Here is a 63,878-nt window from a genome sequence, read left to right as displayed (position 1 = left end):
AGTTTCTTGCTCTCTGTCTGTCGGGATCTCCTTATCTTTGTTTAGCTGCCAATATATACTAGAGGCGTTAGGTTAAGTTATATAGCTGACGTATATATATTTGCTACGTAGTGTGCTGTTTCAGGGACACCAATATTTGGCAGAACCATTTGCTTCGGCATGTACTATTCTATCTACCCCTCCAAAGTTCAGGACAATACCATTAGAACTTTTAGTTGGTACATACATTTGTACATTAGTTGTGACACTATGATAGATATATATGGAGTCAGTCACATGCATGTAGATGATCATACTTTTTTATCTTGTTCTTTCGAACACAAACTCAGATCGAGTAGTACTTGTTCTGTTCTTTAAAGAATGCAACCAATAAAACCATAACAAAAGGTACATAGAAATTAATCATAGGAAGGTTCACAGGTTAAGCGTTCAACATACACTAAAGCTGGCAAATAAAACAAAATTTACAGGTGTAGATTTCTCATTCGGTTTAGCTAAGACATCTCACTCACTACCGGAAAAACAGGCACTGCCGTGCGCCCCCCGCACGGCAAAGAAATCTTTGCGGTGTATGCTCAGGAAAATAGACGGCAAAGAATCGATGCACGGCAAAGGTTCAGTTAAACGCACAACAAAGAGGGCCGCACTGCAAAGGTTCTGTTAAACGCACGGCAAAGAATCCGTGCACAACAATGGCCGAAACCAGCGCACGGCAAAGAGTCGCTGCACGACAACGACGCTGGGCATTGCCGTGCCCTGCCCTTTGCCGTGTGCGTGGCTGGGCACGGCAACGCCGCCTTTGCCGTGCGTTCTGCCCTTTGGTGTGCGCTATATGGCATTTTCATTTCTTTTCCTTTCTATTTTATTTCATTTAATACTTATATTTATTTTTTCAATTAGGTTTACTTTTTGTTGACTATTTATTAGTGTTACTTAAGAAAATATGTATATACCCATACTTTTTGCAATACAACAAGTACTCTCCAACTTCATCCCCCCACATATATCAAGGTTTCGGAGCAATCCGCACTTCGGAGAATCTGCTAAGTGTTATCGCCCGAATGTGAGGAAGGTCACACCGGGGAGTTATTTTTGCACCATTACACCTTCCACCACACTTTCACACATATTATAGGTCTAAATGGAAGATTTGGTGGGATTCCGGTGCTCCGGCGGTCATTCTCCCCCTTCCCCCAAAACAATGGTATGTGTGCCCCGGCGGGTCTACCCCCTAGATTTCTCCGCGCGAGGTTCCACTAATGTACTTTTTCATTGTTTTAGGTTTGTTTAGAACATATACACATGGAAAACTAATCTTGGGACCCTTTGGCACATGCTAGCCTCCGGTATACCCGCAACCATTATCCCATGAGCCACCCTTCTCAGTAACTTGTTCTTCAAGACAATCTTCAAAGTGGGCATACCAAGGTTCCCATCCAATTCTGGTGATATGAAGATATCATCCATCACGTTGTCTTCAACAAGGTAGTCCACATGCGCTGACGGCACTTAGGCACATTATTCCAAGAAGAATTGCCTTGATCTACTGGTTAGGGTTAGGGTTAGGGTTTAGGTTTAGGGTTAGGATTAGGGTTAGGATTAGGATTAGGGTTAGGGTTAGGGTTAGGGTTTAGGTTTTAGGGTTTAGGGGTTAGGGTTTAAGGTTTTGCAGCTCCACTGTCAGCAGCTGCAGTTGCATTACTCCAAGATCATTCCCAGCACTTGCATTTTGACCCCAGTTTGCATTCGCCGTTGGGCCATTATCCCATGAGCCACCCTTCTCAGTAACTTGTTCTTCAAGACAATCTTCAAAAGTGAGCATACCAAGGTTCCCATCCAATTTTGGTGATAAGCATAACTTGCATCAGAGACTTGAAGATTTATTCGTCATGTCTCCTATGGAAGGCTTTCTTCAATAGACTTCTTGTTACATGTGAAATCTACATAGAGTTAAGACATCCTATTTAGGATGGAGGGGGTATTTTTTATATTTGTTTATTGTTATTTTGGGATGTAAATGATGCGAAACTTCGAAAAGGAAAGCGCCAACTGTGGCAAGCATGTCAGTTCTTTCATAGTTGATAGGATGATCTGATAGATTCCTCAATTAGTTTTTCTTTTTCAATACAAAGTTTTTTTTGTCTCATTGCTTGTGGATGATGAAATCACAAATAAAATATAGTTACTCCTATCTTACTTCCTCGGGAGGGTGATGAGAATACTTGTAGGCTGACACACTTACCTCACCTTGAACACTTGGTTTCACCATATATTCCCTCTAAATTTAAATTCTCTCTATAAGTTTAGTATGTGACGATCTGTATCTGCTCGTAGTTATGCACTTGACCAGGACGGTCTAAGGTTACCTGATCAATATAAGTTTTTTCATATTTAATTTTGAATTATATTATGTTTCCTTCTACCTCCGATTGTTATTGCAGGTTAATTCCCGACGGTTGTAATTGCAATGGAGGGGCAGCGGCTGTCTTGTGTATTTCGCTCAGGACAGTGTATCCTAGGAATTAGAGACAATATTATGCATACATTTCAACTGTAATAAGAAATGGAATCCTCATGGTCGAACGTGATTTTTAGAAAAAACAATCAACCCCAATGCCCCGTCGGTGAAGTTACCCCATAAGTAGATTCAAGGTAACGACTAAGTTAACCTTCATCACGGAGGGACTGATTTATTTGGTACTCCGGTGCATGGTTTGGGAGTACAAGGGTACTGTAAAACTCACCTAGAGCTTTTTTGGGTTAACGATTTGGCTCATTGGGCTATTTTGTAGGTTAGGTTAATCTAACCAATAGATAAAGGGGAACCAAGTCCCATTTTTACATAGAAGTATGGGATTGGCTCATCGTCACTAGCACGGAGAAACTCAGTTCCCAAAATTACAACATATACCGACTTAGGAACCTAGGCTAGCAGAGTTTTATCCTCGGGCAGTAGATGGATCCGAGTCTTATGATCACCATAATCCTCATGCCTCTCAAACCTACTAATTCGCTGTAGCTATTTTGTCTGGTCGACATGGTCATATGAAGCCTAAAACTCGTTCTGGCTTGTATGCGCTCGTCACGTTATGTTCCTTTTTTATAAAGGAGGAAAGGGTTCTGTTCAATGCATGCATCGACCCCTTGGAGCACATGCAGTTCAGAGCCCGTGAAATTACTATGTTGTTACGAGATGCAACATAAGAATGCCATCACGACCTGTGTCGTTTCCACATCTAGTTTGGTGAGGAAATTCATTTATTTGTTAGCTAGGGCAAAGTTACAGTACATCCAACTATAATCTTCGATATTAAAAGAGAGTAGGTTGTTGTCAGCATGTTATCGCGTTCTCTTTGCACTCAAGTCCTCCGTGTCTCTTGTGGATATCAACTGCTTAACAAAGAAGTCGCCCAAGGAATCTCCAGTAATGCGAATTGTAGCTCCTCGTTCATGTGTGCTCGTTGAACCTAAGTTACAGTTAACCGATATTCGCTACTACTCCTAGACAGGTTGTTAAATAACAGCCTAGCCTTGCCTTCTTATAAATGATATATGTCGTCTGGAAGGAGAATAGCAAGGCTGAAGCCGTTTCTGTTGTCCCTGGACGATGCTGGTTTTCAAGTTCAGGCGTGTGCTTGTGTCGAGTGGTGGCATATCTCTGTACAGATTCGTTTAAAGATTGTGCTATCAAGAATGTTGTGACGAGGCGTGCCAGCAAGAATTATAATTGTTAGCTCATCAAGAAAGTCGTTCATCTTGAGATGCTAACCTTTTTCGGAGATGTCCTTATATGAGCTAAAGTATTTCGTCGTATTATGGCAGAGTTGCAACAATGCCATTGGTAGATAAACAATAACAAAGTAAAGTCACAAAAAAAACAGAATTAGAGTTTTCTTCTGAACTATTATTGGTATATAAAAGTGAAAATGATCAGTAATATGGTATCATACAAGGATCTTAGCAGCAGCATAGTACCAACTAAAGCGTTTGCCTAAACTCAGAGGGTTCACTCAGGCGAATACACTTGCTGGTTATTATCTCTGTTTACACAACACATGATGCGACTGGCTACAGTTCCATATGACCATGTCGCAAATCCTGCTTCCTCTGCAATTCTACCTATTCGAGCCGCTCCATCTATCAAACGGCATGAAAGTTGCAGTTAGCAAAATAGCCTATATATATTATGTTTAGATGTCTCTCTCCTCCCCAAAGATCTCCTTGAAACAGGAACAAATTGGCGTGGCATTCACCATCTGGTACAGAATTTTACAGACTTAATCTAGCAAAGCCAACTGCTATATGCTTCAATTACAACAACTAAATGCAAGGACGTAGGAAAAAAACAGAGTAGTACCTTCCACAGGCCATCATTTAGATAATGCATGTTGTCAACTCCAATTTCTTTGTTAGTGGTGCTTCTGCAAATGTTTTAAAAATTCAGAAGCAGCATTACCCACAGCCAAATGCATGGGATGATGATACTAACAAAGAATGTATGGGATGTAATATTTAGGGAAGCTTAAGTTTATATGGCGCAATGTTAGTCCTTTCTTGAACTTGTACATATAACTTTTTTTTCTATGAATGCATCGAAATGCAAGGTTTTTACGTTTTCGCGAAAAATAACTACTATATTTTTCACAATGTATTCAAGTTAAAACTACGCAATCGTACCGAGCCCTTCAACTATCCGGCTATTTGATGTTAACGATTCTGGATGACAACCTTCTACGAATTGACGTGGTGTTTTGGGTTTTGAAATGGATATCGTTGGCAGCGTGTGGATCATCTAGAATTGCGGAGCCTGATGGTAACATGAAGCACTCTGCGCATCCACGTTTGCCGTGTCTGGATGCAGTTTCGGGTAAGCATGTATGTCAGAGACAAGGCACTTTTTTTACTATTGCATACGTGAAAAACTGTATCATTTGCTATTTGGGCAACTAGAAAAGGTAGTTGAGCGGAGCTAGTCCATACTGCTAACCAGACACTGCTTTGCAGGCCTCTGAATGGACCGATCAAGGTACTGGAACCACATTCCTCTTCCCTTGTAGATGCATAGTTTGAACCACATGGGAATTTTTTTTTTGCCACCGGAAGGTATTTCTTCCAGCCTAGGCATCTAGCACGCCAAGATTTATCGAGACATCAAACGACTTGCAGAAAAGTTCGTCACAGCCTCATCGTGACTAACACGGAGAAATCATGTCTCCAAAATCTCAACATTTGCTGATTTTGGAAGCAAATGTAGCTGAGCGTCATCTTTGGACAGTAAATGGATCTAAGTCTGATGATCGAATTGTTCCTCATGCTTCTCACACCTACTAATTCATTGTACAGTGCTATTTTGTCTCGTCAACACGGTCATACGAAGCCTAAAACTCGCTCTAGATTGGGTGCCCTTTTCACGCTATGTTCCTTTTTATAAAGGAGGAATGGATTCTGTTAAATGCGACACATGGGAGCACATGATGTACAAAGCGCACGAAATTACTGTGTTCTATATTAAAAGGGAGCAGTGGTCGCGATGGTATGTTCTCGCTTTCTCTTTGGTACCTACATCCTCCTTGTTTATGCGATTTGCGTCGACGAATGGCCACAAGCCACTCTCTGTTCAACCAGTCTTTCTCTCTGTGCTTGTGGATATCAACTGCTTAACATAGAAAATGAAATCACGAAGCAATCTCTAGTAACACGAATTCTACTTCTCCTCGTTCATGTGTGCACACTGAATACAAGTTAAACAATATTCTCTAATAGTCCTAGACATATTAATATATGCTCTTTGTCGAAAAAAATAGTTCTAGACATGTTTGTCTTTAAATAACATCCTAGCCTTGCCTTGTTGAGTTTGCAGTTTCCACTCGTTGTCGCCCTTCTCGCTTGCCCAAGGAAAATAGCAAGGCTGCAGCCGTTTCTGTTGTTGTCCCTGGACGATGCTGGTTTTCAAGTTCAGGAGGCATGCCAGCAACAGTTACAATTGTTAGCTCATCAAAGAAACTGGTTCATCTTGAGATGTTAACCTTTTTCCGAGATGTCCTTATGTGAGCTAAAGTATTTCTTGGCAGAATTGCAGCAATGCCATTGGTAGATAAGGGCTCTTTTACGGTAGGGACGGAGGAGCGCAGACCGTCCAACACTCCAGATCTAAGCGCTGTCATTCACTAATACTTGTTAGCCAAATGACTAGTATTTTTCCACTTAAGTGCAAAATAGTTATATTCCTGCCAATCCAAGGGTATTTTCGGGAGGTAGAAATTTGGAATTCTAGAACCATGGGCGCCGGCAGCCTGGCCATCCGCTCCTCATGTGCACCTCTACCCAGCTGACACCATCCCCTGCCGCTGCCGATTGGGCACCCGCTGCTCCCAGTGTCGTCGCTCGGCTCATGGACATCGAGTCCTAGACAGCCGACACCCCTTGTACTAGCTAGGCCACAGTATCCGCGGAAGGTGGACGCAGCACCGACAGTTAGGTATGAGGGCACCGTGTTGGCAGTGGCGGTGATGATGCTGCCAGCCCGACCACACATGCCCTTCCATGCACATGCACCACCGCGGAGCCACCATAACGCCGACCTGCTGGCGTGCACACCGCCGCAGCGAGGCTGCTGGATGGAGCCAGGCGCGCCGGAGAGCTCTAGGGCCAGGCTGCACACCGTCGAGTACGCCTGCTCCTCACTGCAGCACCGCGGCCACTCCTCCTCTAGCACATAAGGCTGGGGACGTTGCCGTCGGTTCACGGACACCATGAGCAGCACTGTCTTCGTAGGCGTAATAGTATCTCCACCGGGGCGCTCATAGCGGCCACGATAGCTTTTTGGAGACCGGCGGTCAAAATAGACTCACACCGGCGCGCTCCAAAAAAAACGCCGATGCGTTTTCAAGTCCAATAAAAGCGCTGGTAACCCCATGCCAGCCCCTTCGTCTAGGGCGCTCGCGAATCGAGCGCGATGGCCTCGCGGCACGTCAGAAACCGCGCATCGGCTCTGCTTGGTAGTGGCAGGAGGCGACGGGTCGCATTAAAAACGACACATGTCGAATGGTCGTCGGCGTCAATAGCTCCGCTCGGGAACCGAAGCGGCGACGAGGACAGCAACTGGCCACACAGAGTCCACCCACCTCCCCGTGCGCTTTCAATGCGCGTTCACCGCCGCCCTTAAAACCACACCGGCGCATTTCTCTTCCCCCCCCCCCCCCCCCCCCCCCGTCTTCCAACCCTAGCCACCACCACAGAGAACAAGAAGACAGCCCAACAGATACACCAACAGTTATCCAACAAACATCGACAAAATAGTAAGAACAGAAAAGGTAGCTAGTAGAGGTAGTTCATATTGCTAACCAGACACTACCTCTCTGCAATCCTCTGGATGGAACGATCAAGGTCCTGAAACCACATTACTTTCCTCTTCGAGATGCCACATGGGATTTTTTTGAGGCACCGGAAGGTATTTCTTCCCGCCTACCCATCTAGCAAGCCATGATTTATCGAGCTGTCAACGCAGAACGACTTACATAAAAGTATGGGATTGGCTCATCGTCACTAGCACGGAGAAAACCCGCCTCCAAAATCGCTACATCTCCCGACTTGGGAACCAAAGCTAGCGGAGTTTTGTCTTGAGGCAGTAAATGGATCCGAGTGTGATGATCACCATGTTCCTCATGCCTCTCAACCCTAAATTCGCTGTAGCTATTTTGTCTCGTCAACAAGGTCATATGAAGCCTAAAACTCGTTCTAGGTTGTATGCGCTTTTCACGTTATGTTCCTTTTTTATAAGGGAAGAATGAGTTCGGTTTAATGCATGCATCCCGTGGGAGCACATGCAGTTCAGAGCCCGTGAAATTACTACTATGTTGTTACAAGAAGCAACATAAAAATACCATCACGACCTGTGGTCGTTTCGTTTCCACATGGAATACATTTATTTTGTTAGCTACGGCAAAGTTACAGTACATCCAACTATAATCTTCGATACTAAAAGCGAGTAGGTGGTTGTGAAGCATGGTATGTTCTCGCATTCTGTTTGCACTTACGTTCGTCCGAGTCTCTTGTGGATATCAACTTCTTGACAAAGTCATTCCTTTTGAGATGTTAACCTTTTACCGAGATGTCCTTATGTGAGCTAAAGTATTTCGTCGTATTATGGCAGAGTTGCAACAACCGCATTTGTAGATAAACAACAACAAAGTGAAGTTCACAAAGTAGCCGAATTAGAGTTTTCTTCTGAACTGTTATTGGTATATAAAAGTGAAAATGATCAGCGATATGGTATTATACAAGGATCTTAGAAGCAGCATAGTACCAACTAGAGCATATATTTGCCTGAACTCAGAGGGTTCACTCAGGCGAACACGGTTGCTGGTTATTCTCTGTTTACACGACCAAGGAAAAAAAATAGCGCGCTATAATAAAATAGCGTGTGGGTCTAAGCTATTAGCATGTTATAGCGTGCTATTACGTGAATAGCACGCTATAGCGCCGAAATAGCGTCGCGTCGGCTCTCCAGATATGCTATAGCGTGCTATTAGCGTTGGAATAACGCGCTATTTTTTTTCCATGTACACGACACATGATGCGGCTACAGTTCCATATGACCATGTCGAAAATCCTGCTACCTCTGCGATTCTACCTATTCGAGCCGCTCCATCTGTCAAACGGCATGAAAGTTGCAGTTAGCAAAATAGCCTACTCGGCGCTAGAAAAGCTGTGAATCAAGTCTCCATGCAAGCGAGCAGCGGTCCTACTCCTATACATTGGCAGCCACATTGATCGATCGCTTTATTTCTCTGGGAGATCGATCATTTGGTCTGATAAATGCCAGACGATCGATCGATGGCTTGTGCGCATGGGCTGTTCTGGTTGGGCTTTCTACGTGCAGAACGCTTAAGTAAAGCTGGTGATTAGTATGGGCGTTGGCGCTGTACTTATACACGTACGTGCTGCATTTTCTTGAGGGGGGCGAAACATTAGGGGGGGGGTCTGACCCCTACTCGCCCCTCCCTGCCTCCGCCCCTGATAGTGCATGTTGTCAACTCCAATTCATTTCTTAATGGTGCTTCTGCAAATGTTTCAGAATTTCAGGAGCAGCATTACCCGCACCCAAATGCATGGGATGATACTAACAAAGAATGTATGGGATGTAATATTCAGGGAAGTTTAAGTTTATATGGCGCGGTGTTGGTCCTTTCTTGGACATATAACCTTCTTTTTCTATCAATGCATCGAAACACAAGGTTTTTACGTTTTCGCGAAACATAACTGCTGTTATTTTTCACAATGTATTCAAGTTAAAACTACGTAGTCGTACCGAGCCCTTCAACTATCCGGCTATTTGATGTTAACAATTCTGGATGACAACCTTCTACGAATTGACGTGGTGTTTTGAGTTTTGAAATGGATATCGTTGGCAGCGTGTGGATCATCTAGAATTGCGGAGCCTGATGGTAACATGAAGCACTCTGCGCATCCACGTTTGCGTGTCTGGATGCAGTTTCGGGTAAGCATGTATGTAAATTCAGAGACAAGGCACTTTTTTTTTACTATTGCATACGTGAAAAACTGTATCATTTGCTATTTGGACAACTAGAAAAGGTAGTGAGCAGAGCTAGTCCATACTGCTAACCACACACTGCTTTGCAGGCCTCTGAATGGGACGATCAAGGTACTGGAACCACATTCCTCTTTCCTTGGAGATGCACAGTTTGAACCATAGGGGAATTTTTTTTAGCCACCGGAAGGTATTTCTTCCGCCTAGGCATCTAGCACGCCAAGATTTATCGAGACATCAAACACAGAACGATTTGCAGAAAAGTACGACATAGCCTCATCGTGACTAACACTGAGAAATCATGTCTGCAAAATCTCAACATATGCCGACTTTGGATGCAAATGTAGCATAGTATCATCCTTGGTCAGTAAATGGATCTAAATCTGATGATCGCATTGTTCCTCATGCCTCTCACACCTACTAATTCGCTGTAAGCTATTTTGTCTCGTCAACATGGTCACAGGAAGTCTAAAACTCGCTCTACATTCTATGCGCTTTTCACGCTATGTTCCTTTTTTTATAAAGGAGGAATGGGTTCTGTTAAATGCGACACATGGGAGCACATGATGTACAGAGCGCACGAAACTGTGTTCTATATTAAAAGGGTGTAGGTGGTCACGATGGTATGTTCTCGCTTTCTCTTTGGTACCTACATCCTCCTCGTTTCTGCGATTTGCATCGACGAATGGCCACAAGCCACTCTCTGTTCAACCAGTCTTTCTCTCCGGCTTGTGGATATCAACTGCTTAACAAGGAAAATGAAATCACGAAGCAATCTCTAGTAATACGATTTCTACTTCTCCTCGTTCATGTGTGCACACTGAATACAAGTTAAACAATATTCGCTAATAGTCCTAGACATGTTTGTCGTTAACTTACATCCTAGCCTTGCCTTGTTGAGTTTGCAGTTTCCACTCGTTGTCGTCCTTCTCGCTCGCCCAAGGAAAATAGCAAGGCTGAAGCCGTTTCTGTTGTCCCTGGACGATGCTGGTTTTCAAGTTCAGGAGGCGTGCCAGCAACAGTTACAATTCTTAGCTCATCAAAGAAACTGGTTCATCTTGAGATGTTAACCTTTTCCCGAGATGTCCTTATGTGAGCTAAAGTATTTCTTCGTATTATGGCAGAATTGCAGCAATGCCATTGGTAGATAAACAACAACAAAGTAAAGTTGGCAAAAAGAGCAGAACTAGAGTTTTCTTCTGAACTGTTTTTGGTATATAAAAGTGAAAATGATCAGTAATATGGTATCATACAAGGATCCTAGCAGCAGCGTAGTACCAACTAAAGCGTTTGCCTAAACTCAGAGGGTTCACTCAGGCGAACACGGTTGCTGGTTATTATCTCTGTTTACACAACACATGATGCACCTGGCTACAGTTCCATATGACCATGTCGCAAATCCTGCTTCCTCTGCAATTCTACCTATTCGAGCCGCTCCATCTGTCAAATGGCATGAAAATTGAAGTTAGCAAAATAGCCTATATATATTATGTTCAGATGTGTCTCTCCTCCCCAAAGATCTCCTTGAAACATGAACACATTGGTGTGGCATTTCACCATCTGGAACAGATTCAACAGACTTAATCTAGCAAACCCAACTGCTGCATGCATCAATTATAACAACTAAATGCAATGACGTAGATAAAAGCAGAGTAGTACCTTCCACAGGCCATCATTTAGATAGTGCATATTGTCAACTCCAATTCCTTTGTTAATGGTGCTTCTGCAAATTTTTCAGAATTTCAGGAGCAGCATTACCCACAGCTAAATGCATGAGATGATACTAACAAAGAATGTATGGGATGTAATATTCAGGGAAGCTTAAGTTTATATGTATATCTGCATAAGGTTCAGCTACGTCGAGACTTAATTTGTATGCATTATTAGAACTAAATATAAGGTACACAATACTAAGGAGAGCGCCACCAGTGTATATCAACAGTTTGGAAACATTAGTACGGAGTCGAAAAGAAACCTCAATAGAGGAAGCAAGCACTGAGTCCAAGGTTTTCACACTTCACAAGTATAATTCAGGGGTTTGGAAGCATCATTGGTAAGTAATACTTCAAAAAGGAGCTTACATGTTTTTCGCTGACATCTTTGTAAATCCAATTGCCAATGCGTGTTGTTTGCCTTCAGCCATGATAGCCTGACAATCATAATTTTAAAGAGATAAAAAAGAAGGCTAAAGGGGAGGTAAGATCTTTCATCATTTTGATGTGCATTAGGATGCATAAGTAACCGATATCACGTAATTACCATGCCATGATCTAGTTAAAAGAGGGTACACTACTCTGCAGACAGACAAATTTAACTCGCATCAAATTAACTAAAAGGCACTCAAGTATAGAATTGTTATGTTGCTTCCTGAGAGTCTACTCAAGTAGATGAGATTCATTCATACTATATCTATAAATGGATGAATTGGAATTTAAGAGGTTAGTCTTGTACCACTGGTGTTTCCTCCTCAACTCCACTGTCCAAGGCACCACCAGGCGAGGTCAGTCCAGGGCACATTATGTTGGCACCAGAGAGAACAAACTTGATAGCACCTCTGTCGACTTGGAATCTCTTCATGATATCAGGATCTGATCAAATGTAAGCATAGGTTAGCACAAGAAAAGGGGATATCTTAGAATGGATGTTTGGCAACTAGTTAGAGCATCCCCACTCGTTGGCGCTCCCCACGCCTAAATCCGGACGAAACAACCGCCGGATTGGACGAAATTAAGTCGTGGGGAGTACCGTATTTCTAGTCGTCCACCCGGAGTTCGGCGGACATAGTTTAAATTCAAATAAAGCGCCGTCCCGCGCTACAAGTACGGCCAGTTGATCGGCAAAAGGAGCAAAAGGATCAGCCACAGATCGGCGATCGGAGGGAAATTACACGGAGACAGGCTCGTCGGCAGTCCCGGCCGGCACGACAGTGTCCGACGGACCAGTTTCCTCACACGCCGTGGCCGAAGCGGCAGCGGCAGCCGACGAGGAAGCAGCGGCAGTGGACGTCGAAGCAGCCGCAGTCGACGAGGTAGATGGTGAGGAAGCCGAGGTAGGAGCCGGCGGAGACGACGAAGGACTGGCCGGAGTGGCTCGGAGGATGTCGCTGCGGTGGCCCTGGTACCAATTCCTCGTCTCCTCGTCCATCAGTTCCATGTCGCCGCCGCCCATCAGGAACGCCAAGTCTGTGTTCCTCTTCTTCGCCGCCGCCGTCGTCTTCAGTAGGGCGATCCGGACGCCTTGGTTGGCGAGCATCTCCCGCCACCTGCCGTCGAACTTGTCGTTCCTCCCGTCGGCGTGCGACCTCAAGTCGGTCCAGCACTTGTCGATCGACGCCTGCATCCTGTCGGCGGGATTGTCCGTCCGTTTGAGCTCTTTGAGCTTCTTCTGGCCGAGTTCAGGGCGCCCTTCCGCCGCGCAAGCCGCCGGAGCGTCGGGGTTGTACTGCTCGGTCTTGCTCTTCGAGAGGGTCGTGCGAGTTTCCTTCCACTTCTCGCAGTTCTCGAGGCGGGCGTAGACGTTGAGGAACTTGAACTGCAGGCCGGTGTCGTCCGTGTACATGTCCAAAGCTCGGCGCAGCTGGGTAAAAAAGAGCACGGCGATACGGGTCAGTTAACGACGATGTACCTCGGTGATGCAGGGTCGACGGAGCATACCTTTTGCTCCAAGTCGTGGCCGCTGATCGGCCGTTTGTCGACCTCCTCCTGTATGCCGTGCCATTTGTTGCACGCCGTCTGCATGATCCCCCAATGGGTGGCCATTGCCTTGTCTCCCCGGTACACGTTCATGTTCGTCTTGTTGAAGTAGGGATCGACGAGTTTGCGTTCCTCGTACGCCTGCCTCACTCGAAGCCAGTATGTGTCGAACGGCTGATTGGCCCCGATTATGCCGTCCGTGGACACGGTCATCCAAGCTTCGGCGAGGCACTCCTCTTCCTTCGGCGTCCATTTGATACGCGGTTCGGCAGGCGGCGAGTCCTTCTTCCTCTTCTTCTTCCCCTTCGACAGGTTGGCGGCGGCTTGAGTTGGCTCTTCTTCTTCCTCGTCTTCTTCTTCGACGGCTTGGCTTCCGTCGGCAACATCCTCCCGATGCTCGTTGCGCGCCGCCACAGCTGCCGTCGCCCTCGTCTCCTCTTGCGTGAAGAACCCCGGGCACGCAGCGGCGGCGGCCATGAAGAACCCCGGGCTCGCAGCGGCGGCCATGGAGCCGGAGGTGATCATCTCGTGGATCTCCTCTTCGTTCGGCGCCGCCGTCGCACCGAACGGGAGCGGCCCTCGTTGCAGGGCCGGCGAGGTGCCCTCGAACAGGCCGCCGCCGCCGACGTCAAGCTCGGGCGGCGACGGCGTGGACCTGGACAGTTGGACGTAGGCGCCCTCTTGGAACACGGCAGTCGGCGACGGCGAGTACAGCGAAGGGGAGAAGGACGACGGGGAACTGGTTGTACCTTGCGTCGGCCATTGGCCGGGGAACATGCCGCCGCCGCCGCTCATGGCCATGCTGATCATCCTCGCTTGTTCGTCCTGGGCCGCCACCGCCGCCCTCTTGGCGGCGGCTCTTTTCACCCTCTCCGCCCTGCCGCTTGTTTCCACGTCGCGCCGTTTCTCGTCCGCCGCCCACTCGGCGTTCGACATGCCCGGCGGCTTCGTCTTCTTCGCCCGCGGCTTCCTCGCCGGCGCCTTCGGCGGCATTGTGGTGGACGAGGAGGAGAGTGGTGGTGGACGAGAAGACGCCGCCGGGAACTGGAACTGGAAGACGAGGAGAATGGCCAAATTCGGCGGGAGAGAATGGGGATATGCAAGCAAATTGGAGGGAATGGGGATATGCAAGCAAATTGGAGGGAAAATCGACAGGATTTGGTTTTCCTGTCGCCGACTACGCGGGTCCACACGACGTTTCGCGCCAAAATCTTTCATCCGGAGTCCCCGAGCGCGCCCCGGGGGACCGGGGATGGCGTGGGCTCGCCGGATGGATGAAGGGCCAAATCCGGACGAAAACGAGGAACCGGGGGCGCGACTGGGCCGATTTACGCCGTCCGGATGTAAAAAAGGCTCGCCGGGGGCCTGTTCGGGGGGACGAGTGGAGATGCTCTTACGCTTGCACCCCATGCTGAAAATATGCATCTCAGAGATTAATTATTTTGCTTCGGAAAAATCATGTATGTAATACATGTTATAACATGACCACTTACCCAAAATTTGTGCAAAAATATAACACACTATTAGCTATTCAGAAAATACAAGAAACAAACTATCAGTATTTATCTTTCTCGATATTTTGATGTTTTACATTTACAACTCATATAATATCCATTCTGGTTAACATTTTTCAACAGGTAAACACTTAGAACAATAGTGCTCTAGTTCTCTAACAGATAGGCATGCCCAAACAAATAAATAAATAAATTACATACACTGTGATGTAAATCTAGGGGGAAAAGGAAAATGGATGCAGAGAGAACAAACTTACACTGATGAAGAAGGCGCAGGGTCGGCATGTACGGTCCATCACGGATGTTGAAGAACAGAGGGACGTTATTCACCACCACAAGATTCAGATGATTTTGGCTAAGGACAGAAACGAACTGCATCAGAAAGGCCACGATTTTGCAACAAATAAAAGCTAAAATAGTCTTCGCTTATCAATCTAATAATCTACCAATAACTACATGCAACTTCACATATTCTAACTTTCGACGTAGGAAAAAAAAAGAATAGCCAAATGTAACTCTATGTATGTTGAAAACAAAGCACAATGTAACCCTCAGCGTGTCATGAGCATCACACAGACATAAAGGCAGGCTATTAACCATGATAATTAATCGAGAGAGATAATTCATCCAACAACTACCAAGCAAGATGAATCTACAAACCATTTAACCACGATCATTGGCGACTTCTTCGGGAGCATGTCCTCCAGCAGAGGTTCCAGGAGAGGGTACTGCAAGCAATAATAAACTTAGTTTGAGTGTATAGCTGACAAGAAGGGAGGAGAGTCTGCAACTGGAAGTCTGAAACGAAAGAGAAATAGTTGGGTATGCAGAAAACCTCATCGGCGATGCTTTGCCGAATTCTCCGCTGTACAGACGCCTTGACCTGATTCTGCCCGGATATGTCCTCAGAAGAGAACCTACGGATAAATAAGAGAGCAGGTGTTTGTCATGGTGAGCATGTTCATGTGGTACAAAAATCTTGCACTGAATGCAAATGATGGCAATGAGCACAACAATGCATGTTAATCACAAGGCATTTAGAGCGGCAGAGGTACTCGTTCATGGTAGGAGCAGGAGCATGAACATTTTACATCTCCCTCCAATTTCACTAGTACTAGATTCTCTCAAGACGCTGAAGCTAAACCCGTACTACCGGCGATGGAGGACTACACGAACAGATCTACGGAGAAAAAGAAAAGGACTAGCAAGTTCCAGTCTCGACGAAGCGCACGAATCTAAATCGCGACGGATCTAGGTATGAGAGGAGGAATTGGCATGGGGGATTGGGGACTCGCTTCTTGAACATGGCGCCGGAGCTCGGGGTGGACCGCGGCGTCGAGGAGGGCAGACGGGGAGCGCGGAACGGCGGCGACCTGGTGCAGAGGACGTGTGCGGCGGAGGGAGGGTGCAGATCTACGTTTTGGCTAATTAAGGGCAGAAACATAGACTGCAGTCTGACAGACATGTTTGCAAAAAACGATGAGTTTTTTTTTTCTTTTGAGATTTTCGCTGAAGAGTACTTGGGAATAGGAGCATTACCTGTGACACCTTCCAAGTTCCAGCAATGCTGCACTGCTTCTCTTCTAGGCACTCTGACTCCCTGTTGCCATGTTATGATGATCTTGAAACAGATTCAGAGCTGACCCCTCACATTAGCTGGTTCAGGCATCTGAGTCCACTCATGCTCCTCAAAACACTTGTACATGGTACACCGCATGATGGTGTAGAACCTTGCTACAACATGCGTATGTTCTCCCTCGGCGAAAATTTGGGGTACGTTTGGTTTGTGCCCCAACTAGCCCCACCAATATTTTGGCATGACCAATGCAAGGGCATGACCAAAATATTGGCAAAGTGTTGTTGTTTGGATGGCAGCCATCGTACTTGCCAAATAATTGGCAAAATAGCCCTGTATTTGGTTTGCCACCAGCTCGAGTATGCTTTTCCAAAATATTCAACATGCCTACTATGCTTTTTTTTGTTAGTACAGCTATGTAGTAAAAGAGAAAAAAAAACTTACAAAAAAGTAATACGAGGTGCTGCTGGAACTTGCGTCACGCATGGAGTAGTTGGTGCATGCACTTTCTAATCGTGTAGGGACCATGTTTAATTAGTATCCAGAGAATCAGAACACCGCATGCATGCATTAATCATACTATAAAAATATATGGGACCCACCTAACAGAGGAGGCAAGACGGCATGTCACGGTGCCAATATTTTGGCGCAGGTTTTGCTCGCCCTCGGCTCGCCCGCGCGTTGGCGAGATTTTACACGGGCGCGCGCCTGGGTCGGTTGGCGAGCCAATTATTTGGCTACGATCCAAACCGTTTCCAAAATTCAAGGGCTAGCCAATTTTTTGGTAGGGCCAGCTTTGGTAGCCATCCAAACATACCCTTGGTCACCTGGAGGCATGCCAATCAGCAGCAAAATAAAATTTGTTTCAACAAGAAATAACCAGAAACGGTAGGGGAGGACGCACTAGAGGTTGAATAGGTTCGGTCTTCCCCCAAGTATTTAGATAGACTACAAGGGAGTCGTTCAGCAAACACCAACAATAACATGACCAAACTCACATCAAGTTGTTCAGCAATTTGCTCTCTCATCTCCTCAGGGCAGGGTTTCAGCGAGTTAAAGCCACATTACAGAAGTAAACCATGGCTAAAGTAGCCATGGCATGGATCGAGAGCTACGACTCCACTTTGCTACTCAGCGGACCAGATGGACCGTCATCGTGAGGCTCCTACTGTTCCTGCTTGACACCTCGAAGAGGCAGATATCTCCCGGCTTCAGCTTGTTGTCCCTGGTGAACTCCTTCCAGCCATCGTAAACCCGTCTCTGGTTGCGACACGTGACGGTCAGCATGGCGGGCCACTGCTTCTTCCTGCCCTCTAGCTGAAGCCAGAGACGCTGTGTCTTGTCCGGGAGACATGCAGAAGCATACACCATGCCGAACAACTATCCAAAATAAAGTGTTAGGACAGTTGATCAATTCTTCAAATTCAGATCAATGGTAGGAGTAGATAAATTCACCGGAAATACGCTGGCCTCAAGATATCATCATTACAGAATCAGCAAACTAAAACTACAAATAAAACAACCCCATCCATATTTGCAGCTGTAGATAATAAAGTATGTAGCCTCACCATTTCACCTAGGCTCTTGCCACCGCCATCAATATTTATAGTGGTCATCGCTTTCACAAAGATAGGAAGTTGAGATCCAATTTCTTGGACTTTCTTCTCAACTTTCCTCTTCATTTGCACAGGTAGAGTTGTGTGCCGCGCTAGAATGTAGGGCCGCCGGAAAGACCCCCGGAGGTTTCTGGACAAAGGTTCTGGCTTCACAGATGGCGGATTACGTGGCTTGCGAGCTCCATATCCTGAAAACCATACCATAGTACTCTCATACGGTGAGCATAGAGTAACCGGAATTCATCTGAAACATGGAAATACAAAAAAACAATGTATATTCAGCAACAACAACATTACCTGATTTAGTAGAAGGGGAGGAGGTTGAAGCCATCTTCTGAGGTTTTGCGCAACTACATGTCCGCTTTTGCGCCCTGCAAGATTCTCTCGCGTCTTCTTGCATGATGTCATCGTCATCAGAACTGGACGATTCAATAATCTGAGATGGCGGTGGACCAACAATCTGAGAGCAAGAAGGAACTGCTCCAAATTCCCCGGAAGGTGGTTGAGAACATGGAGACTTCTCCTGACCGGATGAATCGAAAATATGAACCTTAAATCTAGAACTCCCATGGTACACAAAGATAATGGAGTCATTTTCTTCTATGTTATTTGCACTCACAAACTCCTTCCATCCATCCCTAAAAACTATATGGCCAAGCTCCCCTTTAGCTTCAATAGGATATACACGGCCATTGGGAGGTTCTAGGTTGACAGGCTCAGACAGAGAGATCATATTCCTAAGACGGCTTCCAATCTCCCTCTGGATGCGCTGTTGAAGGTTATGGAAGAAAAAAAGAAGGTTAAGGAAGAATGTACACATTGGTTAAAGTAATGAGTTTCACCGTTTCGAGGCATTGAGCTTCATGCTATTTGCAGGAAATGCTGACACAGTTCAGATGACATGACTACTAAAGGACATGGAAAACAAACGAAACAAAAATTATATGTCAAGAACAAGCATTTTTTCTAGCATCAGCAGGGGGATGCTTTTTCCCACCTGATGACTTGAATATGAGTGCACTTAGGGTAGTACACCAGCAGTGTAACTAATTATCTGCATGAGAGCATCAGACACATTTTTCCTCCGGCAATCACGTGTGAATATTAGTAAATAGCAATCACATGATAGCACACTAGAAGGCAGTAGTGTACTAATCATCTCCATAAGAACCTGTTTGCAATATGAGTAAATAGTTTTTCATGCATGTACAGTGTTTTCCTGCTACTATTTTATATGTTTTGAAAAAATAAAAGAAAAAATACCCAGACATAATTCTACCATTAATATTCCATCTAACGAGATGCAGTGCTATATATAAGGTAACTCATTGCTGCCAGCATTCTGGACCAATGACTTTCTCGGCGAGATTAACTTCATTTTCCATTTTTGTTTGTCAAACAAATTGTGTTTTTTAGACAAGGAAGCTTATGGTCTTGGAGTTTTCAGCCTGGAGCATCATCTTTCTACAGAGTTTTTGCATAAAGAAACAAATGTTGTGTTTGAAATTTTGTTTGGAATCGTTACCAGCGTCGCCAGGAAAGTTTCTCAGCCTATGATATTGGTTGAAGGATATTCGGATAAATGATTACAATCTGTCAGGGAATCGCTTGTTATACATGAAGCAGACAGATACCATGCTGTGAAGAGAGCTGATAGTAACCGATTTCATCGGGAAAGGAAGCTTTCCTAAGAAAATTTGATGACTACGCACATGATTCTTTATTGGAACTATTGCATAATATTATGAGTGAATTCCAGTTTTTACCTCCTGCTTTACAATTTTCGACACTAATTACCCCATTTAGCAATTTTTCATCCTAACTACCCCATTTAGTGGAGTTTTTGCCACTTTTTACCCTCTATAAGATAACGTGAGCATTCTGGTTACTGGGTTTTGGGCTTTTGGCCCGAGCATATTTGGCTGGCAGTTTTGTTCTCATAGTGCGAAAATGTTCCGTTCCGGGCAGTTGACTAGTATTCTGTTGCTCAACTCACCTTTTCTTTGTTCGGGAAGAACTGGACTACGTTGCAGTCTAAGACAATAGGGGACTCTTCAATATGATTGCCAGCAATCGTCGGCGCCGGATGGCCTAGGAGTACAGACCGTGAGAGAAGTTCAGGATCGCAGACCGTGAAAGAAGTTTAGCAGTGCAGATCATGTGAGCTGGTAGAGTTAGGGATCAATGTTCCTTGTTTTGGTCTGTTGGACAACACTTCAGGCTGAAATGCTTAAGCATTATGTCCTCAGATAGAGATAGCTGCACTCTACTGAAGGAAGGGAATTGGATTGTGGAACAACTTGTCTGGAGGGTATATTTGAAGATTTTTTTACTTCAACTTGGAAAGTAATTTGGATACAGTGGAACCTATTTGCGGGTTGAATGTTCTTGCGAAAGAAACTGGGGTAAATAAACAATTTCTCTGTGGACACAAACAGTGCATGAAAGAGTTGGTTTCAGAGAGGGAGTAACGGAAAAAAGCAGAGTAGGGAACAGAGTGCTGGTTCAGGCCCTGGTTTTTTTTTCAGCAACGAATGCTCAAGCGTTAGACTGTCTGCAACAAATGCTAGGCTTCATACATTAGTTGAGACCCACTCTCCTCACAGACAGTGAACCGACACTGTTTTTTCAGTGAGATTTTGAACACCCCGAAACCCTGGAAACCCCAAAATTCCAGGAGGAGGAGCACTGACCGGCTGGAAGCAACGGCAGCTGAGAAGAAATCGTCAGAATCAATGCGGGAGGAAAGGGAGAAGGCTCACCAAGTTGTCTCTGAAATCGTCGGAAGACACGAAGACGAGGAACCGCTTCATATCGTACCAGTGCTGCCGCTGCATCGCGCAGTCCTCGCAGGCTCCGTCCTCGTCCATCTCGCAGCCTGCTCCTCCTCCGCAGCAGACGCAGACTGATGGTCGTCTCGGCGACCAGAAACAGCGGTCAGAAATCAAGAAATGGAGACTGTTTCTCTCCCCGTACATGGCAGTGAACCAACCAAGGCGATCTAGGTCGTGGTTACCTGGGTGGTCACAGCCGTCCATCGATCGCCGCCTGCGTCGCCGAGGAGAGTGCGAGTGGAGAGCCTCTGAAACCCAGCGTGGTTTCTTTGATGGTTTTGGGCAAGGTGGTGGGTAAATATTCGCAGCTCGACTTGCTCGTGACGAGTAAATCTCCACCTGTCCATTCTCATGAATTATTTACCCACCGTCTGGGAGCAGGGTAGATAGGCGTGTTTTAATCTCTAGAAACAAAAACTATGAAAGAAGGTAGGCCATTTTTGCACCGGGAACATATGCTACTGATTTTGAAATGAATTTTAAAATATTATTAAATGTTAAAAAGTTTCGACAGAAAATGCATTGCATACATCTTGATGTTCTACGTTTTTGCAAAGTCGTTTCACGAAAAAATAATATTTTCTATGTTCTCTGTAAAGTAAGAAATTTTACACAGGACACAAAAATATCGATTTTCAGCCAAACTTGACAAACGTACATAGAATATCGATATATACACGCGAAAAAATTCAGAATTTGAAGTATTTTTTTTCTAATAGCAGGAGCATATCCACCCAAGATCAAAAGTGCATTTCCAGGCACTACCATAGGTCACAAAACCAGCATGGACCAGGGCATCATGAAAAAATGATCAATTTCGAAGTTATTTTGAAAATAGGGTTATATTATGTGTAAATTTGCAAAGAGATCAGTTTTATGGTACCCTCTTCAGTTCTGTCCGGAAAAAACTATGGCAGCCGTTTCTACAAGTGTCCTAATTGTGTGGCGCTTTCATGCCCTTTTGGCAGCCATAATGTAAAGCCTCTCGTTAAATCTGACACACTATAGTTACGTGGCATGTATGGCCAATTGCTAATTTTGCTACAACGGTGATGGTTGGCAAATACCATTGAGATGGGATCCATAGTAGGGAAGAAGTAAACTAAAATATCACTATTCTTTCTCCTTCAGTACCTCCCATCCTCACATATCTCTATGCGTGTACAGCTAACATGCAAACAACTATATGTTTATTCCTCATCTCAATTTGGCATCGGGCATCCTCTTGCTCATGTTCCCTCTTTTGATTATTTTTGACCAACCTTATAACGTAGGGTATTAGTTTCAAAAGCTAAAAGGACAATTTACAACTACATTTGGCTATACACTGTGATTTCCCTTATTGTGCCATGTAGTAGTATATTGTTTTCGTAGAAATGAAAATGTAAATAAACAACCGCCCCTGGCATTGATTTAATTAGTGTTTGAAAACATAATTCTAAGAGGAATTTAAACTCAGTCAAGGAAAAAAAACACTATTTTTGTCCATTTGTAAGTAGGCTGAGACTTCTCATACTATGAATAAACTAAAAAACAAATCAATAAAATCATTGTATGACATGAATAAAACTATGCATACTATCTAGACAAATGCATGATGTAACAACAAATAAATAAAGGGCCAGAGAAATCCGATGGGACTTCAATTCAGAGAGTGCATTTGCTACCCGTATGGGTAGCTACACACGCCTGCATTATACCAATATTCAAGCCATATTAACTTATTTTATATCGGTTTCCTAGTAGAACATGAAATTCTAGTGTACAAAAGTGGTTTCCGAATTTTGATTTGAATATTTTTTGGTCAAAGTCAACTCACCAACGTATTTTGCATTGACTTTTTGAATACTGAGTTGACTTTCACAAAAAAAGTTTAAATCAAAATTCGGAAACCACTTTTGTACACTAGAATTTCACGTTCTACTAGGAAACCGAGCTAAAACAAGTTAATATGGTTTGAATATTGGTATAATGTAGGAGTGTGTGGCTTCAATAAATTTAGGAACACACAATAAAACTGCAAATGAAAAGTGTCTTTCCTACCGTGAAGCATGTAAGTGTGATGTGTAATAACATGGCACCATGGCTATGTAATGTACTGTTTTGTGAGAAGGCACGGGCAAAACAATATTAGGGGTGAGAACCAAGCTGAGGTTGGGTGGTTAGGAGGGTGGTTGTACCTCTAGCCCATCAGAGTTTAAATCATAGATTTGATATTTGTGTGTCTCATAAAGGCGGAATATTTATTCAGTGGGAGACGACGTTCCCGTCGACAGCGAGACGCCTGTGGTGACTTCGTCAATTTCAAGATCCAATCCACCGACTCAGTCTTCCGGAAGTGCTCATAGAAGTAGGGTGTGCGTTCATAAAGGTGAGCGTATGCGCGTGTATGGAAGCGTCTGCGTTTTACTGTGTTTCTTAAAAAAAACAATATTAAGGGTGTGTTTCGCAGCCCATGTGAGGCTACACCATGCCGTGGGGATGCAATTGGTGTCCTATTTGATGCCCACGCGAGCTCCTGGCAGCGCGAAGCCCAAAGCAACCCCAAGTTAGGCCTATTAGAAATTACCGAATCATCAGTTTTCCTGGTACATGTTAATGTACGAGACATACTTGAACATAGTTAATAGTACCCCCATTTCAAAATGTAAGATTTTGTTGAAAGCTAAAATCATCTTTCTAAAATTGCTAAAACTTCAGAATGGAGGTAACAATTAGCAAATTCGACATGTTAGAAAATATAACTTGTGGGTTCACACCCAGCCTTGCGACAATTTAAACGTGGCAAGCACTAACTTGTTGGGTTGATCTTGGATGGTAGCTGAGCGATGTGGAAGTGAACTCTCGTTAATATCACTAGTAACTTTGCAGGGTTTGTATCACTTTCGTTCAAGGAATTGGTCCCATATCCTCCTCCAGCACGTAAACGCTTTTTCTCTGCACTGCAAATGGGATCTTTATTCACTTCCATACAATCACACAACAATTCATCCTCCTTTTATGTGTACATCGGTCTTATTTGGTTGTTTGTGGGAAGCAAACTTTTTTGCAGTGTCAACATGGGCAACATCCTCCTCATGTGGTTGATCACTTCCATCGACGATAATGTTCATTCTAGCCTCATCGAGAAAGTTATATGTACTCTATACATATTGATTGATTTTGGCCAACATTTCCTATGATCTTGTCCGTTGTGGCCTCCAAACTATGAAAGAATATCAAAAAACTCAGCTCATTGCCATTGGAAAGTTGGCCACTCCCGTGGCCCTCGTTGAAGCACCGACAACTGGGTGGCCACGTACGCATCGTTCAGATCAAGATCACCTCCATGGCCAACGTGAAGACGTTTATCTGGAGCAGATCAATTAGAGTTGGGAATGCCAAATCCAATGGGAAAGGACAAGACTATATGTGGTCCACCACGGGTGACCGTTCGCTAATCTGATGAGAGAAATGCATCAATACTGGTGACATAGGTATGCCTAGAAGGCATGTCGAATAAAGTACCCGGGTTGTATCGAGATGACGCCAAGCCCATGGACCCGAAAGTTTGGAGGCCCAGGAGATTAGAGTTCTCCGAATAAGGAAATTAGAGTTGTATTAGGAAATTTGTACCAATATAGGAAAGGTCCAATGCGCTTCGGGTAGTTTGTAACTTGTACGATACGAAAAGCCTCGGCTCCACTTCCTATATAAAGGGGAGCCGAGGGAGAAAGAAAGGATCGAATCTATTGTCAACATAACCACCGTAATCTTTAGTCGAGCACCATTTCGGTTGAAACTTTCGAGATATACTTTTCCTCTACTTCTTACAAAATCCTAAGTCTACAATCTGTAGGCATTGACAAGTTATCCCTTGTCAATTGGCGCCGTCTGTGGGAATTGGAGGCGACAAGGTCCTGATCTCGATGGCACAGTCAACATCGGCAACATCGTCATCAGCAGCAAGCAACATCATGGAAGGAGGTAAACAAGCGCAACCCGATCTCGTCGATTTTGTTCCTCACGATCCTGCTTGTGTGCATGCATATGCCCATCTGGAGAACTCGATGGAGATGACGTTCGGGAGCCGCTTTCTCGTTGGGAAGGAGGGATCACACCGTCTTTCGGCACCGATTTTTTTGGGACCGTTTGCGGCCAAATCCAACTTCTCGGGATCACCGGCAACATCTGTTGAGTCAGGCGATGAAATATCACATCCACGCTGCATCAAGCCTGCCCACGGTGGGGCACTCAAGGATCTGTTCGATGACATGACGTTCGGATTATTCACGGGATCCGATCTGGACACTGAATCGGAAAGCTGCAACAACTTCAACTCCCTCAGCGACAACAACTCTACTTCAAGCAAGGAGGTCTTCGCCGATCGTTACGACGGTGTCACCGATCCTGAGTCTGATGAAAACTTCATGATAGCAACACATCAAATCTGCTTCATCACAGGAGCAAATCGTGAAGCTGACGAAGAATCTGAGTCCTTCGATGAGTTGGGCAACCCATACATCGACCCTGCAGATCTCACGCGTGGAACAGGAGCAAAATACGTCGGGACCGAACCACGTGAAAAAGTGAGCTTGCCACAGGAAGCATGGGATAGAGCGGCAAGGGCTATGGACTGCACGGAGCCGATGACCACGCAAGTTTTGCCAGTAGCACTTCAGGCGTATTGATACGTCTCAAACGTATCTATAATTTCTTATGTTCCATGCTACTTTTATGATGATACTCACATGTTTTATACACACTTTATGTCATTATTATGCATTTTTCGGCACTAACCTATTGACGAGATGCCGAAGAGCCAGTTCTTGTTTTCTGCTGTTTTTGGTTTCAGAAATCCTACAAAGGAAATATTCTCGGAATTGGACGAAATCAACGCCCAGGGTCTTATTTTTCCACGAAGCTTCCAGAAGACCGAAAGGGAAACGAAGTGGGGAGACGGGGCGCCGACACCATAGGGCCGCGCGGCCAGGGTGGGCCCCGCGCCGCCCTATGGTGTGGGCCCCCGTCAGCCCTCCGACGCCACCCTTTCGCCTACTTAAAGCCTTCGTCGCGAAAACCCCAGTACCGAGAGCCACGATACGGAAAACCTTCCAGAGACGCCGCCGCCGCCAATCCCATCTCGGGGGATTCAGGAGATCGCCTCCGGCACCCTGCCGGAGAGGGGAATCATCTCCCGGAGGTCCCTTCATCACCATGATCGCCTCCGGATTGATGTGTGAGTAGTTCACCCCTGGACTATGGGTCCATAGCAGTAGCTAGATGGTTGTCTTCTCCTCATTGTGCTATCATGTTAGATCTTGTGAGCTGCCTATCATGATCAAGATCGTCTATTTGTAATTCTACATGTTGTGTTTGTTGGGATCCGATGAATATGGAATACTATGTCAAGTTGATTATCAATCTATCATATATGTTGTTTATGTTCTTGCATGCTCTCCGTTGCTAGTAGAGGCTCTGACCAAGTTGATACTTGTGACTCCAAGAGGGAGTATTTATGCTCGATAGTGGGTTCATGCCTCCATTGAATCTGGGACAGTGACAGAAAGTTCTAAGGTTGTGGATGTGCTGTTGCCACTAGGGATAAAACATCAATGCTTTGTCTAAGGATATTTGTGTTGATTATATTACGCACCATACTTAATGCAATTGTCTGTTGTTTGCAACTTAATACTGGAAGGGGTTCGGATGATAACCTGAAGGTGGACTTTTTAGGCATAGATGCATGCTGGATAGCGGTCTATGTACTTTGTCGTAATGCCCTGATTAAATCTCATAGTACTCATCGTGATATATGTATGTGCATTGTTATGCCTTCTTTATTTGTCAATTGCCCAACTGTAATTTGTTCACCCAACATGCTATTTCTTATCGGAGAGACACCACTAGTGAACTGTGGACCCCGGTCCATTCTTTACATCTGAAATACAATCTACTGCAAACTCTGTTCTTTACTGTTTTTCGCAAACAAACATCATCTTCCACACTATACATTTAATCCTTTGTTTACAGCAAGCCGGTGAGATTGACAACCTCACTGTTACGTTGGGGCAAAGTACTTTGATTGTGTTGTGCAGGTTCCACGTTGGCACCGGAATCCCTGGTGTTGTGACGCATGATGACCCACAAGTATAGGGGATCGCGGCAGTCTTCGAGGGAAGTAAAACCCAAATTTATTGATTCGACACAAGGGGAGGTAAAGAATACTTATAAGCCTTAACAACTGAGTTGTCAATTCAGCTGCACCTGGAAAAGCACTAGCAACAGGGGTGATGTGAAAGTAGCAGTGATATGAGAGCAGTAGTAATAGTAACACAGCAGCAGTAATAGTAACACAGAAGCAATGGCACCAGAAAATAGTTGATACTACTTCCAATGTCATGTAGAACGAGTATATGATGATGAAAGATGGACCGGGGTTCCCAGCTATCTACACTAGTGGAAACTCTCCAATAACAAGTGTTGGGTGAACAAATTACAGTCGGGCAATTGATAGGATTGAAATAGCATTAAGACAGAACATCAAGATCATTAATCATGTAGGCATGTTTCCCATATATAGTCATACGTGCTCGCAATGAGAAACTTGTACAACATCTTTTGTCCTACCAGCCGGTGGCAGCCGGGCCTCTAGGGAATCTACTGGAAATTAAGGTACTCCTTTTAATAGAGCACCGGAGCAAAGCATTAACACTCGGTGAAAACATGTGATCCTCATATCTAAGCCTTTCCCTCCAGTTGTCCCAATTTCTGTCACTTTGGGACCTTTGGTTCCGGACATAGACATGTGCATACAACTTGTAGATACAATCTAAGCAATAAGTATAGAGCTCAAATCTAAGATCATGCCACTCGGGCCCTAGTGACAAGCATTAAACACAACAAGATTGCAGCAACAATAACTTCATAAACTTTGTAGATAGACAATCATAACGTAACAATCCATCGGATCCCGACAAACACAACACCGATTACATCAGATGAATCTCAATCATGTAAGGCAGCTCATGAGATCATTGTATTGAAGTACATGGGGGAGAGAATACCAACTAGCTACAGCTAGAACCCGTAGTCCATGGGGGAACTACTCACGGAGCATGATGGAGGCGATGGCGTTGATGGAGATGGCTTCCGGGGGCACCTCCCCGTCCCGGCAGGGTGCCGGAACAGAGACTTCTGTCCCCCAAATTGGAGTTTCGCGATGGTGGCGGCGCCCCTGGAGTCTTTCTGGAGTTTCGTCAAAAGGTACTGCGTTTTTAGGTCGAAAGGGCTTAAATAGGCGAAGAGGCGGCGCAGGAGGGGCGACAGGGTGGCCCCACACCAGGCCGGCGCGGCCAGGGTGTGGCCCGCGCGGCCCACCTGTGTGGTGGCCCCCTGGCTCTCCTCCGACTCCCCTTCGGTGTTCTGGAGCCTCCCGGGAAAAATAGGATGTTTGGTCTTCGTTTCGTCGAATTCCGAGAATATTGCCCGAACAGCCTTTCTGGAACCAAAAATAGCAGAAAACAGGAACTGGCACTGTGGCATCTTGTTAATAGGTTAGTTCCGGAAAACGCATAAAAATATTATAAAGTGCAAGCAAAACATGTAAGTATTGTCATAAAACAAGCATGGAACATCAGAAATTATAGGTACGTTGGAGACGTATCAAGCATCCCCAAGCTTAGTTCCTGCTCGTCCTCGAGTAGGTAAACGATAAAAAGAGTAATTTCTGTAGTGACATGCTACTTACATAACCTTGATCATACTATTACAAAGCACATGAGATGAATGAAGTGACTCAAGGCAATAATCTATAGTTGCTAACAAATAGATAACATATAGCAAAACTTTTCATGAAGAGTACTTTCAAGACAAGCATCAAAAGCCTTGCACAAGAGTTAACTTATAAAGCAATAGATTCAAAGTAAAGGCATCGAAGCAACACAAAGGAAGATTTAAGTTTCAGCAGTTGCTTTCAACTTTCAACATGTATATCTCATGGATAATGGTCAACACAAAGTAATATGATGAATGCAAATAAGCAAGTATGTAAGAATCAATGCACAGTTGACACAAGTGTTTGCTTCTAAGATGGAAGGAAGTAGGTAAACTGACTCAACATAAAGGTAAAAGAATGGCCCTTCGCAGAGGGAAGCAGGGATTAAATCATGTGCTAGAGCTTTTTAAGTTTTGAAATCATATAGAGAGCATAAAAGTAAAGTTTTGAGAGGTGTTTGTTGTTGTCAACGAATGGTAGTGGGCACTCTAACTACCTCATCAACCAGACTTTAAAGAGCGGCTCCCATGAAGGACGTTATCTCTACCAGCAAGGTAGATCATCCCTCTTCTCTTTTGTTTACACATGTATTTTAGTTTCATTATTTATGGATGACACTCCTCCCAACCTTTTGCTTACACAAGCCATGGCTAACCGAATCCTCGGGTGCCTTCCAACATTCACATACCATGAAGGAGTGTCTATTTGCAAAATTAAGTTGCTTACTGATAGATCAGGGCAAAACACGTGAAGAGAATTATTAATGCAAGTTAATTAATTGGGGCTGGGAACCCCATTGCCAGCTCTTTTTGCAAAATTATTGGATAAGCGGATGAAGCCACTAGTCCATTGGTGAGAGTCTGTCAAGAGTAAATGACAAGGTTGAAAGATAAAACACCACATACTTCCTCATGAGCTATAAAACATCAACACAAATAAGAGGTAATAAAGTTTTGAATTGTTTAAAGGTAGCACATGAAGTATTTACTTGGATTGGTAGAAAATACCACATAGTAGGTAGGTATGGTGGACACAAATGGCATAGTGGTTGGCTCAAGATTTTGGATGCACGAGAAGCATTCCCTCTCAGTACAAGGCTTTGGGCTAGCAAGGTTATTTGAAGCAAACACAAGTATGAAACGGTACAGCAAAACTTACATAAGAACATATTGCAAGCATTATAATACTCTACACTGTCTTTCTTGTTGCTCAAACACTTTTACCAGAAAATATCTAGACCTTAAGAGAGACCAATCATGCAAACCAATTTCAACAAGCTCTACAGTAGTTCTCCACTAATAGGTTTAGACTACATGAAAAAACTTAATAATGATCTACTTGAGAGCTCAAAACAATTTCCAAGTGTCAAATTATCCAAGACATGATGATGCATTTTCTGTTTCCAACCAAATAGCAATAAATGCAATAACTTCCAACTTTTATCATTGAACATTAAAAGTAAAACGAAGAACACAAGTGTTCATATGAAAAAGCAGAGCGTGTCTCTCTCCCACACAAGGATTGCTAGGATCCGAATTTATTCAAACATAAACAAAAATAAAAACACACAGACGCTCCAAGTAAAGCACATATGATGTGACCGAATAAAAATATAGTTTCAATAGAAGAAACCTGATAAGTTGATGAAGAAGGGGCATCCCCAAGCTTAGACGCTTGAGTCTTCTTGAAATATGCAGGGATGAACCACGGGGGCATCCCCAAGCTTAGACTTTTCACTCTTCTTGATCATATATCATCCTTCTCTCTTGACCCTTGAAAACTTCCTTCACACCAAACTCGAAACAAACTTATTAGAGGGTTAGTGCATAATCAAAAATTCACATGTTCAGAGGTGACACAATCATTCTTAACACTTCTGGACATTGCCCAAAGCTACTGGAAGGTAATGGAACAAAGAAATCCACCCAACACAGCGAAAGAAGCAACGCGAAATAAAAGGCAGAATCTGTCAAAACAGAACAGTCCGTAAAGACGAATTTTATTGAGGCACCAGACTTGCTCAGATGAAAATGCCCAAATTGAATGAAAGTTGCGTACATATCTGAGGATCACTCACGTAAATTTGCATAATTTTCTGAGTTACCTATAGAGAATTAGGCCCAGATTCGTGACAGCAAGAAATCTGTTTCTGCGCAGTAATCCAAATCTAGTATGAACCTTACTATCAAAGACTTTACTTGGCACAACAATGCAACAAAATTAAGATAAGGAGAGGTTGCTACAGTAGTAACAACTTCCAAGACACAAATACAAAATAAAAGTACTGTAGCAAAATAAACACATGGGTTATCTCCCAAGAAGTGCTTTCTTTATAGCCATTAAGATGGGCTCAGCAGTTTTAATGATGCACTCGCAAGAAATAGTATTTGAAGCAAAAGAGAGCATCAAGAGGCAAATTCAAAACACATTTAAATCTAACATGTTTCCTATGCATAGGAATCTTATACACAAATAAATTCATGAAGAACAAAGTGACAAGCATAAGAAGATAAAACAAGAGTAACTTCAAAATTTTAAGCATATAGAGAGGTGTTTTAGCACCATGAAAATTTCTACAACTATATTTTCCTCTCTCATAATAATTTTCAGTAGCTTCATGAACAAACTCAACAACATAACTATCACATACAGCATGCTTTTCATGATTCACAAACACATAATTTTTATCAAGCTCAAAAATAGTGCGATTAAAACTTTCAAACACACTTTTATCAATAATATAACAAGATGGTTTATCAATCTCAAGAGATATGGGACTCATAGATAATGTCAAGACCTCTCCAATCCCATTTTCATTAGTAGTACAATTAATATTATCAAGTAACATAGGACCATCATCAAGAGCTTTATCATAAACATTTGCTACGCAAAATTCTTTAGTACCATGCATTCCGACATCAGGCACAAACAAAGCATTATCATAAGATTTATCAAAATAGCATGGATTATCATAAATAACAGTAGCATAATTATTCTCACAAGTTTTACTCATAGGGAATATTTCAAGAGAATCCACAGGAACATAACATTCAACCTCTTTCGGTAAGCATGGAGGACAATCAAATAGTGTAAGAGATAAAGAGTTACTCTCATTAGAAGGTTGGCATGGGTAGCTAATCCATTCTTCCTCCTTTTGTTCATCACTCTCCTCTTCTTTTTCATCCAATGAGCTTTCAGGTTCATCAATTTCTTCTTCCACAGGTCCCTGCAAATTGTGAGTGCATTCTTGTGCATTAATGAGTCTCTCTTTATAATCAATGATATAAGGATTATCAGTGTAACTTTCATTGCAAAAATTAAGGATAGAAGAGACATAATCTTTAAGGTCCTTACAAACAACACAAGTTTCATAATTTTTAACCATGAAGGATTCTATCTCAGAGGCTCCCATAAATATGACAAATTGTTCTACCTCTTCAAACCCAAAATGAATATAGCTATTCCGATTATAGTTTTTAATTAAAAATTCCTCACTAAAGCCACATTGAAATTTAAGATGTTTAGTGTCCTGTTGAGAGCAACAGTTTATATCATGGCGTTTAAGCAAGATTTTAGCAATTGTATTCAATTTTTCTATCACAGCACTCATCACTTTACCAGTTCTTGATTCTCTATAATTATTATAATATTCTATAAGCTCCAAGTAGGTTATGGGTTCTCCCATAACAGCAGTTTTTAATTTTTAGGTTTTTCAAATTTTTATGGATTTTTGGGTATATGAGAAAAGTAAAACAAGACAAAAAGAAACTAAGCAAAAGTAAACTAAGCAAAATAATACTAGACAGAAATAAACTAAGCACAAATAAACTAGACAAAAGTAAACTAAGCAAAACAAAATAAAATAAAATAGAGAGAGAGGTAGAGTGTACTCCCCAGGTGAACTTATGAGTAGAGCTATGCCTCCCCGGCAACGGCGCCAGAAAACAGTCTTGATGACCCACAAGTATAGGGGATCGCGGCAGTCTTCGAGGGAAGTAAAACCCAAATTTATTGATTCGACACAAGGGGAGGTAAAGAATACTTATAAGCCTTAACAACTGAGTTGTCAATTCAGCTGCACCTGGAAAAGCACTAGCAACAGGGGTGATGTGAAAGTAGCAGTGATATGAGAGCAGTAGTAATAGTAACACAGCAGCAGTAATAGTAACACAGAAGCAATGGCACCAGAAAATAGTTGATACTACTTCCAATGTCATGTAGAACGAGTATATGATGATGAAAGATGGACCGGGGTTCCCAGCTATCTACACTAGTGGCAACTCTCCAATAACAAGTGTTGGGTGAACAAATTACAGTCGGGCAATTGATAGGATTGAAATAGCATTAAGACAGAACATCAAGATCATTAATCATGTAGGCATGTTTCCCATATATAGTCATACGTGCTCGCAATGAGAAACTTGTACAACATCTTTTGTCCTACCAGCCGGTGGCAGCCGGGCCTCTAGGGAATCTACTGGAAATTAAGGTACTCCTTTTAATAGAGCACCGGAGCAAAGCATTAACACTCGGTGAAAACATGTGATCCTCATATCTAAGCCTTTCCCTCCAGTTGTCCCAATTTCTGTCACTTTGGGGCCTTTGGTTCCGGACATAGACATGTGCATACAACTTGTAGATACAATCTAAGCAATAAGTATAGAGCTCAAATCTAAGATCATGCCACTCGGGCCCTAGTGACAAGCATTAAACACAACAAGATTGCAGCAACAATAACTTCATAAACTTTGTAGATAGACAATCATAACGTAACAATCCATCGGATCCCGACAAACACAACACCGATTACATCAGATGAATCTCAATCATGTAAGGCAGCTCATGAGATCATTGTATTGAAGTACATGGGGGAGAGAATACCAACTAGCTACAGCTAGAACCCGTAGTCCATGGGGGAACTACTCACGGAGCATGATGGAGGCGATGTCGTTGATGGAGATGGCTTCCGGGGGCACTTCCCCGTCCCGGCAGGGTGCCGGAACAGAGACTTCTGTCCCCCGAATTGGAGTTTCGCGATGGTGGCGGCGCCCCTGGAGTCTTTCTGGAGTTTCGTCAAAAGGTACTGCGTTTTTAGGTCGAAAGGGCTTAAATAGGCGAAGAGGCGGCGCAGGAGGGGCGACAGGGTGGCCCCACACCAGGCCGGCGCGGCCAGGGTGTGGCCCGCGCGGCCCACCTGTGTGGTGGCCCCCTGGCTCTCCTCCGACTCCCCTTCGGTGTTCTGGAGCCTCCCGGGAAAAATAGGATGTTTGGTCTTCGTTTCGTCGAATTCCGAGAATATTGCCCGAACAGCCTTTCTGGAACCAAAAACAGCAGAAAACAGGAACTGGCACTGTGGCATCTTGTTAATAGGTTAGTTCCGGAAAACGCATAAAAACATTATAAAGTGCAAGCAAAACATGTAAGTATTGTCATAAAACAAGCATGGAACATCAGAAATTATAGGTACGTTGGAGACGTATCAACGCACTACACTCCGCCACCAACAACCTTCACGTGATCCTTGACTCCTACTGGTTCGATAACCTTGGTTTCTTACTGAGGGAAAACTTGCTGCTGTACGCATCACACCTTCCTCTTGGGGTTCCCAACGGACGTGTGCTTTACGCGTATCAAGCTCTTTTTCTGGCGCCGTTGCCGGGGAGATTAAGACATCAATACCTTGCAAGCTCCTAGGAATGCATGAAGCTCTAGAAAATAACTATGGTTGGCTTGTTCCTGAAAATTTGTTTGATGAGAATAGCAAACCTAAGAGTAAGGAAAAAGGGGCCTCTGAAACTTACATAGATAAGATACAATGCATAGTTGAGAAAACTCCAAACCCCTCTGTTGATGCTTCATCTCTTGATAATACTTGATTCACACTTTTTGCGCCTAGCTGAAAGGCGTTAAAGAAAAGCGCTTATGGGAGACAACCCATTATTTTACTTCTGCACTTTGTTTTATATTTGAGTCTTGGAAGTTGTTACTACTGTAGCAACCTCTCCTTATCTTTATTTTATTGCATTGTTGTGCCAAGTAAAGTCTTTGATAGTAAAGTCAATACTAGATTTGGATTACTGCGCAGAAACAGATTTCTTACTGTCACGAAATTGAGCAGCCCCTTCTGTAGGAAATTTAGAAAAATCTTCCAATTTACGTGCGTGATCCTCAGATATGTACGCAACTTTCATTCAATTTGAGAATTTTCATCTGAGCAAGTTAAGTGCCCCAGAAAAATTCGTCTTTACGGACTGTTCTGTTTTGACAGATTCTGCCTTTTATTTCGCATTGCCTGTTTTGCTATGTTTGATGGATTTCTTTGTTCCATTAACTTTCAGTAGCTTTGTGCAATGTCCAGAAGTGTTTATAATGATTATGTCACCTCTGAATATATGAATTTTCAATTATGCACTAACCCTCTAATGAGTTTGTTTTGAGTTTGGTGTGGAGGAAGTTTTCAAGGGTCAAGAGAGGAGGATGATACAATATGATCAAGAAGAGTGAAAGGTCTAAGCTTGGGGATTCCCCCGTGGTTCATCCCTGCATATTTTAAGAAGACTCAAGCATCTAAGCTTGGGGATGCCCAAGGCATCCCTTCTTCATCGACAACTTATCAGGTCACCTCTAGTGAAACTGTATTTTTATTCCGTCACATCTTATGTGCTTTACTTGGAGCGTCTGTTTGTTTGTTTTGTTTTTGTTTAAATAAAATTGGATCCTAGCATTCCTTGTGTGGGAGAGAGACACGCTCTGCTGTTTCGTATGAACACATATGTTCTTAGCTTAACTTTTAATGTTCATGGCGAAGGTTGAAACTGCTTCGTTCATTGTTATATGGTTGGAAACAGAAAATGCCGCATGTGGTAATTGGTATAATGTCTTGAATAATTTGATACTTGGCAATTGTTGTGCTCATATATATCATGTTTAAGCTCTTGCATCATGTACTTTGCACCCATTAATGAAGAACTACATAGAGCTTGTTAAAATTTGGTTTGCATGATTAGTTTCTCTAGAGTCTAGATATTTTCTGGTTAAGGTGTTTGAACAACAAGGAGACGATGTAAAGTCTTATAATGCTTGCAATATGTTCATATGTAAGTTTTGTTGTACCGTTTTATACTTGAGTTTGCTTCAAACAACCTTGCTAGCCTAGCCTTGTATTGAGAGGAATTCTTCTCGTGCATCCAAATCCTTGAGCCAAAAACTATGCCATTTGTGTCCACCATACATACCTACTACATGGTATTTCTCTGCCATTCCAAAGTAAATTACTTGAGTGCTACCTTTAAAAATTCTATTCTTTGTCTTTGCAATATATAGCTCATGGGAAAAATAGCCTTAAAAACTAGGGATTTCTATTTTCGTGCCCTCGGATCCTTAGTTGTGCTCAGTTTTCCCCAGCTCCTTAGTTTTTCCTCAGTTTTAACCAAGCCTTTGTCTGAAACCATCACACGTGATGTAACGGCCGGTTGCCCGACGGTTGACCGTTATCTTCTGACTAGTGGGGCCACGTAGAGCCCGCAAAGACACGTCAGACCATCCATCTTTGTTTGACCGTAAGCATCGGTGTATCCCTGACCAAAACGTGCACGAGTGGGGCTTCGGTATATCGAATGACATGTGGGCCATGGCGCTGATACAATGGGCAATACACGGGTAGGAATAGATTTTTAAACGGAGCTCTACAGCGATGGCACGGAGGAGGTGGCCTGCGGGGTGCCGAGTTGAGATCGACGTCCACAAAGAACTGCATGAGGCGAGACCAGACGCATTAGATAGATATGAACTAGACGCATTTAACCATGCAAAGAAGAGAAGAAATGGTCGACGACATCGACGACTACCTCAAAACTTTGACTGACCGTGTCCGACACGAACGCGAGCAATGTAGAGAAAACTAGTGTCTCTCCTTTATGGCGTGTATAGATGGGTGCTAGAAGAGTGTGGTGGCGAAGGGAAAGACCTCGCGGTGGTCTGTGGCGTCCAGCATAGCGGGGCGGCGTGGCCGTGCCCACAGCGGCGTGCATGCATGTTCGGCATTGGCATCAGCATGTACGTTCGGCATTGGCCTCGGCGGTATCTCTGGTGTGTCAGTGATCGAATGAGGGGATGGGATTGACGGTGCATCCCGACGGTGACCTAGCAGTGGCGGCGAGCATAGTCGTTCTGACCATGCCGATATCGGCATCGGCATCGTTTGGAGGCTGTGGTGCTTGAATCAAGGTGGGATTTGTTTCTTGTACGCCAAAAGTGATTTGAAACAAGTTTCGTGTTGAAGGTTAGGTAACGAAAGTTTGTAACTAGGGACCCTTGTAACTAAGCCCAAAATTATACTAGCGCCATGGTGAGGTTCTTTTTGATAGAGCTATACGGTTGGGCAAACTTTTTTGACACTTTTTAGATAGGGTTCCTTGCTGTTACACGTATCGCATCATGTATGGCAAATTTGGGGTCATTTGGAGATGTTCGAAAAAATCACTTTGCTTAAACGCATGCCGTTTCGTCTCACTGAAACCAGCTTTTCTAACAAGGTGATTTTTTCTACATTCTCTAAATGACCTCAAATTTCATACAGCTGATCTTCTATACATAGATAGATAGATTGTTTAGTTTTTACATTTTTCGAACTTTTTATTTCCCTTTATAATCCCCAATTCATTTTCGGATTTGGTAACAAGTTATGGCATAATGTATGGCATCATTTTCGCCCTAAATTTGAAATTTTGTGAAACTTTCCCTTTTAGATATTCCTTGTTGTTATAGATATGGCATCATGTATGCCAAATTTGGTTAGGTCTCACTGAAACCAGCTTTTGTAACAAGTTAGGTTTTTTCGACCTTCTGAAAAGGGATTTTTTTGCGTGAAAAGTAATGGATACAACAAATCGGTGATGGTTTATCATTTTTTTCGTGCAAATTAATGGCTACAACAAATCGGTGATGGTTTATCATTTTTTGCGTGAAAATTAATGGCTACAACAAATCGGTGATGGTTTATCATTTTTTGCGTGAAAATTAATGGCTACAACAAATCGGTGATGGTTTATCATTTTTTGCGTGAAAATTAATGGCTAAAACAAATCGGTGATGGTTTATCATTTTTTGCGTGAAAATTAATGGCTACGACAAATCGGTGATGGTTTATCATTTTTTGCGTGAAAATTAATGGCTACAACAAATCGGTGATGGTTTATCATTTTTTGCGTGAAAATTAATGGCTACAACAAATCGGTGATGGTTTATCATTTTTTGCGTGAAAATTAATGGCTACAACAAATCGGTGATGGTTTATTATTTTTTTCGTGAAAATTAATGGCTACAACAAATCGGTGATGGTTTACCATTTTTTGCGTGAAAAGTAATGCCTAAAAGAGTTTATAATTTTTAGCGCGTGAAAATGAATACAGAAAACCGCCCTTTAGCATACTTAGAGAGTGGAAGGTAACCGCCGACAGAGAGAGAGAGGGGTTATCCTGCCCGTTAGATCATACGATCAACGGTCGGCGGGCACGATCCGCATGACATGGGCTAGACCAATCAGAGCAATGTTGCACGTCTGCGAGAATTTGTGGAGGGAGAGGGCAAAACTGAGTAGTATCAAGAAACCAAGGGCACCTGTACAATAAACAGACTAAGGGATTCAAATATGAGATTTAAAAAATGGAAAATGCGTGTTTTGTACAATGAAACCCATCTTGGCCTACCTCAAACTATTTGCAATACAAATATACATGAGTGTGAGAATTGTGGCCTCATTTAGACAAAGTATGTTTTGGGGAAAGCTGTTTTGGGAAGGGCTTATTGTGGAAAACCATGCACCTTCATAGCTACTAGGTAATTTGAGAAGGCCTTTGAGAAGTGGCAATTTGTGGTAAAACTTGATTTATCTATGACTTATCTATGTTTTGAGAACTGGCAATTTGTGGTAAAGACTCCATGAGTATGTGCCACTATTTTTCGGAATTTTTTGCACATTAAATGACTCATTTAACTAGTTAATCCCATTTGTTGACTGTCTGTTGACCAGCCACTTGAGGGTAAAACTGAGCATATTGCACTAGCCAGTATTAGCACTCAAGGGGAAAACTGAGCACACAAAAAATGCTAGTATATGACTCGAGGTTATATCTGAGTATATCTAAATTTCCAGGGTTAGACTCGAGGACGCGTGTTGCGGTGCAGAAATGGAAGACGTGCAATTGTTGACGCGTAGACGCGGGTCGCGGTGCAGAAATCGAAGACGTGCAATCGTGGACGTGTGTCGCATTGCAGAAGTCCAAGACATGCAGACGTGCAGCGGTGGACGCGTAGGACGCGGGTCGCATTAACCACCCCTCGCCTTTATAGACGCCTCCTCCCACTATCTCTGTCACTCTCGCTCGCCCACGCAACGACGCCTCTCTCACGTCCCATCATCTTCTCCAAAGCTCCCAAGCAAAAAACCCTCTCCTTCTCCCTCTCCTCTGCCGGCGAGATGGACAAGGAGAATGCCAATCCCATCGTCGACGGCGCCGTCGGCTCCAAGCGCGACGCCTCCCTCTTCGACGCCGTCCCCTCAACGGACGTCGTCGCCGCCGCCGCCGGTGCATCGGAGGCTGCTGCCCCCGGTGGCAGTCAGATCCCGCCGGGATTTGACCCCTATGAGCCGGTGCCGTACGTCCGGCCCCCGAACCCCTACGACACCTTCCTGGAGGACCCATGGAACGGGGTAACTACGGTTTGCTTCCTTTTTTGTTTCCCCATTCCTTTTTGAACCCTATTTTTGCTGGTGTAGATGGATCTGTAGATGGATGAGTATTGGGCTAATATTTGCGCCGATTCTATTCCATTTTGTTTTGATCACTTCTTGATTTCCTTTAAGATTTGGGGTTCGGCCGTTCGGTTAATTTATGCAAGTAATAATTGGATCTCAATCGGTTAATTTATGCAAGTAATCATGGGATCTCAATCAGTTATTTTATGCACTAATCAAAAGATATCAACCGTTTAATTTTGCAAATAATCTGGAATGTGTTCAAGTTCAGTTCTGGAATCTGTTTCTTTGCCTATGATGAATCATTGGGCACAAATTTTTACAGGGAGGGTTCAGCGAACCATTGCTATGTACAAATCTGTTGTGCATGAGCTTTGGTTCGCTTACACCTTCCCTGTAGATATATAATCATGCCCACTCTAACTGAGGCTGACTCTGTTTTTCCTAACTTTGTTATCATGCACGTTCGTCATCGTTGCAACTCATTCACTCATAGTTTCTGGTTGATATGGATCAGATGTCTGGCAGCGACGTCGGCAACGACGACGAGGAGGAGGACGTCAAGACTCGCCAGGTGCTGTGGAGGCTGCAGGTCGGCCAGTACATCTCCTACTTCGCCAAGGGTGTGTACAGGTGCCCCTTCTGCACCAGGAGACTCGGCGCCACGGACTTCAACTGCCTCGTCACACATGCCGAGAACATCAGCAACACCTTCCCCAAGGTCGGCACGACGGTGAACGTCTACTCCTTCCGCGCCAAGCACAGGGCGCTCGGCATGCACCTCCGCAGCATGCAGCGGGTGGAGATCTCCGCCGGGCGCATGCCTCCGCTCAAGCCCAAGGCTCCCAAGGGGAGCTGCAGCAACAAGTGGAGGGAGAGCCAGATGGGGTAGGCGGAGTCCTGGACGTGTGCTGCTGCTGCCTCCCATTTTGTTGTTGGGATCCCTTTGTTGTTAGCTAGGGATCCCTTGTTGTTATGTTGTTAATATGATGGTGCTGTCAAGAACCTCGAACCTGTTACTATGTTGGCTGCTGTGTATGCAGCTTATTATCAGGGAGGGATCCCTATTATCTATCCCTATTCTACTATATTTTGTTGGTCTTTGTTTTCTCTATTTACTATGACTGTGAATTTATCGTACATTACCCTGGAGATTTGCTTCTAGATTTAACTACATACATATGGACCAGAGGGAGTACTAGATTTGCTTCCATATTAGGCAAACAACGAGGGCCAAAAGACACAAATAATTGAAGAAATACAGAAATGCAAGCTTCTCTAGATTTGATACTATTTTGGTGAAAAGGACAGAGAGAAAGAGGGGGAAAAGGTGCTCTTAATAATGCCAATTTGGGGCCGAGAGAGACAGAACCCAGCTCCTGCTCACGTGCAACCAAATGCGGTCTCGTCCTGTCCCACGCGGTCCCTTTCTACCAGCCCCACGCGACGCGGCCCCACACGACGCGGCCCCACACGTGACAGAACGGTCAACTAAACGGGAATCCTGCCGTCTGAGCTGCTTCTGCGGGTTTCAAACAAGGGCTTGGGGAAAACTGAGGAAAAACTAAGGAGCTGGGGAAAACTGAGTACAACTAAGGAGCCAGGGGCAGGAAAATAGAAATCCCTAAAAACTATTGTGGTGAAGAATATGTAGCTATGTATCTTATTTCTTATAAGTTGCTTGTTGAGCGGTAACCATGTTTCTGGGGACGCCATCAACTATCACCTTTGTTGAATATCATGTGAGTTGCTATGCATGTTCGTCTTGTCTGAAGTAAGGGCGATTTTCATGATCAAATGGTTTGAGTATGCATATTGTTAGAGAAGAACATTGGGCCGCTAACTAAAGCCATGAATCATGGTGGAAGTTTCAGTTTGGACATTAATCCTCAATCTCTTATGAGAATATTATCTGTTGTTGAATGCTTATGCATTAAAGAGGAGTCCATTATCTGTTGTCTATGTTGTCCCGGTATGGATGTCTAAGTTGAGAATAATCAAAAACGAGAAATCAAATGCGATCTTTCTCCTTAGACCTTTGTACAGGCGGCATAGAGGTACCCCTTTGTGGCACTTGGTTGAAACATATGTTATGCAATGATAATCCGTGTTAATCCAAGCTAATTAGGACAAGGTGCGAGCACTATTGGTAATCTATGCACGAGGCTTGCAACTTATAGGATGTCTTATACATAACACATATGATTTATTACTACCGTTGACAAAATTGTTTCTATGTTTTCAAAATGAAAAGCTCTAGCATAAAAATAGTAATCCATGCTTCCCTCTGCGAAGGGCTTATCTTTTACTTTATTGTTGAGTCAGTTTACCTACTTCTTTCTATCTTAGAAGAAAACACTTGTATGAACTGTGTGCATTGATTCTTACATGTTTACCTATTGCACTTGTTATATTACTTTGTGTTGACAATTATCCATGAGATATACATGTTGAAGTTGAAAGCAACTGCTGAAACTTATATCTTCCTTTGTGTTGTGATACGTCTCCGACGTATCGATAATTTCTTATGTTCCATGCCACATTATTGATGATATCTACATGTTTTATACACATTATATGTCGTATTTATGCATTTTCCGGCACTAACCTATTAACGAGATGCCGAAGAGCCAGTTGCTGTTTTCTGCTGTTTTTGGTTTCAGAAATCCTAGTAAGGAAATATTCTCGGAATTGGACGAAATCAACGCCCAGGGGCCTATTTTGCCACGAAGCTTCCAGAAGACCGAAGAGAAGACGAAGTGGGGCAACGGGGCGCCGCCACACTAGGGCGGCGCGGCCCAGGGGGGGCCGCGCGGCCCTAGCGTGTGGGGCCCCCGTGACCCCTCCAAGTCTGCCCTTCCGCCTACATATAGTCTTCGTCGCGAAACCCCCAGTACCGAGAGCCACGATACGGAAAACCTTCCAGAGACGCCGCCGCCGCCAATCCCATCTCGGGGGATTCAGGAGATCGCCTCCGGCACCCTGCCGGAGAGGGGAATCATCTCCCGGAGGACTCTTCACCGCCATGGTCGCCTCCGGAGTGATGAGTGAGTAGTTCACCCCTGGACGATGGGTCCATAGCAGTAGCTAGATGGTCATCTTCTCCTCATGTGCTTCATTGTCGGATCTTGTGAGCTGCCTAACATGATCAAGATCATCTATCTGTAATTCTATATGTTGTGTTTGTCGGGATCCGATGGATAGAGAATACTATGTTATGTTGATTATCAATCTATTACCTATGTGTTGTTTATGATCTTGCATGCTCTCCGTTATTAGTAGAGGCTCTGGCCAAGTTTTTACTCTTAACTCCAAGAGGGAGTATTTATGCTCGATAGTGGGTTCATGCCTCCATTAAATCTGGGACAGTGACAGAAAGTTCTAAGGTTGTGGATGTGCTGTTGCCACTAGGGATAAAACATTGATGCTATGTCCGAGGATGTAGTTATTGATTACATTACGCACCATACTTAATGCAATTGTCTGTTGTTTGCAACTTAATCGGAAGGGGTTCGGATGATAACTTTGAAGGTGGACTTTTTAGGCATAGATGCATGCTGGATAGCGGTCTATGTACTTTGTCGTAATGCCCAATTAAATCTCACAATACTCATTATATCATGTATGTGCATTGTCATGCCCTCTCTATTTGTCAATTGCCCGACTGTAATTTGTTCACCCAACATGCTATTTATCTTATGGGAGAGACACCTCTAGTGAACTGTGGACCCCGGTCCATTCTTTTACATTGAATACAATCTACTGCAATACTTGTTCTACTGTTCTCTGCAAACAATCATCATCCACACTATACATCTAATCCTTTGTTACAGCAAGCCGGTGAGATTGAAAACCTCACTGTTTCGTTGGGGCAAAGTACTTTGGTTGTGTTGTGCAGGTTCCACGTTGGCGCCGGAATCCCTGGTGTTGCGCCGCACTACATCCCGCTGCCATCGACCTTCGACGTGCTTCTTGGCTCCTCCTGGTTCGATAAACCTTGGTTTCTTTCTGAGGGAAAACTTGCTGCTGTACGCATCACACCTTCCTCTTGGGGTTCCCAACGGACGTGTGCTTTACACGCCATCAAGCATTTTTTCTGGCGCCGTTGCCGGGGAACTGAAGAAAAAGTTACACCACAAAGATTTCTAACTCCCACGTCAACTACACGCCAGCATTTTTTCTGGCGCCGTTGCCGGGGAGATCAAGACACGCTGCAAGGGGAGTCTCCACAATCCAATCTCTTTACTTTGTTTTTTTCTTGCTTTATTTTATTTACTACTTTGTTTGCTGCATTATATCAAAACACAAAAAAAATTAGTTGCAAGTTTTACTTTATTTACTGTCTTGCACTCTATATCAAAAACACAAAAAAATAGTTACTTGCATTTTAGTTTTGTTACCATGTCTAGTTCTGCACCTGTTACTTCTTCACCTGAGGAATTAGTCTTCACTTTTAAACAAGGGGATGAGGAGAGTTTTAAAAATGCTTGGTCCAGAATTTTTACTTCTTATCGTAAAACTGAACCTCAAATGACTCTAAGTTTGCTCCTTAGTAATTTTTATTTTGGTCTTATGATTCGCTATAGATATGCCTTGGATGCTGTAGTGGGAGGAGATTTCCTTCATTGCAATGGGGATCAAGCTTTTAATGCCATAAAGAAGTTGGTTGCATCACATGATTCAGCTAATAACTTTGATTCAGCCCTTATTAGCATTTATAATAGATTAAACACTCTTGAGACAAGTGCATCTCGCTTGAATGAAAATTATAGATATGTTCGTAACCGTCTTGATCAAGTTTTAGTGAACTCTGAACCTTCATTATGAGATCCTACTATTAAAATTGTTATCGGTGACCAAACTCTTCATGCCAATTGTGATATTATGTCTGAATTTTGCCTAATGCCTAAGAGTATTCATGAATCTTTGAAACTTTGGGGATTCGTTGAAGGGGGAGAAGGAATAAATCTTATTGATAACTCTGTTATAATTCCTAAAGGAATAGCTGCGGGTGTGCATACAACCGTTCTTGGGAGAACAATATCCATTGATTATCTTGTTATTGAATGTGCAGGAATAGGACAAATCACACTCGGAAGATCCCTACTGAAACTATTGGGAGCAGTCATAGATATGGGAGAAGGCACCCAAAAATTCACCTCTACACCGGGGGGTAGACATATATTCCCTAAATCAAAGAGTAAGAAAAAGAACAAGAAAGGTAAGGGTAAAGCCCAAGGTAATGTTGATACTGCATCTCTCGATAACACTTGATACACACTTTCTGCGCCTAGCTGAAAGGCGTTAAAGAAAAGCGCTTATGGGAAACAAGCCATGTTTTTACTTCTGCACTTTTATTTTATATTTGAGTCTTGGAAGTTGTTTACTACTGTAGCAACCTCTCCTTATCTTAGTTTTGTGCATTGTTGTGCCAGGTAAAGTCGTTGATAGTAAGGTTCATACCAGATTTGGATTACTGCGCAGAAACAGATTTCTTTGCTGTCACGAATTTCGACCTGCCTCTCTGTAGGTAGCTCAGAAAAATATGCGAATTTACGTGCGTGATCCTCAGATATGTACGCAACTTTCATTCAATTTGAGCATTTTCATTTGAGCAAGTCTGGTGCCTCAATAAAATCCGTCTTTACGGACTGTTCTGTTTTGACAGATTCTGCCTTTTATTTCGCATTGCCTCTTTTGGTATGATGGATGAATTTCTTTGTTCCATTAATGTCCAGTAGCTTTGTGCAATGTTCAGAAGTGTTAAGAATGATTATGTCACCTCTGAACATGTGAATTTTTATTATGCACTAACCCTCTAATGAGTTGTTTCGAGTTTGGTGTGGAGGAAGTTTTCAAGGATCAAGAGAGGAGGATGATACAATATGATCAAGGAGAGTGAAAGCTCTAAGCTTGGGGATGCCCCGGTGGTTCACCCCTGCATATTTTAAGAAGACTCAAGCATCTAAGCTTGGGGATGCCCAAGGCATCCCCTTCTTCATCGACAACATTATCAGGTTCCTCCCCTGAAACTATATTTTTATTCCATCACATCTTATGTGCTTTACTTGGAGCGTCGGTTTGTTTTTGTTTTTTGTTTTTGTTTGAATAAAATGGACCCTAGCATTCATTGTGTGGGAGAGAGACACGCTCCGCTGTTGCATATGGACAAATATGTCCTTAGGCTTTACTCATAGTATTCATGGCGAAGGTTGAATCTTCTTCGTTAAATTGTTATATGGTTGGAATCGGGAAATGCTACATGTAGTAATTCTAAAATATCTTGAATAATTTGATACTTGGCAATTGTTGTGCTCATGTTTAAGCTCTTGCATCATATACTTTGCACCCATTAATGAAGTAATACATAGAGCTTGCTAAAATTTGGTTTGCATATTTGGTCTCTCTAAAGTCTAGATAATTTCTAGTATTGAGTTTGAACAACAAGGAAGACGGTGTAGAGTATTATAATGTTTACAATATGTCTTTTATGTGAGTTTTGCTGCACCGGTTCATCCTTGTGTTTGTTTCAAATAACCTTGCTAGCCTAAACCTTGTATCGAGAGGGAATACTTCTCATGCATCCAAAATCCTTGAGCCAACCACTATGCCATTTGTGTCCACCATACCTACCTACTACATGGTATTTCTCCGCCATTCCAAAGTAAATTGCTTGAGTGCTACCTTTAAAATTTCCATTCTTTACCTTTGCAATATATAGCTCATGGGACAAGTAGCTTAAAAACTATTGTGGTATTGAATATGTACTTATGCACTTTATCTCTTATTAAGTTGTTTGTTGTGCGATAACCATGTTCCTGGGGACGCCATCAACTACTCTTTTGTTGAATATCATGTGAGTTGCTATGCATGTTCGTCTTGTCTGAAGTAAGGGCGGTTTTCACAATCAAATGGTTTGAGTATGCATACTGTTAGAGAAGAACATTGGGCCGCTAACTAAAGCCATGATTCATGGTGGAAGTTTCAGTTTGGACAGCTAATCCTCAATCTCTTATGAGAATAATAACTGTTGTTAAATGCTTATGCATTAAAGAGGAGTCCATTATCTGTTATCTATGTTGTCCCCGTATGGATGTCTAAGTTGAGAATAATCAAAAGCGAGAAATCCAAATGCGAGCTTTCTCCTTAGACCTTTGTACAGGCGGCATAGAGGTACCCCTTTGTGACACTTGGTTGAAACATATGCTATGCAATGATAATCCGTGTTAACCCAAGCTAATTAGGACAAGGTGCGAGCACTATTAGTATACTATGCATGAGGCTTGCAACTTGTAAGATATAATTTACATAACACATATGCTTTATTACTACCGTTGACAAAATTGTTTCATGTTTTCAAAATAAAAGCTCTAGCACAAATATAGCAATCGATGCTTTCCTCTTTGAAGGACCATTCTTTTACTTTTATGTTGAGTCAGTTCACCTATCTCTCTCCACCTCAAGAAGCAAACACTTGTGTGAACTATGCATTGATTCCTACATACTTGCATATTGCACTTGTTATATTACTTTAAATTGACAATACCCATGAGATATACATGTTATAAGTTGAAAGCAACCGCTGAAACTTAATCTTCCTTTGTGTTGCTTCAATACCTTTACTTTGATTTATTGCTTTATGAGTTAACTCTTATGCAAGACTTATTGATGCTTGTCTTGAAAGTACTATTCATGAAAAGTCTTTGCTTTATGATTCATTTGTTTACTCATGTCATTACCATTGTTTTGATCGCTGCATTCATTACATATGCTTACAATAGTATGATCAAGGTTATGATGGCATGTCACTCCAGAAATTATCTTTGTTATCGTTTACCTGCTCGGGACGAGCAGGAACTAAGCTTGGGGATGCTGATACGTCTCCGACGTATCGATAATTTCTTATGTTCCATGCCACATTATTGATGATATCTACATGTTTTATACACATTATATGTCGTATTTATGCATTTTCCGGCACTAACCTATTAACGAGATGCCGAAGAGCCGATTCTTTGTTTTCTGCTGTTTTTGGTTTCAGAAATCCTAGTAAGGAAATATTCTCGGAATTGGACGAAATCAACGCCCAGGGGCCTATTTTGCCACGAAGCTTCCTGAAGACCGAAGAGAAGACGAAGTGGGGCCACGGGGCGCCGCCACACTAGGGCGGCGCGGCCCGGGGGGGCCCGCGCGGCCCTAGCGTGTGGGGCCCCCGTGACCCCTCCGAGGCTGCCCTTCCGCCTACATATAGTCTTCATCGCGAAACCCCCAGTACCGAGAGCCACGATACGGAAAACCTTCCAGAGACGCCACCGCCGCCAATCCCATCTCGGGGGATTCAGGAGATCGCCTCCGGCACCCTGCCGGAGAGGGGAATCATCTCCCGGAGGACTCTTCACCGCCATGGTCGCCTCCAGAGTGATGAGTGAGTAGTTCACCCCTGGACTATGGGTCCATAGCAGTAGCTAGATGGTCGTCTTCTCCTCATGTGCTTCATTGTCGGATCTTGTGAGCTGCCTAACATGATCAAGATCATCTATCTGTAATTCTATATGTTGTGTTTGTCGGGATCCGATGGATAGAGAATACTATGTTATGTTGATTATCAATCTATTACCTATGTGTTGTTTATGATCTTGCATGCTCTCCGTTATTAGTAGAGGCTCTGGCCAAGTTTTTACTCTTAACTCCAAGAGGGAGTATTTATGCTCGATAGTGGGTTCATGCCTCCATTAAATGCAGGACGTGTGAGAAAGTTCTAAGGTTGTGGATGTGCTGTTGCCACTAGGGATAAAACATTGATGCTATGTCCGAGGATGTAGTTATTGATTACATTACGCACCATACTTAATGCAATTGTCTGTTGTTTGCAACTTAATACTGGAAGGGGTTCGGATGATAACCTGAAGGTGGACTTTTTAGGCATAGATGCATGCTGGATAGCGGTCTATGTACTTTGTCGTAATGCCCAATTAAATCTCACAATACTCATTATATCATGTATGTGCATTGTCATGCCCTCTCTATTTGTCAATTGCCCGACTGTAATTTGTTCACCCAACATGCTATTTATCTTATGGGAGAGACACCTCTAGTGAACTGTGGACCCCGGTCCATTCTTTTACATTGAATACAATCTACTGCAATACTTGTTCTACTGTTCTCTGCAAACAATCATCATCCACACTATACATCTAATCCTTTGTTACAGCAAGCCGGTGAGATTGACAACCTCACTGTTTCGTTGGGGCAAAGTACTTTGGTTGTGTTGTGCAGGTTCCACGTTGGCGCCGGAATCCCTGGTGTTGCGCCGCACTACATCCCGCTGCCATCGACCTTCGACGTGCTTCTTGGCTCCTCCTGGTTCGATAAACCTTGGTTTCTTTCTGAGGGAAAACTTGCTGCTGTACGCATCACACCTTCCTCTTGGGGTTCCCAACGGACGTGTGCTTTACACGCCATCAAGCATTTTTTCTGGCGCCGTTGCCGGGGAACTGAAGAAAAAGTTACACCACAAAGATTTCTAACTCCCACGTCAACTACACGCCAGCATTTTTTCTGGCGCCGTTGCCGGGGAGATCAAGACACGCTGCAAGGGGAGTCTCCACAATCCAATCTCTTTACTTTGTTTTTTTCTTGCTTTATTTTATTTACTACTTTGTTTGCTGCATTATATCAAAACACAAAAAAAATTAGCTGCTACTAAGAATTTATTGCTTTATGAGTTAACTCTTATGCAATTTTTATTGATGCTTGTCTTGAAAGTACTATTCATGAAAAGTCTTTGCTATATGATTCAGTTGTTTACTCATTGTCTTCACCATTGCTTCGAATCGCTGCATTCATCTCATATGCTTTACAATAGTATTGATCAAGATTATGATAGCATGTCACTTCAGAAGTTATCTTTGTTATCGTTTACCTACTCGAGGGCGAGTAGGAACTAAGCTTGGGGATGCTTGATACGTCTCAAACGTATCTATAATTTCTTATCTTCCATGCTACTTTTATGATGATACTCACATGTTTTATACACACTTTATGTCATTATTATGCATTTTCCGGCACTAACCTATTGACGAGATGCCGAAGAGCCAGTTGCTGTTTTCTGCTGTTTTTTGTTTCAGAAATCCTACAAAGGAAATATTCTCGGAATTGGACGAAATCAACGCCCAGAGTCTTATTTTTCCATGAAGCTTCCAGAAGACCGAAAGGGAAACGAAGTGGGGCGACGGGGCGCCGACACCACAGGGCCGCGCGGCCAGGGTGGGACCCGCGCCACCCTATGGTGTGGGGCCCCCATCAGCCCTCCGACTCCACCCTTCCGCCTACTTAAAGCCTTCATCGCGAAAACCCCAGTACCGAGATCCACGATACGGAAAACCTTCCAGAGACGCCGCCGCCAGTCCCATCTCGGGGGATTCAGGAGATCGCCTCCGGCACCCTGCCGGAGAGAGGAATCATCTCCCGGAGGTCTCTTCATCACCATGATCGCCTCCGGATTGATGTGTGAGTAGTTCACCCCTGGACTATGGGTCCATAGCAGTAGCTAGATGGTTGTCTTCTCCTCGTTGTGCTATCATGTTAGATCTTGTGAGCTGCCTATCATGATCAAGATCGTTTATTTGTAATGCTACATGTTGTGTTTGTTGGGATCCGATGAATATGGAATACTATGTCAAGTTGATTATCAATCTATCATATATGTTGTTTATGTTCTTGCATGCTCTCCGTTGCTAGTAGAGGCTCTGGCCAAGTTGATACTTGTGACTCCAAGAGGGAGTATTTATGCTCGATAGTGGGTTCATGCCTCCATTGAATCTGGGACAGTGACAGAAAGTTCTAAGGTTGTGGATGTGCTGTTGCCACTAGGGATAAAACATCAATGCTTTGTCTAAGGATATTTGTGTTGATTACATTACGCACCATACTTAATGCAATTGTCTGTTGTTTGCAACTTAATACTGGAAGGGGTCCGGATGATAACCTGAAGGTGGACTTTTTAGGCATAGATGCATGCTGGATAGCAGTCTATATACTTGTCGTAATGCCCTGATTAAATCTCATAGTACTCATCGTGATATATGTATGTGCATTGTTATGCCTTCTTTATTTGTCAATTGCCCAACTGTAATTTGTTCACCCAACATGCTATTTCTTATCAGAGAGACACCACTAGTGAACTGTGGACCCCGGTCCATTCTTTACATCTGTAATACAATCTACTGCAAACTCTGTTCTTTACTGTTTTTCGCAAACAAACATCATCTTCCACACTATACATTTAATCCTTTGTTTACAGCAAGCCGGTGAGATTGACAACCTCACTGTTACGTTGGGGCAAAGTACTTTGATTGTGTTGTGCAGGTTCCACGTTGGCGCCGGAATCCCTGGTGTTGCGCCGCACTACACTCCGCCACCAACAACCTTCACGTGATCCTTGACTCCTACTGGTTCGATAACCTTGGTTTCTTACTGAGGAAAAACTTGCTGCTGTACGCATCACACCTTCCTCTTGGGGTTCCCAACGGACGTGTGCTTTACGCGTATCACGTATCAATACAAAATCGCCCGCTCTAGGTGTGAGTTAGAAAAACTTCGGCGAACACTTGATGCAAGAAAGGCTGCGGCATATGCGTCCAATGAGCGCAGAAACAACTTGAGCCGGCACTCAGGAAGTTCGGCAAACAATGGAGAAGGCCACCGAGGAAGAGCAAGGTCCAGATTGGCAGATATACCCGAAGGAGAACGGGAAAACCTGATCCAGAACCTCGACATATCTTTCATGGCAATAGACACAAGAGTAAACATAATACCAAAAACTCTAGAGGCAAGATATTTGGCGGCACAAGCTTTCATACTGGCATCCAAACCTCAGCCAGGAGATCCTCGTGCATCATTGTACCAGATGGCTATGACTGGAGTCAGCGTTATGGGGGCAACACTAGCAGGAAGGGAAATAGCACCACAACCCAAAAGTGCTCCACGAAGAAATAGTCCAAGGCAAAATAGTCCTTGACGTACTGTGGCAGCAAAGCGAGATGCGCGAGACGCTCCAAGAGAAGGTGACTGATACGTCTCAAACGTATACATATCTATAATTTCTTATGTTCCATGCTAGTTTTATGACAATACTCACATGTTTTATATACACTTTATATCATTTTAATGCATTTTCCGGCACTAACCTATTAACAAGATGCCGAAGCGCTAGTTCCTGTTTTCTGCTGTTTTTGGTTTCAGAAATCCTACACAGGAAATATTCTCGGAATTGGACGAAACAAAATCCCACGGTCTTATTTTCCACGGATCCTTCCAGAAGTCCGAAGAGGAGACGAAGAGGGGCGACGAGGCGGCCACACCATAGGGGGGGTGCGCCCCCACCCCTGGCCGCGCCGCCTTATCGGGTGGGCCCCTCGAGCGTCCCCCGACTCTGCCCCTTCGCCTATATAATCCTTCCGTCGCGAAAATCCTAGTACCGAGAGCCACGACACGAGAAAAGTTACTGAGATGCCGCCGCCGTCAACCTCATCTCGGGAGGTTCTAAAGATCGTCTCCGGCACCCTGCCGGAGAGGGGAATCATCACCGGAGGGCTGTACATCACCATGCCCGCCTCCGGACTGATGCGTGAGTAGTTCATCCTTATGCTATGGGTCCATAGCAGTAGCTAGATGGTTGTCTTCTCCTCTTGTGCTATCATGTTTAGATCTTGTGAGCTGCCTATCATGATCAAGATCATCTATTTGTAATGCTACATGTTGTGTTTGTTGGGATCCGATGAATATGGAATACTATGTCAAGTTGATTATTGATCTATCATATATGTGTTGTTTATGATCTTGCATGCTCTCCGTTGCTAGTAGAGGCTCTGGCCAAGTTGATACTTGTAACTCCAAGAGGGAGTATTTATGCTCGATAGTGGGTCCATGTCTCCATTGAATCTGGGGGAGTGACAGCAACCCCTAAGGTTGTGGATGTGTTGTTGCCACTAGGGATAAAACATCAATGCTTTATCTAAGGATATTTGTATTGTTTACATTACGCACAGTACTTAATGCAATTGTCTGTTGTTTGCAACTTAATACTGGAAGGGGTGCGGATGCTAACCCGAAGGTGGACTTTTTAGGCATAGATGCATGCTGGATAGCGGTCTATGTTCTTTGTCGTAATTCCCTAAGTAAATCTCATAGTAGTCATCATGATATGTATGTGCATTGTTATGCCCTCTCTATTTGTCAATTGCCCAACTGTATTTTGTTCACCCAACATGCTATTTATCTTATTGGAGAGACGCCACTAGTGAACTATGGACCCCGGTCCATTCTTTTACATCTGAAATACAACCTACTGCAATCACTGTTCTCTGCTGTTCTTTGCAAACAAACATCATTCTCCACACCATATGTTTAATCCTTTGTTTACAGCAAGCCCGTGAGATTGACAACCTCACTGTTAAGTTGGGGCAAAGTATTTTGATTGTGTTGTGCAGGTTCCACGTTGGTGATACGTGTCAAACGTATCTATAATTTCTTATGTTCCATGCTACTTTTATGATGATACTCACATGTTTCATACACACTTTATGTCATTGATGTCTACGGGAGCTTCTATTCTTGTAGACAGTGTTGGGCCTCCAAGAGCAGAGGTTTGTAGAACAGCAGCAAGTTTCCCTTAAGTGGATACCCAAGGTTTATCGAACTCAGGGAGGAAGAGGTCAAAGATATCCCTCTCATGCAACCCTGCAACCACAAAGCAAGAAGTCTCTTGTGTCCCCAACACACCTAATAGGTGCACTAGTTCGGCGAAGAGATAGTGAAATACAGGTGGTATGAATATATATGAGCAGTAGCAACGGTGCCAGAAAAGTGCTTGCTGGCGTGTAGTGATGGTGGTGATATTGCAGCAGTAGTAACACAGTAAAACAGTAAACAAGCAGTAGTAACTCAGCAGTATTTAGGAACAAGGCCTAGGGATTACACTTTCACTAGTGGACACTCTCAACATTGATCACATAACAGAACAGATAAATGCATACTCTACACTTTTGTTGGATGATGAACACATTGCGTAGGATTACACGAACCCTCAATGCCGGAGTTAACAAGCTCCACAATAATGCTCATATTTTAGTAACCTTTAGTGTAAGATAGATCAACAGACTAAACCAAGTACTAGCATAGCATGCACACTGTCACCTTCATGCATATGTAGGAGGAATAGATCACATCAATATTATCATAGCAATAGTTAACTTCTCAATCTACAAGAGATCATGATCATAGCATAAACCAAGTACTAACACGGTGCACACACTGTCACCTTTACACACGTGCAGGAGGAATAAAACTACTTTAATAACACATCACTAGAGTAGCACATAGATAAATTGTGATACAAACACATTGCAATCATAAAGAGATATAAATAAGCACCTCACTATGCCATTCAACAGTGAATAAGTATTCTGTGAAATCTAGCCTAAGAGACCCACACGGTGCACACACTGTCACCTTTACACACGTGGGACTAGGAGTCTCCGGAGATCACATAAGTAAAACTCACTTGACTAGCATAATGACATCTAGATTACAAGCATCATCATATGAATCTCAATCATGTAAGGCAGCTCATGAGATTATTGTATTGAAGCACATAGGAGAGAGATGAACCACATAGCTACCGGTACAGCCCCGAGCCTTGATGGAGAACTACTCCCTCTTCATGGGAGCAGCAGCGGTGATGAAGATGGCGGTGGAGATGGCAGCGGTGTCGATGGAGAAGCCTTCCGGGGGCACTTCCCCGCTCCGGCAGGGTGCCGGAACAGAGACTCCTGTCCCCCAGATCTTGGCTTCGCGATGGCGGCGGCTCTGGAAGGTTTTCCATATCGTGGTTCTTCGCCTCAGGGTTTTCGATCCAGGGGCTTTATATAGGCGAAGAGGCGGCGCAGGAGGGCTGACAGGGGGGCCACACCATAGGGCGGCGCGGCCCCCCCTCTGGCCGCGCCAGCCTAGGGTTTGGTGGCCCTGTGGCCCCCCTCTGACCTCTCTGGTGTGTTCTGGATGCTTCCGGGGATTCTAAGATCTTTGGCGTTGATTTCGTCCGATTCCGAGAATATTTCGTTACTAGGATTTCTGAAACCAAAAACAGCAGAAAACAGGAACTGGCACTTCGGCATCTTGTTAATAGGTTAGTTCCAGAAAATGCACGAATATGACATAAAGTGTGCATATAACATGTAGATAACATCAATAATGTGGCATGGAACACAAGAAATTATCGATACGTTGGAGACGTATCAGCATCCCCAAGCTTAGTTCTGCTCGTCCCGAGCAGGTAAAACGATAACAAAGATAATTTCTGGAGTGACATGCCATCATAAACTTGATCATACTATTTGTAAAGCATATGTAGTGAATGCAGCGATCAAAACAATGTATATGACATGGGTAAACAACTGAATCATAAAGCAAAGACTTTTCATGAATAGCACTTCAAGACAAGCATCAATAAGTCTTGCATAAGAGTTAACTCATAAAGCAATAATTCAAAGTAAAGGTATTGAAGCAACACAAAAGAAGATTAAGTTTCAGCAGTTGCTTTCAACTTGTAACATGTATATCTCATGGATATTGTCAACATAGAGTAATATAATAAGTGCAATAAGCAAGTATGTAGGAATCAATGCACAGTTCACACAAGTGTTTGCTTCTTGAGGTGGAGAGAAATAGGTGAACTGACTCAACATTGAAAGTAAAAGAATGGTCCTCCATAGAGGAAAAGCATCGATTGCTATATTTGTGCTAGAGCTTTGATTTTGAAAACATGAAACAATTTTGTCAACGGTAGTAATAAAGAATATGCATCATGTAAATTATATCTTATAAGTTGCAAGCCTCATGCATAGTGTACCAATAGTGCCCGCACCTTGTCCTAATTAGCTTGGACTACCTGGATTATCACCGCAATACATATGCTTTAACCAAGTTCCACAAAGGGGTACCTCTATGCCGCCTGTACAAAGGTCTAAGGAGAAAGCTCGCATTTGGATTTCTCGCTTTTGATTATTCTCAACTTAGACATCCATACCGGGACAACATAGACAACAGATAATGGACTCCTCTTTTAATGCTTTAAGCATTTGACAACAATTAATTCTTTTCTCATTAGAGATTTGAGGATGTTTGTCCAAAACTGAAACTTCCACCATGGATCATGGCTTTAGTTAGCGGCCCAATGTTCTTCTCTCACAATATGCATGCTCAAACCATTCAACTCAGTGTAGATCGCCCTTACTTCAGACAAGACGAACATGCATAGCAACTCACATGAAATTCAACAACGAGTTGATGGCGTTCCCCAGTAAACATGGTTATCGCACAACAAGCAACTTAATAAGAGATAAAGTGCATAATTACATATTCAATACCACAATAGTTTTTAAGCTATTTGTCCCATGAGCTATATATTGCAAAGGTGAATGATGGAATTTTAAAGGTAGCACTCAAGCAATTTACTTTGGAATGGCGGAAAATACCATGTAGTATAGGTAGGTATGGTGGACACAAGTGGCATAGTGGTTGGCTCAAGTATTTTGGATGCATGAGAAGTATTCCCTCTCGATACAAGGTTTAGGCTAGCAAGGCTTATTAGAAACAAACACAAGGATGAACCGGTGCAGCAAAACTCACATAAAAGACATATTGAAAACATTATAAGACTCTACACCGTCTTCCTTGTTGTTCAAACTCAATACTAGAAATTATCTAGACTTTAGAGAAACCAAATATGCAAACCAAATTTTAGCATGCTCTATGTATTTCTTCATTAATGGGTGCAAAGCATATGATGCAAGAGCTTAAACATGAGCACAACAATTGCCAAGTATCACATTACCCAAGACATTTATAGCAATTACTACATGTATCATTTTCCAATTCCAACCATATAACAATTTAACGAAGAAGAAACTTCGCCATGAATACTATGAGTAGAAACCAAGGACATACTTGTCCATATGCTACAGCGGAGCGTGTATCTCTCCCATAAAGTGAATGCTAGGATCCATTTTATTCAAACAAAACAAAAAACAAAAACAAACTGACGCTCCAAGTAAAGTACATAAGATGTGGCCGAATAAAAATATAGTTTCAAGAGAAGGAACCTGATAATTTGTCGATGAAGAAGGGGATGCCTTGGGCATCCCCAAGCTTAGATGCTTGAGTCTTCTTAGAATATGCAGGGGTGAACCACCGGGGCATCCCCAAGCTTAGAGCTTTCACTCTCCTTGATCGTAGTATATCATCCTCCTCTCTTGACCCTTGAAAACTTCCTCCACACCAAACTCGAAACAACTCATTAGAGGGTTAGTGGACAATAAAAATTAACATGTTCAGAGGTGACACAATCATTCTTAACACTTCTGGACATTGCATAAAGCTACTGGACATTAATGGATCAAAGAAATTCATCCAACATAGCAAAAGAGGCAATGCGAAATAAAAGGCAGAATCTGTCAAAATAGAACAGTCCGTAAAGATGGATTTTATTAGGCCACCAGACTTGCTCAAACGAAAATGCTCAAATTGAATGAAAGTTGCGTACATATCTGAGGATCATGCTCGTAAATTGGCTTAATTTTCTGAGCTACCTACAGGGAGATAGACCCAGATTCGTGACAGCAAAGAAATCTGGAACTGCGCAGTAATCCAAATCTAGTACTTACTTTTCTATCAAAGACTTTACTTGGCACAACAAAACATAAAACTAAGATAAGGAGAGGTTGCTACAGTAGTAAACAACTTCCAAGACACAAAATAAAAACCAAGTACTGTAGCAAAATAACACATGGGTTATCTCCCAAGAAGTTCTTTCTTTATAGCCGTTAAGATGGGCTCAGCAGTTTTAATGATGCACTCGCAAGAAATAATAGTTGAAGCAAAAGAGAGCATCAAGAGGCAAATCCAAAACACATTTAAGTCTAACATGCTTCCTATGCATGGGAATCTTGTAAATAAACGAGTTCATGAAGAGCAAAGTAACAAGCATAGGAAGATAAAACAAGTGTAGCTTCAAAAATTTCAGCACATAGAGAGGTGTTTTAGTTACATGAAAATTTCTACAACCATATTTTCCTCTCTCATAATAACTTTCAGTAGCATCATGAGCAAACTCAACAATATAACTATCACATAAAGCATTCTTATCATGAGTCTCATGCATAAAATTATTACTCTCCACATAAGCATAATCAATTTTATTAGTAATAGTGGGAGCAAATTCAACAAAGTAGCTATCATTATTATTCTCATCAAGTGTAGGAGGCATAGTATAATCACAACAAAATTTACTCTCCATAGTAGGTGGCACAAAAAGACCACTATCATTATCATCATCAGAAATAGGAGGCAAAGTATCATCAAAGAAAATTTTCTCCTCAATGCTTGGGGGACTAAAAATATCATGCAAACCAGCTTCCCCAAGCTTAGAACTTTCTATATCATTATCAACAATGGTGTTCAAAGCGTTCATACTAATATTACTACCAGCATGCAAATAAGATTCCATAGGTTTTTTAATTTTCACATCAAACAATCCATGTTTTAAATCAGGAAATAGAATAAGAAGCTCATTGTTGTCCATTATGCCAAACTAGTGTAAACAAGAAACAAAAAGATGCAATTGCAGGATCTAAAGGAAATATCTTCGAGCACAAACACAATGGCGCCAGAAAAGTACTTTACCTGGAACCGAAGTATGAGTGCCTTTTTACCTTTCCTCCCCGGCAACGGCGCCAGAAAAGTGCTTGATGTCTACGGGAGCTTCTATTCTTGTAGACAGTGTTGGGCCTCCAAGAGCAGAGGTTTGTAGAACAGCAGCAAGTTTCCCTTAAGTGGATACCCAAGGTTTATCGAACTCAGGGAGGAAGAGGTCAAAGATATCCCTCTCATGCAACCCTGCAACCACAAAGCAAGAAGTCTCTTGTGTCCCCAACACACCTAATAGGTGCACTAGTTCGGCGAAGAGATAGTGAAATACAGGTGGTATGAATATATATGAGCAGTAGCAACGGTGCCAGAAAAGTGCTTGCTGGCGTGTAGTGATGGTGGTGATATTGCAAAGAAGAGTAACACAAGAAACAAGTAAACAAGCAGTAGTAACTCAGCGGTATTTAGGAACAAGGCCTAGGGATTACACTTTCACTAGTGGACACTCTCAACATTGATCACATAACGAGCAGAGATAAATGCATACTCTACACTTTTGTTGGATGATGAACACATTGCGTAGGATTACACGAACCCTCAATGCCGGAGTTAACAAGCTCCACAATAATGCTCATATTTTAGTAACCTTTAGTGTAAGATAGATCAACAGACTAAACCAAGTACTAGCATAGCATGCACACTGTCACCTTCATGCATATGTAGGAGGAATAGATCACATCAATATTATCATAGCAATAGTTAACTTCTCAATCTACAAGAGATCATGATCATAGCATAAACCAAGTACTAACACGGTGCACACACTGTCACCTTTACACACGTGCAGGAGGAATAAAACTACTTTAATAACACATCACTAGAGTAGCACATAGATAAATTGTGATACAAACACATTGCAATCATAAAGAGATATAAATAAGCACCTCACTATGCCATTCAACAGTGAATAAGTATTATGTGAAATCTAGCCTAAGAGACCCACACGGTGCACACACTGTCACCTTTACACACGTGGGACTAGGAGTCTCCGGAGATCACATAAGTAAAACTCACTTGACTAGCATAATGACATCTAGATTACAAGCATCATCATATGAATCTCAATCATGTAAGGCAGCTCATGAGATTATTGTATTGAAGCACATAGGAGAGAGATGAACCACATAGCTACCGGTACAGCCCCGAGCCTTGATGGAGAACTACTCCCTCTTCATGGGAGCAGCAGCGGTGATGAAGATGGCGGTGGAGATGGCAGCGGTGTCGATGGAGAAGCCTTCCGGGGGCACTTCCCCGCTCCGGCAGGGTGCCGGAACAGAGACTCCTGTCCCCCAGATCTTGGCTTCGCGATGGCGGCGGCTCTGGAAGGTTTTCCGTATCGTGGTTCTTCGCCTCAGGGTTTTCGATCCAGGGGCTTTATATAGGCGAAGAGGCGGCGCAGGAGGGCTGACAGGGGGGCCACACCATAGGGCGGCGCGGCCCCCCCTCTGGCCGCGCCAGCCTAGGGTTTGGTGGCCCTGTGGCCCCCCTCTGACCTCTCTGGTGTGTTCTGGATGCTTCCGGGGATTCTAAGATCTTTGGCGTTGATTTCGTCCGATTCCGAGAATATTTCGTTACTAGGATTTCTGAAACCAAAAAAAGCAGAAAACAGAGGCGGCACTTCGGCATCTTGTTAATAGGTTAGTTCCAGAAAATGCACGAATATGACATAAAGTGTGCATATAACATGTAGATAACATCAATAATGTGGCATGGAACACAAGAAATTATCGATACGTTGGAGACGTATCAGTCATTATTATGCATTTTCCGGCACTAACCTATTGACGAGATGCCGAAGAGCCAGTTGCTGTTTTGTGCTGTTTTTGGTTTCAGAAATCCTACAAAGAAAATATTCTCGGAATTGGACGAAATCAACGCCCAGGGTCTTATTTTTCCACGAAGCTTCCAAAAGACCGAAGGGATTACGAAGTGGGGCGACGGGGCGCCGACACCACAGGGCCGCGCGGCCAAGGGTGGGCCCACGCCGCCCTATGGTGTGGGGCCCCCGCGCCGCATCCGACTCCGCCCTTCCGCCTACTTAAAGCCTTCGTCGCGAAAACCCCAGTACCGAGAGCCACGATACAGAAAACCTTCCAGAGACGCCGCCGCCGCCAATCCCATCTCGGGGGATTCAGGAGATCGCTTCCGGCACCCTGCCGGAGAGGGGAATCATCTCCCGGAGGACTCTTCATCACCATGATCGCCTCCGGATTGATGTGTGAGTAGTTCACCCCTGGACTATGGGTCCATAGCAGTAGCTAGATGGTTGTCTTCTCCTCATTGTGCTATCGTGTTAGATCTTGTGAGCTGCCTATCATGATCAAGATCACCTATTTGTAATGCTACATGTTGTGTTTGTTGGGATCCGATGAATATGGAATACTATGTCAAGTTGATTATCAATCTATCATATATGTGTTGTTTATGTTCTTGCATGCTCTCCGTTGCTAGTAGAGGCTCTGGCCAAGTTGATACTTGTAACTCCAAGAGGGAGTAGTTATGCTCGATAGTGGGTTCATGCCTCCATTGAATGCAGGACGGTGTGAGAAAGTTCTAAGGTTGTGGATGTGCTGTTGCCACTAGGGATAAAACATCAATGCTTTGTCTAAGGATATTTGTGTTGATTACATTACGCACCATACTTAATGCAATTGTCTGTTGTTTGCAACTTAATACTGGAAGGGGTTCGGATGATAACCTGAAGGTGGACTTTTTAGGCATAGATGCATGCTGGATAGCGGTCTATGTACTTTGTCGTAATGCCCTGATTAAACCTCATAGTACTCATCGTGATATATGTATGTGCATTGTTATGCCTTCTTTAGTTGTCAATTGCCCAACTGTAATTTGTTCACCCAACATGCCATTTATCTTATGGGAGAGACACCACTAGTGAACTGTGGACCCCGGTCCATTCTTTACATCTGAAATACAATCTACTGCAATACTTGTTCTTTACTGTTCTTCGCAAACAAACATCATTTTCCACACTATACATTTGATCCTTTGTTTACAGCAAGCCGGTGAGATTGACAACCTCACTGTTACGTTGGGGCAAAGTATTTTGATTGTGTTGTGCAGGTTCCACGTTGGCGCCGGAATCCCTGGTGTTGCGCCGCACTACACTCCATCACCAACGACCTTCACGTGATCCTTGACTCCTACTGGTTCGATAACCTTGGTTTCTTACTGAGGGAAAACTTGCTGCTGTACGCATCACACCTTCCTCTTGGGGTTCCCAACGGACGTGTGCTTTACGCGTATCAAGCTCTTTTTCTGGCGCCGTTGCCGGGGAGATCAAGACACGCTGCAAGGGGAGTCTCCCACATCCAATCTCTTTACTTTGTTTTTGTCTTGCTTTACTTTACTTTATTTACTGCTTTGTTTGTTCTCTATATCAAAAATACAAAAAATTTAGTTACTAGTTTTACTTTATTTACTGTCTTGTTTGCGTTCTCTATATTAAAAACACAAAAAAAAATTAGTTACTTGCATTTACTTTATTTAGTTTACTTTATTTACTACTGCTAAAATGGGTACTCCTGAAAGTACTAAGTTGTGTGACTTCACTAGCACAAATAATAATGATTTCCTATGCACACCTATTGCTCCACCTGCTACTACAACAGAATTGTTTGAAATTAAACCTGCTTTACTAAATCTTGTTATGAGAGAGCAATTTTCTGGTGTTAGTTCTGATGATGCTGCTGCCCATCTTAATAATTTTGTTGAACTTTGTGAAATGCAAAAGTATAAGGATGTAGATGGTGATATTATAAAATTGAAATTGTTTCCTTTCTCCTTAAGAGGAAGAGCTAAAGATTGGTTGCTATCTTTTCCTAAGAATAGTATTGATTCATGGACTAAATGTAAAGATGCTTTCATTGGTAGATATTATCCTCCCGCTAAAATTATATCTTTGAGAAGTAGCATAATGAATTTTAAGCAATTGGATAATGAACATGTTGCTCAAGCATGGGAGAGAATGAAATCTTTGGTGAAGAATTGCCCTACCCATGGACTAACTACTTGGATGATCATCCAAACCTTCTATGCAGGATTGAATTTTTCTTCGCGGAACCTATTGGATTCAGCTGCTGGAGGTACTTTTATGTCCATCACTTTGGGGGCGACAACAAAGCTTCTTGATGATATGATGATAAATTACTCTGAATGGCACACGGAAAGAGCTCCACAAGGTAAGAAGGTAAATTCTGTTGAAGAAACCTCCTCCTTGAGTGATAAGATTGATGCTATAATGTCTATGCTTGTGAATGGTAGATCTAATATTGATCCTAATAATGTTCCTTTAGCTTCATTGGTTGCTCAAGAAGAACATGTTGATGTGAACTTCATTAAAAATAATAATTTCAACAACAATGCTTATAGGAATAATTTTGGTAACAACTATAGGCCATATCCTTCTGCTAATGGTAATGGTTATGGTAATTCTTATGGTAATTCTTACAACAATAATAGGAGTGTACCCCCTGGTCTTGAAGCCATGCTTAAAATTTTTATTAGTACACAAACTGCTTTTAACAAATCTGTTGAAGAAAAGCTTGATAAAATTGATATTCTTGCTTCTAAGGTTGATAGTCTTGCCTCTGATGTTGATCTTTTAAAATTGAAAGTTATGCCTAATGAAGATAAAGATATTAAGTCATTTGCTACAGCAAACGCCATCCAAGTTCGAATTAATGAAAATATTAGATTGATGGCTGAATTGCATGCTAGGTGGGAAAGAGAAGAAATCGAAAAACTTGCTAAAGAGAATAATGTAGCTAAAGTTTGGACTATTACCACCACTAGTAATGTTAATGATTCACATGTTGCTACACCCCCTACTATCAATGGTAAAATAATTGGTGTTGGCAATGATTCTACTCCTAGTGCAAAGCGTGCAAAATTGCCTGAAACTGCTAAAACTGCTGAAACTGTTTGTGATAAAACTGCTGAAATTTTTCAAAATATTGGGGACAATGATTCCATTGCTGTAGATCATAATGGTTTAGATTTTGATGATTGTCATATCTCTGAAGTTATAAAGTTCTTACAAAAACTTGCTAAAAGTCCCAATGCTAGTGCTATAAATTTGGCCTTTACAAAACATATTACAATGCTCTCATAAAAGCTAGAGAGGAGAAACTAAAACTTGAAACTTCTATTCCTAGGAAGTTAGAAGATGGTTGGGAGCCCATCATTAAGATGAAGGTCAATGATTTTGATTGTAATTCTTTATGTGATCTTGGTGCAAGTATTTCTATTATGCCTAAGAAAATCTATGATATGCTTGACTTGCCACCATTGAAAAATTGTTATTTGGATGTTAATCTTTCTGATAATGCTATAAAGAAACCTTTGGGGAGGATTGATAATGTTCGCATTATGGTTAACAATAACCTTGTCCCCGTTGATTTTGTTGTCTTGGATATTGAATGCAATGCATCTTGTCCCATTATATTGGGAAGACCTTTTCTTCGAACTGTTGGTGCTACCATTGATATGAAGGAAGGTAATATTAAGTATCAATTTCCTCTTAAGAAAGGTATGGAACACTTCCCTAGAAAGAGAATGAAGTTACCTTATGATTCTATTATTAGAACAAATTATGATGTTGATGGTTCATCTCTTGATAATACTTGATTCACACTTTCTGCGCCTAGCTGAAAGGCGTTAAAGAAAAGCGCTTATGGGAGACAACACATTATTTTACTTCTGCACTTTTGTTTTATATTTGAGTCTTGGAAGTTGTTACTACTGTAGCAACCTCTCCTTATCTTTATTTTATTGCATTGTTGTGCCAAGTAAAGTCTTTG

The 63,878-nt window shown here is 43.0% G+C and overlaps 3 protein-coding genes and 1 long non-coding RNA gene across 4 annotated transcripts; all 4 read right to left on the bottom strand.

Annotated features, from left to right (window-relative positions):
• Window positions 1-4,041: 4,041 nt before the first annotated feature.
• On the bottom strand, window positions 4,042-4,433 carry LOC139834115 (uncharacterized). The gene is made up of 2 exons (XR_011749479.1): window positions 4,358-4,433; window positions 4,042-4,137 (listed from the first exon to the last, which is right to left on the bottom strand). It is a non-coding gene; the product is annotated as an uncharacterized lncRNA (long non-coding RNA).
• A 6,309-nt stretch (window positions 4,434-10,742) lies between these two features.
• On the bottom strand, window positions 10,743-16,236 carry LOC127312251 (uncharacterized). The gene is made up of 8 exons (XM_051342799.1): window positions 16,052-16,236; window positions 15,592-15,673; window positions 15,417-15,484; window positions 15,014-15,111; window positions 12,002-12,138; window positions 11,632-11,699; window positions 11,210-11,273; window positions 10,743-10,990 (listed from the first exon to the last, which is right to left on the bottom strand). The coding sequence occupies exons 1-8, from the start codon at window positions 16,219-16,221 to the stop codon at window positions 10,973-10,975; spliced, it is 705 nt and encodes a 234-aa protein (XP_051198759.1). The 5' UTR covers window positions 16,222-16,236; the 3' UTR covers window positions 10,743-10,972.
• Window positions 12,181-15,003, bottom strand: LOC139833184 (uncharacterized). Its single transcript, XM_071823381.1, has 2 exons — window positions 13,204-15,003; window positions 12,181-13,126 (listed from the first exon to the last, which is right to left on the bottom strand). Exons 1-2 carry the CDS (start codon window positions 14,665-14,667, stop codon window positions 12,434-12,436), a joined length of 2,157 nt encoding a protein of 718 aa, XP_071679482.1. The 5' UTR covers window positions 14,668-15,003; the 3' UTR covers window positions 12,181-12,433.
• Window positions 16,237-17,246: 1,010 nt separating the features above from the next.
• On the bottom strand, window positions 17,247-21,115 carry LOC127316821 (B3 domain-containing protein Os03g0620400-like). Its single transcript, XM_051347284.1, has 5 exons — window positions 20,965-21,115; window positions 20,711-20,853; window positions 18,246-18,717; window positions 17,901-18,136; window positions 17,247-17,712 (listed from the first exon to the last, which is right to left on the bottom strand). Exons 1-5 carry the CDS (start codon window positions 20,984-20,986, stop codon window positions 17,464-17,466), a joined length of 1,122 nt encoding a protein of 373 aa, XP_051203244.1. The 5' UTR covers window positions 20,987-21,115; the 3' UTR covers window positions 17,247-17,463.
• Between the last annotated feature and the right edge of the window lie 42,763 nt (window positions 21,116-63,878).

Source organism: Lolium perenne, chromosome 7 (assembly GCF_019359855.2).
Source record: "Lolium perenne isolate Kyuss_39 chromosome 7, Kyuss_2.0, whole genome shotgun sequence".
Classification (NCBI taxonomy): domain Eukaryota; kingdom Viridiplantae; phylum Streptophyta; class Magnoliopsida; order Poales; family Poaceae; genus Lolium; species Lolium perenne.
The sequence above is the reverse complement of the archived record's forward strand: the minus strand, read 5'-3'. Positions and strand labels throughout refer to the sequence as shown.

Excerpts from the sequence above, each read along its gene's own strand:
- LOC127316821 (XM_051347284.1), bottom strand. The coding sequence starts at position 20,986 with ATGGACGGCTGTGACCACCCAG. Across the intron at positions 20,854-20,964 it reads GGACGGCTGTGACCACCCAG|TCTGCGTCTGCTGCGGAGGA; the intron begins GTAACCACGACC and ends GACGACCATCAG. Across the intron at positions 18,137-18,245 it reads CTCCCCTTCTACTAAATCAG|GATATGGAGCTCGCAAGCCA; the intron begins GTAATGTTGTTG and ends TATGGTTTTCAG.
- LOC127312251 (XM_051342799.1), bottom strand. The coding sequence starts at position 16,221 with ATGTCTGTCAGACTGCAGTCTATGTTTCTGCCCTTAATTAGCCAAAAC. Across the intron at positions 15,674-16,051 it reads TCCGGCGCCATGTTCAAGAA|GTTCTCTTCTGAGGACATAT; the intron begins GCGAGTCCCCAA and ends ATTTATCCGTAG. Across the intron at positions 15,485-15,591 it reads GGCAAAGCATCGCCGATGAG|TACCCTCTCCTGGAACCTCT; the intron begins GTTTTCTGCATA and ends TATTGCTTGCAG.
- LOC139833184 (XM_071823381.1), bottom strand. The coding sequence starts at position 14,667 with ATGCATATTTTCAGCATGGGGTGCAAGCGTAAGAGCATCTCCACTCGT. Across the intron at positions 13,127-13,203 it reads GCCACGACTTGGAGCAAAAG|CTGCGCCGAGCTTTGGACAT; the intron begins GTATGCTCCGTC and ends TTTTTTACCCAG.